General features: G+C 36.5%; 11 protein-coding genes and 3 non-coding genes across 18 annotated transcripts in view; 6 read left to right on the forward strand and 8 right to left on the reverse strand.

Moving 5' to 3' along the window:
* Positions 1-793, forward strand: part of LOC105174720 (protein MIZU-KUSSEI 1) — a 2092-nt gene extending 1299 nt beyond the window's left edge. The window contains exon 1 of the mRNA XM_011096908.2: positions 1-793. This exon is cut by the window's left edge and continues 1299 nt beyond it. Within this exon, the coding sequence (XP_011095210.1) occupies positions 1-257 (257 nt within the window). The 3' untranslated portion in view covers positions 258-793.
* LOC105174496 (mitochondrial substrate carrier family protein B-like) lies at positions 6190-9749 on the reverse strand. 3 transcript variants are annotated; one of them, XM_020697568.1, is made up of 7 exons: positions 8844-9637; positions 8066-8236; positions 7816-7965; positions 7179-7280; positions 7005-7075; positions 6853-6920; positions 6190-6688 (listed from the first exon to the last, which is right to left on the reverse strand). In XM_020697568.1, the coding sequence occupies exons 1-7, from the start codon at positions 9045-9047 to the stop codon at positions 6450-6452; spliced, it is 1005 nt and encodes a 334-aa protein (XP_020553227.1). In that variant the 5' UTR covers positions 9048-9637; the 3' UTR covers positions 6190-6449. The 3 variants fall into 3 exon arrangements, with proteins under 3 accessions (XP_020553227.1, XP_011094922.1, XP_020553228.1); XM_011096620.2 differs by having other exon boundaries at positions 8066-8242; positions 8844-9610; XM_020697569.1 differs by having other exon boundaries at positions 6475-6731; positions 8066-8242; positions 8844-9749.
* Positions 12180-16901, forward strand: LOC105174497 (BEL1-like homeodomain protein 9). Of its 2 annotated transcripts, XM_011096622.2 has the most exons (5): positions 12180-13099; positions 13208-13429; positions 15526-15893; positions 15983-16043; positions 16168-16901. In XM_011096622.2, the coding sequence occupies exons 1-5, from the start codon at positions 12518-12520 to the stop codon at positions 16696-16698; spliced, it is 1764 nt and encodes a 587-aa protein (XP_011094924.1). In that variant the 5' UTR covers positions 12180-12517; the 3' UTR covers positions 16699-16901. The 2 variants fall into 2 exon arrangements, with proteins under 2 accessions (XP_011094924.1, XP_011094923.1); XM_011096621.2 differs by having other exon boundaries at positions 12180-13429.
* LOC105174498 (aldehyde oxidase GLOX) lies at positions 18411-20426 on the reverse strand. The gene has a single exon (XM_011096623.2). It carries the CDS (start codon positions 20127-20129, stop codon positions 18528-18530), a length of 1602 nt encoding a protein of 533 aa, XP_011094925.1. The 5' UTR covers positions 20130-20426; the 3' UTR covers positions 18411-18527.
* On the reverse strand, positions 22050-24639 carry LOC105174499 (protein NRT1/ PTR FAMILY 5.6). The gene is made up of 4 exons (XM_011096624.2): positions 24322-24639; positions 23879-24096; positions 23237-23781; positions 22050-23155 (listed from the first exon to the last, which is right to left on the reverse strand). The coding sequence occupies exons 1-4, from the start codon at positions 24455-24457 to the stop codon at positions 22288-22290; spliced, it is 1767 nt and encodes a 588-aa protein (XP_011094926.1). The 5' UTR covers positions 24458-24639; the 3' UTR covers positions 22050-22287.
* On the reverse strand, positions 32556-34091 carry LOC105174500 (putative DEAD-box ATP-dependent RNA helicase 33). Its single transcript, XM_020698030.1, has one exon. It carries the CDS (start codon positions 33914-33916, stop codon positions 32903-32905), a length of 1014 nt encoding a protein of 337 aa, XP_020553689.1. The 5' UTR covers positions 33917-34091; the 3' UTR covers positions 32556-32902.
* TRNAG-GCC lies at positions 34566-34636 on the forward strand. The gene has a single exon. It is a non-coding gene; the product is annotated as a tRNA-Gly (tRNA).
* Positions 37010-40114, forward strand: LOC105174501 (probable proteasome inhibitor). The gene is made up of 9 exons (XM_011096626.2): positions 37010-37281; positions 37502-37673; positions 37769-37915; positions 38304-38387; positions 38936-39013; positions 39138-39169; positions 39248-39311; positions 39403-39480; positions 39719-40114. Exons 1-9 carry the CDS (start codon positions 37107-37109, stop codon positions 39789-39791), a joined length of 903 nt encoding a protein of 300 aa, XP_011094928.1. The 5' UTR covers positions 37010-37106; the 3' UTR covers positions 39792-40114.
* Positions 45382-48214, forward strand: LOC105174502. 2 transcript variants are annotated; one of them, XM_011096627.2, is made up of 6 exons: positions 45461-45835; positions 46399-46489; positions 46827-46990; positions 47404-47464; positions 47541-47596; positions 47947-48214. In XM_011096627.2, exons 1-5 carry the CDS (start codon positions 45716-45718, stop codon positions 47555-47557), a joined length of 453 nt encoding a protein of 150 aa, XP_011094929.1. In that variant the 5' UTR covers positions 45461-45715; the 3' UTR covers positions 47558-47596; positions 47947-48214. The 2 variants fall into 2 exon arrangements, with proteins under 2 accessions (XP_020553515.1, XP_011094929.1); XM_020697856.1 differs by lacking the exons at positions 47541-47596; positions 47947-48214 and having other exon boundaries at positions 45382-45835; positions 47325-47459.
* Positions 48843-49562, reverse strand: LOC105174503. Its single transcript, XM_011096628.2, has 2 exons — positions 49175-49562; positions 48843-49087 (listed from the first exon to the last, which is right to left on the reverse strand). Exons 1-2 carry the CDS (start codon positions 49503-49505, stop codon positions 49071-49073), a joined length of 348 nt encoding a protein of 115 aa, XP_011094930.2. The 5' UTR covers positions 49506-49562; the 3' UTR covers positions 48843-49070.
* TRNAD-GUC lies at positions 50139-50210 on the reverse strand. Its single transcript has one exon. It is a non-coding gene; the product is annotated as a tRNA-Asp (tRNA).
* Positions 50397-50468, forward strand: TRNAP-AGG. The gene has a single exon. It is a non-coding gene; the product is annotated as a tRNA-Pro (tRNA).
* LOC105174504 (rop guanine nucleotide exchange factor 7) lies at positions 50600-54423 on the reverse strand. Its single transcript, XM_011096629.2, has 7 exons — positions 52935-54423; positions 52687-52803; positions 52414-52568; positions 52229-52303; positions 51864-52154; positions 51419-51775; positions 50600-51312 (listed from the first exon to the last, which is right to left on the reverse strand). The coding sequence occupies exons 1-7, from the start codon at positions 53512-53514 to the stop codon at positions 50824-50826; spliced, it is 2064 nt and encodes a 687-aa protein (XP_011094931.1). The 5' UTR covers positions 53515-54423; the 3' UTR covers positions 50600-50823.
* On the reverse strand, positions 55041-56513 carry LOC105174505 (universal stress protein PHOS32). The gene is made up of 4 exons (XM_011096632.2): positions 56213-56513; positions 55978-56087; positions 55751-55869; positions 55041-55594 (listed from the first exon to the last, which is right to left on the reverse strand). Exons 1-4 carry the CDS (start codon positions 56385-56387, stop codon positions 55501-55503), a joined length of 498 nt encoding a protein of 165 aa, XP_011094934.1. The 5' UTR covers positions 56388-56513; the 3' UTR covers positions 55041-55500.

Consider the following 64965-nt stretch of genomic DNA (forward strand, 5'->3'; position numbering starts at 1 on the left):
TCGGTTTCGCGGTTCGGCGAAAGGCAACGCAGCAGAACAGAATCTTGCTTAAAACCATGCAGAATATAACAGTTGGGGCGGGTGTGATTCCATGTGGGTCTGGGTTCGGATCCGGGTTGAACTCGGAGGAGATCATGTATATGCGGGCCAACTATGAGCGTGTTGTAGGGAGTGCGGACTCGGAGTCCTTCCATTTGATCAACCCTGATGAAGGTCCTGGTCAAGAACTCAGTATTTTCTTGCTCAGGTCAAAATGATTTATCAGCTTTTACAGCGGAGGTAATTTTGGCCGCAAGATTAGAAAGTTTTTTCAGAGATAAATAGCTCAGCTTTCTTTTACTGAGGTTTAAGTGATGTTATGAATGAAAATTCGGTGGTGGTTTGAAGAAGGGATAATTCAGGCAGTAGGAAGATGAAAAGTTTGGTGTGAATAAGTCGTTGTGGCTTTTCTTGGGGGATCACAAAATTTTGGGTTTTCTGATTTCTGGGATTTTCGTTTGTCAAAGCTTTGAAAACTGCGGTTTTCTTGCTTCTTCACTCCTGGAATTCTCAATTTCTGGGAAAACAAGGCTTGGAAAATCTGCTGACCGAGGTTAAATTTATTGTTTACCTTCTGCGAGAAAAGTAGGCTAGATTACTATTGGTTGTTAATATCCACCCATGTAAGAGAGAATTTTTTCTTTTTCCTTCCTTGTCTCGGCTTTGGTTAGAAATTGATTCATGTATCTGCATCTTTCTTTAACGTTCCATTCTTTGTTTACATTGTTTGGTTTGTACTTGAAGAACGAACATATTGGCCCTTTTGGCAATAAAATAATTCAGCAATTTCTTGTCCATTTATTATGATCCATCTCTCTTTTGCTTTTTCTATTGTTGTAATGAGGTGTGTGCTATAAGAACAGAATGCTTTTGGATATTATACTTGATTGCGGGTATCATATCTATGTGATTGTAAACTTTAAACATGTACCAGGACACAATAATGCAAGATTCTCAGTGAGTTGTCATTCAGTGTGACAATTTGCTCTTGTGTTTGATGTTTCATCTCTAACTTGTTATAAATACGAAGTATGAAAAGAGCATTTTTTCAAGAGAAAATGCTACTGATCTTTTCTAAAAGCAGAATATCGTCTTTAGATTGGACTGTTTGGCAAATCATACATGATATTCCTAGAATTTTGAATGACAGTTATGCTTCAGTAGGCTGAATTTCGTCCTGTCGATGCTTTACTTTGATTCTGGAATGCTATGCCTGGAAATGGTTTAAATCTGCAAACAGTTGCTACATTTTCTCTTCATATATGCAGCCTAGACAGTTATTGATAATAAAGATTAGGCTTTCCAGACATCATGTAGATTACTACTCTATGGTTTTCTATTTTTCTTCATAGAAATCGAGGAATCGCTCTGGATTTACCTGTTGAGAGTGATACTATGTCGAGTTTTACAAACCAACCAATGACTTTAGATTTGAAGAATTAATCATGGATTTCAGTTACAATCCTTTTCTTATTTTTGATGATATATTAATACTCTCCACATAATCTAGCTCCTTTGAAATGTGCAGTGACCCTTTTTCAGGCCAGGCCAAGCCAAATTGATAGGATTGGCCACAAAAAAGAAAATGCCAGATTCAATATACCCCCATCATGTTCGAAACTTCAAAAATCTTTGTGTACAGCTATTCCTCTAATTAAAATTTTGGACCACTTCCACTTTAAATTACAATTGGCCTGAAACTTTGCATTTTTTCAGGTATAACTAACATTGCCGATGACAGGTCTTCCTGTATTGGTCATTGGGCTTAAATTGTTTCTTGTCTTCATTTTCATTTAACGACTTGAGATAATCAGGAGTTTACATCATGGTATAAACATCTCCGGTTTTGTGGCATAGCAGAAAAGTGAACTGAAATTAATAGACCTTTGTTACAGCTGCTGCATTCCGACAGCTTAGTGTACCCAATGCTTCTGGTAGCGAAAGTAATTGATGTCTTTCTGTTTTCTTTTTTCATGTGTGTTCTGTGAAGCATATAGCAGCAAACAAGGAATCTAAGAATAGTTAGGCCAAAACTCTACTTACCATATCAATTACAAATTTACAGTGATCACTTAACTGGAGAGCAAGGACAACCAATCTGATTTTATGTATAAAGATATGGACCGAAGAGAATGATATGTTAGCACAGATACTTTACTTGGAAATGAATAAATCCAGACATCATTAAACTGGTAAGCTTTCCGTACCAACTCAAACATCTGTTCATTCCGACAAGATTAAACATTGTTCAATTTTTCCAACTTAAAAGAAAAAAAATTCTTACCCTTAATTTTATATTGTTGGAAATTCATTAAGAAATGTAAAGAAAAGAATGTATCCTGTTAGAAGTTAAAGAAAAGCTAATGGAGATGTTTCAGAGCATCCGTCTTTTCATATAACAAGATGCCACTTCTATTGTTCTTAAGAAAAGTTAAATAAAGCTTATTGTGCTATATATTTGTTCATTGATCCCACGTAAAGCGACCTTTTTCCTTTTTCTCTCTTTAGGAAAAAAGCATATAGAATACACATATTCCCCCTTCACTTTAAGTGTTAAGGTTCACTTGGATGATAGCAATCTCAAGCACCCAAATTTAGTAGAGTTAACAGGTAAGTCTTTTTCCTATTTGCTTGTCTAATCAGTATATATTCACCTTTTTTTAACTTTCTCCTCAAACAGAAATAAGAATATGCCGCTGAGGTTTAGTAACCATCGGAAGTCTTGTCATAGAGTGCCTCAGTAGAGAAGCCCCAATATCTCTGATTAAATGTTTGAAAAGCCACATGGGATGCATGAAGAACAAATGACTTCAGATTAAGGTTTAAATAGTCGTGTGTTATTGTTTCCTAAAAGTTGAAAGACTGAGGGAATGCCACAAAGGTTTCTCGCTGAAGTGCCAGCTCGATCAACTCTAACTTATTTGAAGAGCTTGAACGAATTGCAACTAAAAGTAGTGGATCTCTCATTAAAATACGTTCTTGGGGGAGCATTGGTAACTAAAGTGTATTCATGCAAGTTGGTGTCGTAACCATGAAGTTCTTAAAATATGAACTCAACACTGGTGGTTATCCATAAAGAGGTTTCTTTCTTATGACAGACTGAAAACACTCTATGCTTCCACACTTTAGGGTTGCTCCAACATAATATTCAATTTCCATGTAAAAATATTCTATACTAGTGAGAGTATTTTTTGTTCAGGTTTATCATGATCTTGCTCCTAACAAATAGCCGAATTCTTCATTTTCCTTCACGTTGTCGTCAAATTATTAACACACAGCTCAGTGCTTGCTAAAAACAGTGAAAGTTTTATGATGACTCAGAAGTTATAAGTGCAGTATTTTGATGAATGTTATGGTATGACATGGCACTGTGCCGTTGGAAAAGACTTTGAATCTTGCATAACATATTTATGTGGAAGCTAATTTTTTCTGCATGGCGATGATGGTACTGCAACTCTTCAAAGATGGCAAAGATATATCTGAGAGCAAGGAAGAAGCTAAAGGAGTTCTGCAGAAATCCGCTTAATTAGTGCTCACAATGGTGGTTTTCTAATAAAGGCTTAAATAATCAACTTGTAGAGATATTTTTGCTTGCTCTCGGAAGCCAGAAACATCCATTCCATGTCTGCAAAATGCAGAAAAAGATTGTTGGAAGAAGAAATGACTGTTTAAATAGCATGTTAATTAGATTTGTATTGTGTTTTGATTACAGTGAAATTCCTTGTTATTTGGTGGATATGACCTGTTATTTCATTCGAATTGTTATGTACATCCGGGGTAATCCTCCTGACACAAGACATACGGAACCGAGTATAAGTGGTCCGTGTAGTGAGGCTCACATAATAACATCACGAGTAGGAAAATAAGGTAGTCCACACACACATGGGACTCCTGATTTACAAAGCAATTTCAACTTGGTAGAGAGTAGAGAAAACAATATCAGAAACACAATCTTTTAGAGATATATGAGGAAAGAGCCATGTTACCTTAGACGTAGATATCTCAAGATCTTGTGTTTCTGCTGGATGTGAAGACAGGGTTAATCTGCAGCCCGAGGCCTAAATGATTCAATAGATGTAATAATCATCTAAACCTCAGGATGCAGATTACCTGATCCTCACCCCCAATGGTATTACTGTTGTGAAGTAACTCGAGCAGAAGAGAAACAAAACAGAGTTGTAGATATTTTCATGCAAAAGGGTTGATGATCCATGTGCATGGGAAGATGCATATATAATGCCTCGCAAAGCTCCCATATTATATTCCCCTTGGGAGGGGGTGGTAAGGTGTCGAGAGATCTATATTATAATAGGCAATGATAAGGTGCGGTCACCTTATTCTGTTCCTCGCTAACCAATGATAAGAGGGAACCTTTCCTTTTACTAGACAATGCTATTTCATCCTTGACTGCTTTCTCAACAGGACCAGAAAGAACAGCTCAGCTGGAAATATAGAAAAAATTCACATCACAAACTCAGTTGCTTGGTTGCGTTGAATTGTGAAAGACTAGAAATGGTTTATATGAGTACTCCAGAAGCTTGTTAAGTTCGTGTTTCAAGCATCCTGCTCTTGTTTACATGTGGGTTCTTCAACTTTTGGCTTTCTGATGGTAAATCAAGAACGGGGTCTGTTTCTTTATCTTGATTTGCCTTGGGAATTGATATATATGAACAATTTGGTCACTGCTGTTTAATTGTTTGTGAATGCTAGTTTGCAATGGATTTCTTTCCTTCTTCTCTTTGATTTCATTTTAGTTTAAACTTCCCAAGGTAGATGATGCCGTGAATCAGCATGTACAGCTGTAATGGTTTGTAATCATTCTGAGTGCTTTCTTACACCTGAACTACCGCCCTCAAACACGATTGATCTCTTCTTTCAGTGTCGCACCACAAGTGAGAGCTCGACACTGCATGTCATGCATGATTGCCATTTGCTACCCCAATCGCCATCACTATGAATCCATTATCTCCATCTGGCTCCGAGCATTGATGCAAAAGCCTTGTTCATGGAACAAATGTTGTCATCCTTAGCTTGGTAAAGTTAAAGCATAATCTGATGCAACTCAAATCACAATCCATGAGGCTACAAGAAGTTGAGTAAAGAGTTGCATCAGATTATACTTCCACATCAAAATAACAAACTTAAAGTTGATATCTTATGAGGTATAAAAAACAATTCCCAGCATCCCAGGGAATATGTGAAGGCTTATTCCATTTCCACCACTTTCATGTCTTTTCTCAAATGTGCTTGTGCCTAACCCAAACAAACAGCATTTATTTCATGAGAGTAAGGCTAAACCGTTATGATTGTTTTCATAACTAGAAGATTTTGGACATAAATCAAAAACTGTGAAACGTGCAGCTTCTTTTTCTTTAGATAGAAGATTGGCCCCAAAGAACCCAACAGGTCAATAGTGCAAATTTTTGGTATCCTGAATCCCCGCTCTCAGAAACTCATATATGATCCAACCCCACCAGGGATTAATCTGCTGTCAGCAGCGGGTAATGCAAGAACAGGCAAAAATATTAGAAAAGAATGATGCACAGCTTTCCATTGTTATAACTCAGGAGACAAAATTAGGCATGACACATGTTACCAAAATATTCCAGGTGGGTATGGTTGCATTTGTCACCTTGAGGTATGTAAGACCTTATCTAAGAGGATTTCCTTGGCATACAGTTCATGATATAATCACAAAATTCATAGTAATAGATCTCATAATCTTGAGTTGCATCGTCGCTGCATTTCAACAGCATATGCATATATGTCTAAGCTGTGTACATCCTTTTATAGATTTCTTCAGGATTTGATGGAAGTAGCTCTGTTACATCCATGCATCAATCTCACGGGAACATAAACACTTCATCCTGGATGCATGGAGAGGTACATGAATTCAAAAAGAAAATTCAGAACTCGCTATTTTAAATAAATCTGAAATTAAATTAATTTAAAATCCACCATAACAATAATAAAGAAAAAGAGAAAATTCACAAAAATCAAAACATTGAATTCTCATACGTGATTATAAAATCAGTACACAAGTCTCATCCCTAATAGAAAACTGATATAACAATGAATTTACAAAAAGAAAAAACACAAATGCTTAAAGAATAATAAAAGTGTGGCGACAGCCGACAAGATTTGGCAAAGTGATTTGACAAAATTTTCTAATCACACAATCATCAATACAACGTCCTTTAGCTCTGAACTGAAGAAATACATTAATGTGGAAGACTATACTATCAAATCACCTATACACTGAAACATTGTCATTGGCAGCATCAGAAAATTTACCGCCACAGAACCATGGACGGTAGTACCTACCTATTAGTAAACTGGCATATATTTTAAATCAAAATTGATTCAATATGAGTTGTTCATCAAATCAAGGGACATAACTGGACATGCAGCTAACTGAAAGGCCCATGAGACATTAGCTTCTTCAATGTTTCATATGTCATGAAAACAATCCCTACACTTGGAACAACCTTGTAGTATTCTGGCATAATCCCTCTATACAAGCCTCGGAAACCTTCCGTACGGATGATATGCCTGAATGTTCCAAATAATCCAGCATTATACACTCGGGCTCGACCACCAGCACCTTCCAATTGCATTCTTCGCCTCACAAGGTCCAAAGGGAAAGTTGCTGTAATGAACAAGATTACATTCATCTAAGCAATAATGGTAAACTGCACAGTTCAGGTAAAAACAGTTGCTTTAAACTAATAAAATAGATATCTTCAATAATAAAGATACTTTTCGAACTTTGTACAAGTCTAAAAGAATACGCAGGAGTAACAACCCACCCACCTGTTGATGATGCAATGCCAGAAAGACTGCCACAACTGAGGCTGACCAATACTGCAGAATCATCGGGCCTAGTGGAAAACCAGATATTCTTAGCATTTAAACAAGAAAGAGATCATTGCAAAATTATTAGACAAAGTCAGACTGTTCTTCACCTTCGAGAATGCCAAGAAGTTCTCAAACTCTCATAAACTGAAAAGCTTATTGCTATACTGGGTCCAACACCCTGCATCCACAAAAGAAAATGAAATGAAATCATAGCCATTTCAGAATGCAAATCGTGCGTAGGTTACAGAACACTAGATATAAGGAAAATGACTATAAAATACCAATAATGTTGCTCCAAGCCCTTTGTACAGACCAAGAAAGCCTTCATCTCTGCAGATGGTATGAAGTGCATGCCTTATGCCTTGATAGTATATTGCATTTGTCTAAAATATTTTGTAAAACCAAATGAGAACAATATCCATACAAGTAATTAATACTTCAAACAGATGAATAACATGGATAAGTCTGGAGAGAAAGGGAGCACATTGATTCCACTGCTAGCTCAAAAAATGGAAAGGAATTCAAAATGTAAAGCATAATACCCCAAAACCAAGATGACAAGCAACAACTAAGAGAAGAAAAAGCCAGAATCGAAGTTCCTTGGCAAATCCATCTGGCATTGGATAGTGATTTGAGGGTTTAGAATGATTTCCTCATTAACTTAGATTGATCTTATCAAGGTAGTTCCATTTGTTTTTCTTTTCCCCCCCGTTTTCCTAATTTATTATATAGTCTTTTTTTTTTTTTTGGGATTGGGCAGGCTGGGGGCAATATAAGTAAGTTGACTCATAACTAGAAGAAGAAGATAACTGCCTCAACAGAATCCTTCATTGGTAGTGATCACACAGCCTGCTATGAGTAGGAAACCGCCGAATAAGAAAATGTTATGCTTCAATTTAAAGTGTATTACTCTTGCACCTGTGCAGCGAGTCGTGTCCTGACAAGGTCCAATGGATACGTGGCAGAAGCGGAAGTTATTCCTGCCAAGCCACCACCTACAAAATGCACAATAATCTCTGCATGTGGATTCCCTCCATTTCCATCAAGGCCCAGCATTGATTTTAAAATCTGCAAAAAAATTTAATATAAGAGAAAGACAGCACATTAACATTAGGCATTCTTCAGCTGGGTTAGAATAGTAATTCATTCACGTCTAATAAATACTCACAGACTTGTACTTTTCATAAGCATAAAAGTTGACAGAAGAATAGGGAAGCCGGTGAGCTATGGTAACCAAATTCCCTTTCCAAAAAGCTCGAAAACCTTCTTCATTGACTATACGAAGTGCCTCACGCCATATACTAGGTTTACTCATCGTTGCAACATCTGAATGCATGCCCTGTACCTAACAGGAGATTAGAAAAAATAATAAGAAATAAATAAACAGCACGGCAAAAAGGCGTATGACAGAGACAGCAAAGAAAATTTAGATATAGGTATGCATCTTCTCAAACGCACAACAAAATAGAGGTTTATTAGTATGCCATATAATTAGATTCCAGCTATACCATGGTGTTAAATTTACATAAGGTTCAAATCATCTAATCCAAGATTATACACATAAACTTTCATTTTTCCTAATTCCTTCAATTCTGGTCATATTGCTCAGGTGAATTCCCAGTAAAACTTAACCAATAATAGAAAAGAGAGGAAACTATCCTTGGACCTTGAATTTTAAAGAAAAGTGAATATGATTCTTGAGGACAACGCCAAGTAGAACTTGTACAAAAAGACAATCTTACTTAAGTAGCGAGGAATTTTGAAGAACCTTCTTCATATCAAAATTCTTAACGTTCAGCCTTATTTAAGAAATTGGTCGCCAAGAGAATTAGTGATATCGCATTCGTCTCTTTATTACGATTTTGCTATTCCTTCTCTCACTGTCCTCTATGCAAATAAAGCATAAGAGAGACATAAGAAGAAAAGGCAATAAAACAAAACAAAACCTGAAAGAGAATGGTGAGGCGAGCCAGAGGAGCAGTACAGGTCTTGCTGAAAGCTCCAGCAACGCCGCCGGCGAGGAGCTGCGGCACCGCACCAATCTGCGATAGTTGCGGCTGCTGCTGCTGCTGCGGGCGTGAGTGATGGTGATGGTGATGGAGAAGCTTCCTCGTAGCAGAACCGCCGTCCACCCCAACTCTAGCTGCCATGAGGTCGAATAAAAATCAATGATGGAATTGGTTTTGGTGTGTTGTGTCTCCCCAGGAGTCAAATAAACACTGTAGATCTCCGGGAATGTTCAGCATGTTAGTGGTTTGGGAGTGGAAGTTAATTGATGCCGCGGTACTTGGTCTGGAATTCTTTATTAATTTTGGGGCACAGGAACAGGCAATAAAACCCTAGTGAGGAGGAGGAGAAGAAGGGGTTTGATTCCGCGGAATATTACTTTTTGAATATTGTCTGGGTGGTTTGAAAGAAACGGGAAGTAAAAAATGGCATCACGTTTTTACCACATAAAGTAAAAAAGGGGGAAGGAAGGCCGGGCCCAACCAAAAGTCTTGTACACCATAGAAGAGCCCATATTGGATTTTGAAGCCCAGCCCCAACTTGAACTGGGAATGAAGCAAGGGTACTGTTGCGGTCTGGTCTGGTTTAAACGAGGCACGAGGGCGAGGGGGAAAATGGAAATTGATTGTTGGACCTTGTTTGTTTGTTTGCGTTTGGGATTGGGATTACATATGGAGGGGCAAGCGGTGAGTGGATGAAGCGGTGTGGGTGTGGGGTCTGGGGGTCTGCTCACTGCTGCAGCTCTGAAAAGTGATAAAACTGATAATTATAAGGCTGCCCTGCTAGTGGCTACTAGGTAGGTATAGGCGTTTAGAGTAAGAGCAGAGCAGCTCCTTTCCCTCCCTCTCTTTACTCACAGTTGCATTGCGGGGCCCCAACTTTGATGGAAACCCACACACACACACACACACACAGGGAGGAAGGGTGGGAAATGAAATCAACCTACGTCCCATGCGCATTTCCAGGACTCAATATCCACGTCTCTCTCTCTCATTTCAGCAAAAATAACAAATAAAAGCAACTCTCGCCTCAAACAGATTGCCGCAACTCCACATGAAGAACCAATCCAATCCTGATTCATCAAAGGGGGGTGATGCTGATGGAAGAAGCAGCAGGCCTCGCCAATTTCGGAGGATTTTATATATAAATCTCTCTCTCTCTCTCTCTCTCTCTCTCTCTCTCTCTCAACTCCTTCAAGCAAAAGATATGTGGTGACGTTACTCACTGTGCAATTAAACGCTCATCCTATCCACCTCCTTTATTAATTCAATTACCCTAAGCTACCTATGTATATGGCCTATGGTGAAGGGAAGGCAAGGGATTCTCATTCCTTGTAATTAATAATAACACACATTACTCAACCTACTGTGTGCGAGACAACAAAGAACGTGAGCATGACGACCACTAATTATTCAAAACATATTCGTAGTGTTTGAATTCGTAATTTGAATATTTTGTTGAGATAGAAAAAAAAAATAAAAATAAATAATTATTTGTTATATATATCTGTATTTATTTTTTAAGATAATTTAAAATAAGTATTGTATGTTTAATGTTGTGTTTTTCAGATAAAAATTATTATTTATTGTTAAATCATATCTTTTATAATATATATATATATTTGTATATAGATGTATTTATGCTAAATAATTAAAAATACCTAAATAGTTTAAAAATATTAAATATATTTGAGTCATTCAAAATAATTTAAAAATAAAAATAAACAAGGTGAATATACCTCCTGTTGCTATTGCTCCCTACATATACATACACACACTTTCTTCACTTCAACCTACCTACCTTACCTCTCATCAATGGACTATACTAATTCATTTCTAGTTGTTACCCTCCATATTATTCATAAACAAAAAACAACAACAAATCACCTAATCAAAATGTTTTACTCTGAGTTTTTAACTCCATTCAGATTTGACAAGATTTAAATCGTTTATTGTATAATTTAAAAAATAATAATCAACTATATGTATTATTTATTTAGTTCAATTAAAATTTTAATTTAAATGAAAATTTTGTAGAAATGAATATAGATGTTTGATCCAATAAGAATTAACATTTTATTTTTAGTATTAAATTAAGGTAATGAGTCCCTATTATATTTTCAAAATTATTATTAATTATAGAAAAGAAAGAATGAAATAATTAAGAGAAGCAGTAGTTAGTATTACTTATTAGTAGGGCAACAACAACAACATCAACATCAACATCAACATCAACATGAGAAGCTTTCAATTTTATTTCAATCAATCATTTCTTTTCTTTAATAATAATAATAATAACAATAAAGAAACATGGGAAGAAGCGATACGCTATAAAAAGCAACTGTTTGGCGGATAGAGTGTTGGCTGCCCAACACTCTCACTCTTTTTTCCTTTTCTTTTTTCTTTAATCCCTCCTGCTGCTCACGTGTGCCATTCCGCACACACACTCTCTCTCTCTCTATTTATATCACATATCTACTATGAACTTTCCTATGTTTATATATAATTTTTTTGTAATTTGAAATATTATATTTAATATTTTTAAATTTATTGATATTAATAAAAAAATTAAATAAAAATTAATACTTACTCTTAATCGACTTAAAATGAACTTATTGTAGGTTAAATAATTTTTTAAACTAAACTACTCATATAACAATGAAAATATAATTTTTCAAATGTATTAACGCGTGAAGATGTATGAAAGTAACTTGGTCATAAGAAAATTTATCTATCATGTTATAAGTCAATCAGAGGTTAATATAGATTTTTTTTTTCTAAATTTTTGTTTATATCAGTAAATTTAGTGAATTTTGACTAATGAATGAATTTATGTATTAGATGAAAATAAACCTAAAAAATATTAGGTGTAATTTATCAAGCAATAAAAAATTTACGTATAATTATATCAAAACATAAAAAGAGAATATAATTATCTCGATCAACTATTATCCATCACAAACTTTGCGAATCATATCATATCATTATAATTATTATTCCATTGGAAAAAGCGTAATGTTACAACAACAAAGTGCAGTGAAAGATGTTTATGCCGTTATTTCGGGATTTTCTTTTATTAAATTATAAAGTAGTAAGAGAAAAACGGAGTATGGCAAATGCATGTATATATGCATAGATGATAATACATGACTTTTCTTGGAGAAAAAAAAAAAACAGAGAGAGAGAGAGAGGGGGGAGTGTACAATAGACTACAGTAGTTCCACTTTCACTACTGGACGTATGGATTTTGTCTGGTAATTAGGCTGCGGCAGGAGAAAGAAGGGGCGGGGGCCTCTTCTTTCTCTTGCTGCTGTTCCAGGAAAAGAAACCAAATTAATGAGATTTAGAAATTACATATTTGTATTTCTAAATATCTATATAACAGAAATTTGATTACATATGATAGTATGGCATTGGCAGACAGCCTCTCATTTCATCATCACCCCGTCTCTTTCACTGTTGCTCTCTTTTTCTTCTCTTAAACTCTCATCATCTTTTTACTACCAATCTCTCTCTCTCTCTCTCTCTCTCTCTCTTCCCACTATATATACACACACACACACACCCCTCACAGATTCCCTGTCTTTAGCGCACAGTAAGTAGTAGGAGTACTCATGGCCGAGGGACTTGAATCGTATCATGTCCCACAACAAAGCAGAAGAGATAAGCTCAGAGTAAACAACCATTCACCTGCCTGCCTTGATAACCTCCAATCTTGTTGTGCTCCTTTACTTTCTGCTCACGATCCCCCACTCATCTCTTCAGATTTCAACCTCCACCGCCAAAGTTTCAGTCTTGCTCCGAATACTAACGCTGGTGTGAAAGAAGAGGGCATGAATTTGATGGGTTTTGTGGGAGGAAATCATCATATGTATGTGGATCCGCAGTTAGGTCCCCTACAGTTAAACCCTACCTCTATTCAAGATATTAGCGGCAGCCCATGTGTGTATGCAGCACCATCCCCCCACTGTTATAGAGGACTACTTCTTGATCAGTCTTTTCATGGAAACGAAGTTGTGGTGTATAAGCCTGATCAGACACTGTCCATACCCCATCAACACCCCAACCCCAACAGTAGCACCGCTGCAACAAATGCTCAGAGTTTGTCTTTGTCTTTGTCTTCCCACCACAGTAACAATCTTCCTCTGGAGCTCAATCTGCAGAGATACGAATCTTCCATGTTTAGCAACAACAAGGTTAGTGGAGGGTTACTCGTTTCTTGCAATGGTGGTTCCACCTCAATTCAGTTGTCTAAGAGTTCAGTGCCTTTAGGGCCCTTCACTGGCTATGCTTCTGTGTTGAAGGGATCAAGATTTTTGAAACCTGCTCAGCAGTTGTTGGAAGAGCTTTGTGATGTGGGTAGGGGAATTGGAATTTACGCAGAAAAAATTGGAGCTGATTCATTTTTGTTAGACCCTCCTCCAATGGAAAGTTTGAGCGGGATTGTCGATGATCCTTTGAATTTCAGTACTGACGGAGGTGAGCAAACTAGAAAGAAGTCAAGGTTACTTTCAATGCTTCATGAGGTAACTTTACTAACTTCATCCTACATATGTTAACTCAAAACTTAATCTTTTATACCTTAATCATAATTTTGAAACACTAGCTTTACTCGCTTGTTGTCAGCTTGAGATTTCCAGCAAATAATATCTCGTCAGTACACATTATGTGGTGTATATTTCTGTTCATCCTAGTAGTACTATCTAGGTGTATCTAAACTTTGATTGTGGATACTGTGTCATATTATTATTTAACTTGTTAAAGATAGATTCTCTAAAGGGCTAGTCATCATTGCTGATAGTAGCATGCAAGGTTTGTTTTGCTTGATTTAGTGGTAGAAAAAGCATTAAACTTTGATCATGTGTGGTAGAAATGGATCTGTACTGCTTTGTCCATCTGAAATGTTTGCCATCTAGATTCTTGTAGATAGGTCTAGAGGGTGTCAAGAATGCATTTTCCTAGGGAAGTATTATTGTGAGAATATATGCACTACAAATGGTACCAGAAAGTGTCTGACAACCTAAGTGAGAGTTTCTAATATCTGATATTGTCACCAAGTTTGGTTTCCATCTTGCATAAAGTTATTAAGAGAATCAATTGAAAAGATTTATTCGCTGAAACATGTGTATAGTTAGATTTTGAGAAAGTTTATATATGCCTAATGAGAATATACTCTAATATTTATTAAGTAATGGTGTTGGAGTTCTTTTGTCCTCTTTTATATTGTGAAGTGGAAGAACATGATTCTGTCTGTTGTCCCTCACTTCAACAATACATCTTGTTACATTACATTGCCTTTGAGCCAAAATAACTTACAAGAAATGCGTAAATAGTGTGATAAATTAACGACTCGTGAAGTTCAGCTTACTTAGAGTTCTGATTTTACCATGAATTTGAGTTGTTTCTGTGAAATGCCAAATTTGGTGATCGTCCTATAGACATATTTACTTTGAGTTTATATATTTTTCTATCTTTTTACTTGGTATAATTAAATCATCTATACCTCAGCAAAATGGAAATGAAATTTGTGAAAGTTGGTTTGTTAATCAAAGAAATTGACCCAGACGCTCACTACCTACTCCCAAATTCAGTTACCATATAATGCATTTCTTATGTTGAGGTTACTCCTTCAAGTTTCAGTAAACATGTTAATAGAAATGCAAAAGAAGTTAATTTATCATGAGTTGCACAGCCATTAGTTGATGTGCATAATGAGCTCACAGAATTGGAGGGGCTTACTGAATTAAAACAGCAAGTGATGATTGAAATCAGATGTTTTCTTAAAAGTTGGCAATAGTATTCATGTGACAAGTGATGGGAGTGGGTTTTGGTTTCATTACTTGGATAACCGTGTCGTAGAAGTTAAAATGGGACAATGAATTTGCCATATATGGAGTTCGTAATATTATCTTTTCTCTTGATATGGATTAAGTAAATACTAATTTAGCGTTAGCATGGGAATTTTCCCACTCTGCACATTAAATTAGAATACCAGTAAGAATTCCCATTCTAGTGATCACTATGTCAAATCGATTTAAAAATATTGGTAAAAGAAGAAAGGATTGGCCTCGTCTAGAGCTTGATCATTGGACTTTGAACTTGTGCTGTAGCATGTGAGTGGCTCAAGGATGACTACATTGAGAATAAGGTAATCCTTTCTTTTCCAAAGATTAATTGATGGAGCAAGTGGGGAATACAATACTTATAGTAGTGATGTTCAGTATTCTATCAACGAGGTTTCATTTTAGTGCAACGTGATTGTGGAGGTATTAGATTATAGTATGACTGATGTGAAACGTTAGTCCTTGTGGAATATCCTCTTCACTGAATTTGTCCAGGTTTCTTCTCTTACTTCCCTTTCCTTACAGGGGATCTCAAAGTTTATAATAGAGTTGAGGGCTGTTTAGCATAATGTCCTTGGTCCATAAACTGGGAGACATAAGAATGATGTGTATAGCTCTCTAGAAAGATGTGGAATGTTATGGTGCTTTTCTTCATATGTTGTTTGCAATCACATCAGTCGTGTGACCAGCATCACTGGGAATATGTAATGGGGAATGAATATGTGAAATTGAGCTTTGACATCACTGAAATCCCTGAAAAAGCTTGTCATTTTGATTAGGTGTACAAGAGGTACAAGCAGTATTACCAGCAGATGCAGGCTGCTGTAGCAGCATTTGAGTCTGTTGCTGGACTCAGCGGTGCAGCTCCATTTGCAAATTTGGCTTTAAAGGCCATGTCTAAGCATTTCAGAAGTCTAAAGAATGCCATTACAGATCAGCTGCAGTTCACAACTAAATCTCATGGCAAAATAAATTGTGAGAGGGATGAAACTCACGGACTGGAGAGTTCTGGAAAGAGTACTTACGGCGAAAGGACGTTCCAGAGCACGGGATTTATCGATCAACCTGTCTGGCGACCACAAAGAGGACTTCCTGAGCGTGCTGTTACTGTCCTTCGGGCCTGGCTGTTTGAGCACTTTCTGCATCCGTGAGCATCCCGTGTATCTATTTTTGTCTTCAACTTGGCAACACATGCATATGCTTGTACACTATTTTAACTTAATGCTACTACTGCAGTTACCCGACTGACACCGACAAACTAATGTTGGCAAAACAGACGGGTCTCTCGAGGAACCAGGTGCATTCCATTTTATTACCTCTGCATTCATATTCTTGTGAGGGGGATGCTCGAAATTGTTTTTATTGCATTCAACGAGGTCATGTGCATTAATATTAAATGCGTTACATGTCATATGGATCAGGTCTCTAACTGGTTTATCAATGCAAGAGTGAGGCTTTGGAAGCCGATGGTGGAGGAAATACACATGCTTGAAACGCGACAGAGCCAAAAGCCTTCCCAAAGAGAGGAACAACCTCCCAATAGGCTAAATGATCACTTGCCCACAAGCTGCTCCATTGAGTGTGAAAATGCATCAACTTCCGTCCAGAGAATAGGAGAGATCCCTTCGAAACGTAACCGGGAGGACCCAACCGGAACTGCTACAAGAGGAAACGAGGGGCCAATGAGATTCTCATACGATAATTTGTTGCATAATCCTTGGCTGGGGGTTGGTGTGAGCCACACTGGGGGTAATGGGGGTGTTTCGTTAACTCTGGGCCTTCATCAGAATGGTATGGGATTATCGGATCCCTACCCGATAAATGCAGCTCGTCGCTTTGGTCTGGAGTCGCAGGGGGACGGATACGTGGCGAGTGGGTTTGCAGCACAAAATCGACAATTTGGACGAGACATCAATATGGATGGACAGCTTATGCATGATTTTGTTGGGTGAATGTGAATGTATTAATGTGTTTCTGAAGATGGATGGGTAACTTATAGCAGAGAGGGGTTCTATTTGATGATGATGTGATCAACCATCTGAATTTCAAGAAGCTGATGGTTAGATGGTTGCCTTTACTCAATTGTAGAAGATGATGTCATTCTTGTGCAAATTATATAATTATATATATATATATATATATTCATTATTTAAAATTATTGGACTATTGAGTTGCAGTGTGAAAACCAGCTTGGGTTCTCCAATTTTATTAAACATATATGAATGCATGAGAGAATTTGATCTGGGAAATGGTAAATAACTTCTGGGTCAACATTTTCAATCCTCAAGTTCAAAATTAAGTGGCGTTTTCGTAGTAGAAGAAGAAGAGAATGAATTAGTGTGCTAATTTAGAAAGGGGAAATAAGGTTGGTTGGTGTCAATTCACAATTCACAATTGACATGCATGTGCGTGCGTGTGTGTATGTGTTTGTGTTTGGGCCGGACAGCTAATTTGTGACTCAACATTTTTGGACCTCTCTCACTCTCATGGGGTACTCACAGAAACACCAATGTTGAGTGGGGACAGACACATTTATTAGTAGAGGAATCCTTTTATAAGCGCTGAATATTTGGGGAATGAAGTGCAAAATTCTAATTTAAATTATATTAATTATATAATTAGTGTAATTATCATATTATTGATCATTTTTTTTAATATTGATCTAGATTCAGTTCAATTCAATTCGAGTGAAAATATTTCGTAATAAAATACATTGTAGCAACCAATTCCCTTTTTAGGAAGGAAAAAAAAATACCAACCAATTCTAAAGGGAAAAAGGTACCAAAAACGCATAAAGTTTTATGTAACGTAAACGTAAAGCAGCTTTTTGAGAAAACTTTATTAAAGCCCATTATAATTTAGTCGCATATAGATGGGGATGGGTTAAAAATCATTAAGAACCTTCTCCTCCTCGTTACATACAACTTCAAACCTATGATAAACTAGCCGTTACCAGACTTTGCTTCCCATAAATTATTAATTGACACCCATTGTGATACATGGTTCTCAATGTATATAATAAATTTTAAATATTATCGACGTAATAAAAAAAATTAATATAGTCGTGTTAAAATGTCACGGAGTCATTTTGTAAAAATCAAGTAATCACAATTAATTATAAAGGGAGGAGAGCATATAGATTTAAAATGGTAGTTTTGATGCCACTACATCAAATAAAAAATACCCTTCTATTTTATGACTCATGTAGAATTAACTACTCAATCGACTTTCTTTAAAAATTAATTCTATGCAGTTACATGGGCTTAAAAATTAAATTTACTCCCATTTGTTTAAGCTTATTGTTCATTAGAATTGAAATAGCATATTGGTATTTGTTTAGCTATATATAGTCATTGTTGTCAATATTATATTTATTGTACAAATTTAGTGTCATTTTTTAATTTGATTTGAGCAATATATGTATTAATAATTACTGCATTAAAAAAAATTACAAGACAGTTTTTGTATGGGAGGTTGTAAATTATGCATTTCAATAAAATAAAAATAATACTAAAATTATGCGCGCAAATACTGTATGTCACCGTATCTAATATATAAAAATTTGTGCTATAGGTATTACTAATAGTCATTTGTCATTATAGGATAACTTTTTTTTTTTTTTTTTAACATTTGTGTAGATGTAAACTGCCAAAAAAACCAAAAATTCAATAAATTTGTTGTTTCAAAAATTCATTCAAGAAATCAAAATTATGAAATTACTGAATTCACCGACACCTATAATCATATTTCCAAAAAAAAAAGGAAAGTTGAAAAGGATGGATCAAGCCACCAATTGGACCCACTTAGCCACACTCGGCACACCTTGGTTCACCGCAAACACCATATAGTACCCTGGTGGCGCCACCTTCCCGTTCGGTGGAGCCGTACACTTTATTCTATACCTCCCCCCACCCTCCACCGCCGGGGTTTCCACCAACAGCTTCACCACTCTCTGCCCTTGCGAAAACGAGTGCGTGGCGAACGGCGCACTCGCGAAATTAACCTCCACTATCCCCACCACCGGCAGCTCCACCGTCACTCCCGCCTCGAACACCTCCCCATATCCCACCCTTTCCGGCAATTCAACCAAACTCGGCCTAATATTCGCTTTATCCGCCGACAGGTACTCCGGCGAAAACGCTTCGATCCTCAATTCCGTCGGAAACTCAGCATTAAACTTGTAAAAGTAATGGGGATTGCTCCCGGCGATCAAAATCCTCCCGTCCGGCAGCAAATTCGCCGTCGAATGATACATCCGGGGAACCGTTCCGGCATTTAGGGTCATGAATCGGAGTCCTAAAGGTTGATCCGGTCTATACAGTACCGGATACAAGCACGGCACTGAAGCCAATTCGAAACCCTGGGTCCCAGCTTGAGCTCCATTAATGATCAGCACATCACCAGTGGGCAACATTAGCATATCACCCATGATCCTCCCAAACGGCATATCTTCCATTTCCCATACGGGGTCGGGTCGGGTCGCCTCAATCCGCCCGCAACTACCATGAGCCGGACTATCCGTCATCCTCTGCAGATACGCCCCATACTCTGCTCCGCCGCAGACGACGACCGTAGCCGATGAGTAATCTCCTGTTAACGCAAGCATGACAGATGAACCGGCAGAGGGGTAATTTCTCGGGCCGCCCTCAAGTATAGGATAAGTTTTTGTCACACTATTTGTATTATAATCATATAATACAGCTTTATTGTTAGCAAAAATGAAGAGTTCGCCATTGGGGAGTAAATGAACATACGGATAAAGATTATCCATTTGATTATCTTCTACTTCACTCAAAAAGGGGAAATTCGCGGCGCCAATTTCCTTTCTCGGTGGGAAGAATTCCACGCTATTAGCTGATTTTCCACCGATTATAATTATTGAACCATCAGGTAGAATTTGGTTAGTAGCATACCATCTTCCCTGGTACAGCTCAAGATCCTGCAGTTCTTCCCAATCACAGAATGAGCCCGGTTCACAGGGGGTGAACTTCCTGATTTTCTTGAACCCATCCAAATCGCCGCCGGTTTGAATGAGGCTGCCGTCGGGGAGAAACTGGCCGGAGGAGCACCACGTGTCGGTTAAAATAGTTAATGGGCGGATGTTGTTGGTTTGCAAATCGAGGAGAACTGAGTGGGCAGTGCAGTCTTTCCGGTGCGGGTTAGCCGGATTGACAAGGCAGCGATCTTTGGGTAGGAGTTTCCTTGATGGGCCTATGTGGGTCCGGTCGAGAAGGACGACGGTGTTGAAACGTGTTACTGCCGTGTGCATGGAAGCTATGCCGGCGTCTGGGACGAGAAGCTCCCACACGCCGGGAAGCAGGTCCGCGGCGGTTGCGGCATTGAAGAAAAAGAAGAGGAATAGTAGAAGCTTGGTGGTCGACATGGGAATTTTAGTGAGAGAAAGTGAAGGGGCAGTTTGAGTTTCAGTGGATTGTGTCAGTGAGGAAGGATGGATGGATGGTGATGTCCAAGAGTTGAAAACCAAGAGACGATGACGTTCCAGTGCCTGAAAGCAGGACAAAGAGAAATAATAATAAAATAACGTTATTTATATATATCTATATATGCTCTCGAATTATGTCAGTTGGAGTGGGAATCCTACTGCTACCTCAGTCATCAATGTTTTCATCTTTAGTCCCGGTAAAGAAAATTTATTTAGCTGCATTAATATTTGTAAATTAAGAAAGTCAATTTTTATTGAATGATAACTCATAAACTATTATTATTATTACGATTTTATGTTCAATAATAACTGAAAGTTCAATTTCAAAGGCAATAAAGCCATTACCAAGTCTCCATCTATAAGAGAGTTATAGACTATGGACTATGGTTCACATAATTAATACAGTTAAGTCGTTTTCCTTTGTCCTAATTTGAATGAATTAATTTTGGTAATTATAAACTGATCATCTTCGCACCATCAAGATGAGGGGAACAAAGACGCAATTCATCTTCTTTTTAAATTGAAAAGTAACGTCATACTAAAGGTTCTTTATTATATACAGTAAAATGTTTTTTAAAACATATAAATACTTTAAAGATTATGAACAAGTATATATATAAAATAAGATATGATATCATGGACTTTAATATTTTTTAAATATATTAATAATCTAAAGATTACAAACAAGTATATATATAAAATAAGACATGATATCATGGATTATAATGTTACATTAAAAAATCTTTATTCCGAGTAGAAAGAAGATAATAAAAAATTTTAATTTAAATTGATTTTGGTCAAATTTAAATTAATTATATACCAAATACAATAAACATTAAATTCTTAGTTGCATATGATTTTGGCGCAAAATTTTACTCCAATGGCCCTTCTACCTAAGATTAGGGTTGGTAATTGGATTTGATTTTTCGGAGTTCCGACCAATTTGGTCCTCATATTATCGGGCTCAAGGTGGTTCAAATCCTACAATATTGGATTTGGCTGGGTCCCAGCGAGTTACGAGTTTTGTATCGGATTCGTCCCTATGTATTTTTTTAATAATTTTTATTATTTATTTATTCATATGCAATACATTATTAATAGAAAATTATGATATTATAAGTAAATTTTTAAATAATTTTGCATATATCTAACTCTATATATGAAATACCAAGATAAATAGTTGAATGTATTATTTGTATTATATAATTTCTTTTAGATGAAAAAATAAAGTTAAATTATCTAAATTTACAATGATATTTAGTATTAATTATAGAAAAAAATAGTTGAATGTATTATTTGTATTACATAATTATTGTAAATGAAATTATGTTAATTTAAATTAATATTACTTACTGAGAAATTAAAAATTAGATGAATATTTTGTTTATATTATATATCGAAAATTATGTTAAAGTATGTACCTAAATCTAAAATGCTATTAGTTATTAAAATAAAAATTACTTGATTGTATTCTTTGTATCATATAATTCATTTAAGATCAAAATTTATGTTAAATTACTAATTTTAAAATTATACTTAATAAAAAATAAAAATTTGGGTGTATATTTTGTCTTATACAATTAATTTCAGGTTGAATATTATGTTAGAATATTTAAATCTAAACTAATATTACTTATTTAAAAAAATAAAACATTAGTTAAATATATATTTTGTAATATATAATTCATTTTAAATAAATGAATTATATTAAATTACTAAATTTAAATTTTAGACCAGGTGGGACGGAGCGGGGGTTTGGGTTTTTAAGGGGATGGGGCGGAGGTTCACAAAGCAGGGGGAGTCTCGAGTCCGAACAAACCCACCCAATTGCCATCACTACCTAAGATGAATGATCGAAAATTATATAAGAATGCGATCTTAGTCAACCAACGGAATTCAAGATTTAAATCTAACATAGCAACAAGCAACTTAGTATAGCACCATATTTAGGCCTTATTTCCCACCTAGGTTGAAACATACAATCACCTGACCACATATATCTCATCACTTCGTACATCATGCTAATCCTACGTAGTACGTACACTAATCTTCTCAATACTCATTACTGAATACAATTTGGACGAATATATATATAGATTTAAGCCATTGCTTCTATGTGATCCCCTTCATAACAATCAGCAACAGCCACCGTTGTTTTTCTAACGTTCTTGTAAGAATATCTGCTGGCAACAAAGGCAAAGATGCAGATGTTCCCTGCTGTAATGCCTGCTAACAACCAGTAGAAATAGTCGAGCCGGCTGGTATTCAAATCCTTGCCGAACCAACTCTTGCCACCTTTTTCTGTTAGATGATCGACTAATGTTATGAGAAGGCTGCTGAGGAAGTTTGCTGCACCGATCACACTGAGATACAATGCAATGCCTAAGCTTCTCATGGAATCAGGTACTTGATCATAAAAGTACTCTTGCAAGCCCACCAATGCGAACCCGTCTCCTATTCCGATGATGAGAAACTGTGGTGCCAGCCAAAAGACACTCATCGAAACTGAACCTTCCAGTGGATTTCTCTCCACAACGTTTAGTCTCTTTCTCTCAACCAAGGCTGCTACTACCATGGTCAAAACTGAGAAAATCATCCCGATACCGATCCTTTGGAGAACTTTGATGCCTCGCTCGTGTCCCGTTACTCTTCTCAAGATGGGCTCAAGGAGTTTATCATAAATTGTGACAGAGATTATCATCCCAATGGCGGCCAAGGCATATATGGAGGCTGGTGGGATCATGAAATCACGAGTGATTTTACGGTCCAGTGTTGTGCCCTGTTTGATAAAGAACGTGGAGGCTTGTGCCACACATATGCCAAACGGTAGGGTTGTCAGCCAGATTGGGATCATGTTGACGACAAGCTTCATCTCCTCCACCTTTGTAACAGTTGCAAGTCTCCATGGATTTTGTTTCTCTGCTGAATCTTGTCCGTCTTCAATTATTGCAGCCTTGTCAAGAAACCTGGCAAATAATATATGACATTCATCAGTACATCTGATTGATCTATTCTAGATGCCAAGAGCTAGTTTGCAAGAAACTTACTTGAGCTTCTTGGTGTGGAAAAGGAGCCTCCTCTGAGTCTGGTCTGATTTTGGAACCTCGTAGAGTTGATCAGGTTCTGACGGATAAGGAAGACTTCTCTTTGCAATAGCTGCTACCAATACCTGCAGCAATGGCGTCAAGGGACTTCCTGTGGGCTTCCTAAAACGATAAAACGGCCTTCCAGAGCAAAATATCAGTATGGTGAAAGCCATGACTGCTGTAAGAATGACATCTGCAGCAGCCCAGCTGATGTGTTCCTGGATGTAAACGATTATGGTCACGCCGAGAAGCAGACCACAACACAGTCCAAAATTCCACCAATTGAAGAAGGACATCTTCTTTTTCCTCTCTTCGGGGTGATCATCATCAAACTGGTCAGCTCCAAAGCTCTCCAGAGATGGCTTGTGCCCACCTGTACCTATTGAGATCAAGTATATTGCAAGGAAGAAGAAAACCTCATGGATCCTTCGAGGTCTCTCACAGATCCCAACGTCGCAAGGTTTCAAACCTGGAACCACTCTAGACATTGTCAAAACAAGCAAGCCCTGTTTTCACATAGAACAAAAAGAAACACATCACTTTATTGTTTGGAACAGACACATAAAGCACTAAGATAAATTAAATTGAAGGGAATGTTTTTACCAGGAGATAAATGACGGACGAGATTAGAACTGTGGAGAATCGGCCAAGGTAAGCATCAGCCACAAATCCTCCAAGCAGGGGCATCAATGTGGTCACACCAGACCAATAATTGACTCTCTTCGCTGCCGTTTTGAGGTCTTCGTGGATCACCTTCGTGAGGTATATGATTAAACTTGTTGCTAGACCAAAGTAACTCAGCCTCTCGCTGAACTCGATTGCTGCCAAGAACAAACATACAAAGAGATTCTACTTGATTAGTTAGACTTATTTCACACTTTGCAGGTGATACTATCCTACTATGATCAGAAAATCTTTGTTCAGCTTCTTTAACTACAATTTTGAGCACTATGCAGCTAGAGCATGCAATTGATCTTCATGTTTGATTCATGGGATTGGATCAAGATACCGTTGCGTATATGAACCGGGTCATGAAATTGCATTACCTATAATGAAAAGGGAAGCCTTCCATGCACCGGTGGAAGCTCGAAGAGGAATTCTTCCTTTGTGATCAAGAGAAGAATCATGCACCCATTTATCCTCATCCCCACCTCGTGATTCCTGTTTCTTTGCTTGCTCCATCTCTAGTTCTTTAGTTGTAAGCAAATTAATACTTATAAGACACCAAGGATGTAATACTCTATCTGAAGATATCTCTGATTGTTGGTGGGTGGTTGGCAACTTTGGTTGGTTGTCCTTATATAGGCCAGAATCCTACTGCCTCAAGCTCACTCCCGTTGAATTTTTGCCACAATGATGATAACCCAGAAAATGTGGATTAAAGAAGTAAAAACATTATTGTAGTAAAAAACATTCTTGTCAATGATTGTGATTGAAGAAAAAAAAGACGATTTCGTCCACTTATTAGCAGTCCTTGTTGCTCCTAACTGGGGAATAGTATCCATTCCCCAGTTTTAAAATGCAACTTTTAAAAGCGAATAAAGTGGTTTCATTAAGGACCCTATGCACAACATCTATCCAAGAACACAATATGTGATGCTTGCTCGAAATCTTTGCATGTGGGCAGCTACCTCACACTACTATGTACTTGTCTCATCCGCGCATAATCTTTACCGTGTGATCGCCTAGTATTCATTGGTACTTTACTACATATGGCTACGAAGACGTGCGATGGATCCCATGAAGATTATGGAATTTAACAGTTAACTCCGATAATGGAAAGGAAGATGCCATTGGAGACATGAGTACAATATTAGGTCAAATCTAATCAAATCTTGATTAAAGTATATATATAGATGTTACGTCGATATATATATATATATATCAAGAATAATAAAATACCCTTTTTGCCTGCTTTTTTGTCCAATGTATTACTAGTATTAATTTTAAACAGACTTGTCTGCCTCTTGACAGTTGCTATTATTTCAACCCCCCTGTTCTAATTTTATTTAATCAAGACAGTATCTCCAAACAAATATAATATTAGTTATAAGTTTTGTGTGATTTGGTCTGCTTGGAGCATGTATGGTATATATATATATGCATCCACAACATGTCAATATATATATATATATATATATATATAATTAGAATTCATTTTTTCTAGATTGGGAATTCACAATATCCTATCAGTACAACCACATTAATGATCAGATGAGATCCACATCTTCTCATCTTAATTTCCTGGATGTCTGATCCATGATTATCATAGTGGAATGGAATCATCAATCATGTGATGTTGATGATAAGCAATTAAGTTTGACCCGGAAGAGCAACACCGGCTTCAGGACTTACATCTCATGATCGAATAAAATTGTCATAATTACACACACATATATATATATATATATATACATATACGTTCACACCCAAATCCCACTTCAGACACATAATTCAAGGTACTAGCTAGCTATATCTCTTTCAATATCTACCTAAGTATGAACAATAAATTGTTGTATAATCGGTTCATGCATGTCATTGTGTCTCTATCTTCATGACTCTTGTCATTTTCTCCTACATCGGTATCATTTTATGTGGCGGCTATTTGCAGGAGGAAAAAATAGCAACAACCGACCCACATATTGATGCATGTGAACATGATCAGAATTGTAGCTAGGGTTTGAGAAATTGACAACCAAATTGGAACATATTTTGATTTCCAAAACTTATAGAATATGTATACAATGAATGATATTATATATTATGAGTTAAGGTACATCACGTTGTCAGATTTTTAATTGAGTGCTTATTCTATTCAAATATATTTATAATCAGATCATTAGTTGATTAGTGATATGTTTCACGAAATATTTCCTCAAACAGAAAGAACCGTAAGAATTTTATGTGTATTGATTTTACAACCATTAAAATCTTAATCAAATAATGATACGAAAATATCCTCTCCCTCTCACTTGTCTAGGAGAATTGTATCTACATCTTCATTTGTACCATGTGTGTCGGTCAAGATCCCTATAATTGACATAAAAAATTAAAAGCAAACCACATAAAAATTAACAGACATATTAAAATACACATTTTAATTCGACTAAACAATTAATAAATATTCAAATAGACATCACGCGTATAACAATATTGTGTTTGAATCCCTTACTAAACTACATTGGTTTGTGGACTTACTCGTCTGCATATAATTTCACACTAGGTATCTCATCAAACAAGTTGACCATGTGGTATATTAATATAGTGCAATTTGATCTATATTTCCATGTGTTAAATGTTTTATTGTATTCAAAGAACAGCGACAGGACAGACGTCGGCCCTCACATGACTATTGACTAGCCAAAAAAAAGAAAAAAAGAAAACCCAAGGAGAGAGCATATATATATATATATATAGCAAGTCAAACCAAATAAAACTCTCAACTCCACCAGTTTCTGACACATCGTGGGACTGGGATCATTACTCTGATTATCATGGCTGCCCAGAATAATTGCAATTCCTCTCATTGATGGCTTTATAAGTTCTCCCAGCCACATAATTAAAACCAACTTACCAAAAATGACAATATGGGATTACAATCCAAAACTTAATTTATTTTTAAAATAAGTATGTGCGCATGAATTAGGATAAGTCCACTGTTGTGGGAGTCATAATGATGCTCTCCATTCACATATTTTTTACCTAATTCTCGACCACCTTATTTAAAAAAAAAATTTATAAAAAAAAGTAGCACGTATAACATTTACCCCGCTAATACTAAAAATCTGTTTGCATCACTTTAAAAACTAAAAGACGTTAAGTTGAACATTTTTTTTTATTATATAATCTTTTTCTTTCTTGTATTTTTTAAATTACAAAGTAAAATATTTATCAAATAAATAGACACTCTCCAATTAAAGAATGGAAACTAGAAGTTAATTAGGAGCTTTAAATAATGATTGAAGTTAGAATTTGATAAGAGGAATGGTGAAAATCAGAGTGGCCATAAAATTTTAAATGATGTTATGGTGTGCTATATATTACTAGTAACCAATCATAATATGATATATCTAAAGTTAGGGATTACCAAATTAAAAAACAAGTCGAGGCCACAGTCACAGCCACTTCATCATATTATATTATATAGCCCTAATTTAATTGGAAGTGGATAATCATCCTCATCATTATTCTTCCATAGTAATCATCAATTGGGGTGGGGGGGGGGGGGGGTATTGTACCCACTAACACCCAATTAATAATTAAAGAAAAGAAAGTGAGGTATTTTTAATATATATTTGTGAGCATAATTAATAGTCTATTTTGGAATCTGGTTAAGCAATTAAAATAGGTAGCTTAATTAGGTGCCTAAAATTTAATGATATAGGAAGGATGAGTGATAGATAAGAGGGAGGTTGGCATCAGTGTTGTGAAATCCATCCCAGCCGACTCAATCGGATCGCTCAAATAGCTGATTGGCCCACAAGGTGGGTTGGGCAAAAGGCAAAATTCAGTGGGGTGTAATAACTGCCATTTTTTAAGAGAATCGGATAACCCAACGATCCAATCGTCGATCCGCTTGAATCGGTCCCGGACCAGTCGAATCAATCGGGTTGTATAGTGGTATAAATTGAGCATAAGAATTTTTTTTTTTTTATCAGCCAAAAATATTTAATTTTTTGTATATTTGTTAAGTCATTGGTATTAGACGCTTATTATTTAAATATTATTTATTTTTGTACTATATTTTTTTGTATTAGACTATTACATCTTTATTTTATGTTATTTAATTTATAGGCATATATTATTGAAAATGTTATTTGCAAAGAGGAAAATGCTTAAAAAATAAAATTTTAAGTATATTTATATTATTTAATATTTAAAATTAATTTTATATATTTTATAATTATTTATGACATATATATGATATCATCAATTCGATCACGATTGAATTAATAATTAAAAAAATGACCCATAATTAATTTTTTTTTAATTTAATAAAGGATTCGAGTTTTAAAACACAGGTTGACATGCACCATTCTATTCTAATAAAATGCTTGAGATTCGGGAATAGGAGTTTGCGTGGGATTTGGGAATCTTGTGTAGCCCATATATACCAATTTCAATGCCCTCCTTCAATTTTATTTATTTCAATTTAATATTAATGGGTTGGCCTTCAATCACACACTTAATTCACCAACCTCTAACTGGATTAATATGAACAACACTAATTCAAAATATACAGATTTCTTTTGTATATTTAAGCCATATGCATTTTTATGTATCAATTTAAGATAAAACCTAATTTTTTCTTTACCACATACACAAGACACACTACAAACATACAACATACCCACGGACTTAAAATCCAAAACTCTTGTTTAAGAACAAACTTCTAGTCCTTGGAATTTGAAGCGAAAAACATGGGATAATTTGTAATTTTCTATTTAAATTTATAAAAGTTTCTTTTGTCCATATTTTCTAATTTCATAACCTTTTTGTCTTTTGCAAACTTCAGATTTGTCTGAACAATTACATCATTTAGATATATTCGAATCTCAAATTTCAAATAAAGCATACACTAAAGAAAATAAATAATGAGTTAGTATTATGAAAATAGATATAAACATGTATGCATGGAAGTCAAACTTATAACAATGAACTTGTGATGTTTCAATCTTACCACTTGAGAGTGCAGTGTTGTTTATATATCATAAATTCATTTTCTAAAGTAGGTGTAGTTTAAGTAATTAATTAATAGCAACTTGGGCCAATTAAGGTCTTGTATTATTAGTAGCACACATGAAAATATGTATCTTTCATGTAGTGGCCTGGGAGAATGAGTCGACAATTTTCAAACATATATTGTTGAACAGTATGGAAAATTGTACAATTTGATTTTGCGTTTCTCAATTTGAACATTGGTCAAAATAATAATTGATCCAAGTTTTGAAGGCAACTGCTGATACATAGTAATGGTTATCATCAACACAGTGAGAAAGGAAGACCAAAAGAAGTTGTGCATGCATGCATTCACTCAACTGTCAACTCCCACCACACCAATGTGTCCGAGAAGTATTTCTGAGTTTGATTTCACACATCTGCAAAGAATATGTTCTTTCATCAAAGGTGAAAATGACGCTCTAAAACGCACGTATAAAACGTGATACTTAGAACAGACTGATTGGAGGTTCTTTGACTGTAACCTGAAAACGTTGTGGTTATGCCCATAAATCACAGCAATTATTGTCGTGGAGAGCAAAATTAAGTGGAAACTTTTATGCTTTAGTAGAGAAATAGGCTTTTGACGTAAGCAAAGATGGTGATGATCCCATATTTTGGACCTCCTTTAAACAGCTTTAGCTTTTCTTTCTTTGAGATTATTATCAATGTCCAATCGCACAAGACTTGTCTCCCTCACCACCCATTAAACCTCTACTCCATCGTAGCTCCTGTGATGTGTATACCCTAATTCTGTCTGAAAAACATCCAAATGATGCTTCATACGCTGTCTGCCAATAGAAGAGGTTATGGGTCAGTCAATGTTGAAATCCTTATCTGAGAATTGAGGAACCAAGTTTCTCCGGCACAAAGAGAGAAAAACAATTTGGTTGCTGTAAATCATGGGGATAGGAACTGAACAAAGAGTGCGCCTTCCTTCAACAATATGACATGTCACAAACTTTTGCCAGAATTAACAATACAGTTTCCCGGTGATAACAGAAGAAAGATTTGAGTACAGTGAATCATAATGAAAACATGCATCCTACAGCTTCCGCATTAGAAGAAAGAAGCTCGTGTACTTTCATTCTGACCTGGGCTCATCTAAAAATCAACCTCGTGAAAGAAGATTTCACTGCAGCTATTTCGATGGATTCATGTTTTGGAACTAATATGCAAAACTCAGCACACAGTTTATGGAGAGAGAAGTCTTTATTCTTCATCTAAGATACAAACTGCAAGTCTGAAAGAGCTAAACCCAACAAGAATATGGTCTCTCTCTCTCTGGCATATAGTTTCAGTTCATTTTGCTGCCTTGTACTTACGCCTTCTGGCATAACATGATACCCAACTAGTCTGGATATCAATTTTGGGTTAAATACTTTCAATGTAATAAACCATGAAAAAGGGTATAATGCATCATCTGCTTGGAAAGACTAGCCCTTTAATATTCATACAGTTAATATGCTACGGCATAGAAAGCAGCAGGGAAAGACGTTATTGTAAAATGGCAAAATACTTTTCAAACAGCAATTAATCAAGTATATGTCACATGCTATTTCCAGTAAAAGAATACATATCTTGTTCAACACCCAGTATACATAATCTGTTCAAATATTTATCCACTAATTCCAGAAATAATCACAGCATTTTCTAATCACAACTCGATATTGGAGTAATGGGAAATCATTCAGATGGAGGTTCTAGATGTTGGATCTCTTGCATTATGAATGTCTACAAAGCAAAGTGCAGTTACATCCCTACATGCTAGTGGTAATGGTAGCATAAGTATAATTACGAATTCTTGCTTTCCATCATTATTTGCACCGATGAAGCATTACAGACTAGACAGAAGACACCCATGAATCCATCATCTTGAGTTCTAATGATAACTTTCCATTTTCGGAGTGATGAATCACTAAACATACACAGAAAACCATTTTGTAGGAACATACTGACCACACCCCACTTAAGACAACAGCACTTTTACCAATTTTAGACCATGTGGTTAAAGTTGATCAACCATTTTGGAAATGGTACCTTCAGGACTGAGAAGATTAATATTTTCATATTGTTACTAATCATGAAATCAAGGACCCTTTTATAAGTCAATAAGGCGTCTGACTTACTCAAACACCAGACGACCTCTTAGATTCAATCAACTTGAAGCATGACCACAAATCTACAGCATAAAGATAATTACCTACCAAAACAAAAAGAAACCCTGAAGCATTTATGATATTCCTAATTTTGTTGGTCAAAATACAATCATAAGTACTTTCTTGGATTCCTTTCTCATCATAGAAGAACCAAAGAGATTCATGCCAAAATCTCACAAAAAGAAAAATAGAAAAATAGTAAGAAGAACAGAGGAAAAAGCAAGTGAAATAGAATTCAGCCAGCAAATCCCAACATCAAACTAATAGCATCCATTCCCATAGTCTCATATTTGGAAATAATTGGATGATAATAAGTATAATTGAGCTCATTCCGACTTGGCATTTGAATAAGATATGTATGATGATAGAAGCAAGGTACAAATTCAGTAGCCATCCCAATTGAACTGCAATCTTTTAGGGGGGAAGATAGTGATGTCCTGATGTACTGGGAAACAAAGGCAGATATGATGAATATACGTCAATATTCCTAGGAGCCAGAAGGTCTAACTAATACGTATGGGTAGAAACAGTTAGTCTAGTTCTCAATCATAAATGACAAAGGAAAAAAGGAACTTAGCTAATAAACTTAGAGAAAACACAGATTATTTCAAAGCTTAGGATACAAAGTTGAGCAACCAAACTAAATTTATCACTCTGAATTGGATGGATAAAAGATCACATGCTGCAGGTTCAAAAGTTCCTTATATAATTATGATTTTTAGTAGGATGAAAATTTATCCAAGCTAATTTTCCTGTTTGTTGGTTCATCTACGATGAGTAAGTTGCTACTTTCTAGTACTTCACAAACCAACCCATAACAATCACAACTCCTGCTCATCAAAAATATCTTTGGATATGCACGTCAAGTTCAAGTACCTAAGTCTTCAAATTTATACGTACAAGAAATTAAGATGGCAAGCTCTGGTCCTTGTATAATCTTCAACGTTTGGCTTTCATTGAATTCTAGTAGGGACCATTCCTTATTTTCACAAGTTCTCTTTGTACTCTTTTTTTAGGTAGTTAATATCTTTTAAACAGCCCTTTTCCTCCATAGTTTCAATATCTTCTAAACAGTTTTTCTCCAACATGAATAACCACCAGTGTCTTTTCTAATGCTAACAGCAAACCATCACTAGGAAAATTCGAGAAGTCATGACAGCGCACTAGGCGCTCACCCATATGGGTCTTGGGAAGGATGATCTCAAGTTGTGAAATATTTAATCCAACTTACACCACTGAGGGGATCTAATTATGAGGAGTGCCTAACCTGACTCGAAGCCCCAGGTACTAGTGGAGTAGTGCTCATATGCCACAAGCAATAGGATTCATTATAGCATTGACTCAAAGAAACTCCAATCTTATGCAAGTCTGAAACAGAATGGAACGACAATGCAGAAACACAATTGATTGTAAGTCGCAATGGAATGCATTGACCATGAAATGTCCCACTACATATCTTCTGCACACATTTTATCCACATCACTTACAATATACAATTCACACATGCCAGAGCGACAGCAATACACATATCTGCTTAATAGAGCGAAGAAAATGGTTAAGAGATACCTGCCTATGTTCCAAAAGGTTCAGCTTTCCACTCTAGCTAACACTAAAAAGCCAAGAGAAATGCCATCAACCTGAATATTTCCGATCATAAGATTATATTTTTTGCACGATGGTTCAATATAACATCATGTGGAAGCTCAAACCATAAGTTCAACTTCACTTGTAGGCAGAACATATTGCATCCTCAGTTCTCCAATTCAAATCCATAGCTCCCATCATTTTGCAAACTCATATAAAAAACTTCTGAATTCATATTTTCTTCCTCGGCATCACTTTTGCTCCTCCAAAATTCTCTGGCAGTGCCAGCTAGCCTGCTGTTTCTCCCAGCATTCCTACTACCAAATCCTACATCCCCAGAATTCATTCCTTCTGAATCACTCAAATAAGTTCTCGTACTTCCCTTCTTTCTGACCTTTCCCTTAAAATCCCCACTTTCACGGTCTTCTGCGACGCCCACCAAGCTTCTGGACTTGAAATCACTCACATTTCCTCCTTTATCTGAACCACCAGAACTGCTCATCGAATTCTTACTATACCCTTTTCTACGTGCACCGATTTTCCCAACGCTTTCACGAATTGGGTTTGGACCGGAATCTTCTTCGATTTCGGAACTCTCAAATTCTTCAGACGTAGTAGTTATTTTTTCTAATTTTCCGTACGGTTTAGAGCTATGAACAACCCCTTTCGGGAAAAACCTAGAAGAGGGCAAACCATTACCCGGCCTGAACAATTCCGGGCCGTCCCTATCAGACCACAAGTCAAGGCCACCGGGCTTCTGAAACCGATCAGCCAACACCTTCAACTGCTCATCAGCACTGACGGAGAACAAATTTGGCGGCTTTTCAACAGTCTCCCATGGGCGTTCAAGTTCGGAAATGGCGGCCTTGAGCTCGGCTCTTTTCCTCATTTCGTATATTTGACGTTCTCTAGCGAGACGGGCCTTGAGCAGCTGTTTTGCTTTCTTAGCCTGCATTCTTTTCCACTGCCATTTGGAGACCCCTCCGGGATAGGTCCGGGGGCCACCGCCCATCCGAATCGGCGTCGTTCTCAGGGGGATGGAGGTGGGAGTAGTGAGGGAGAGATGGAAAAGTCTTGTGGTGATGGTGAGGGATGGTGATTGGGCTGGTATTGGGGTGCCTGACAGGGTTCTTGCTAATGAGAGAGATTGTGGGGAGAGAGACATGTGCAGGATTGACATAGTATTTTATTATGCAGGCTGCAAAATGCAATAAGCTGGAAGCGAACTATGCGACTCTGTGTGTGTGTGTGCGTGTGTGACTGTGACGATGAAGATGAAGATTTAGATGAATATGAGAATGCAAAATTAACCAAAAAATGAAAAAGAGACATGAGAATGCAGAATAGGCTGAAAATCTGGTGGTGGCGGTGAACTGGGCTTTGATTTTGAAGGCAACGACTTTTATACTGGGCTTTGTATATATTGGGCTTTCTTAAATTGGGTTCACATTTGTGGGTAAGTGGGGAAGTCTCGGTAGTTGAAAACCAGAGTTTGATTCAAAGCCAGAAGAAAGTATGAAAATATAGGAGATTTGGGTTCATATGATACTTACGAGTAAAAGTGTGTCCACCTTTGAGAATATGATTTTAAGATCAAAATTCCAAAAGAATTATTATATCTATCTACAATTTTCTTCCTTTTGGAGCAATACCATAAGCAATTCTGAATGCATATGGTATTTTATTTATATTCCAGCACAGTTAATAAAAGAAACTGTCGCGAGTTGATCATTTATGTCTTTCTGGGATGTGCTTGGTCGGGACATGGATGCTACGATATGAAATTCAGAAAGTATGTGATAAATCTTAAGTCACCCATGCACAAACGAGCACCAGTGGTCTAGTGGTAGAATAGTACCCTGCCACGGTACAGACCCGGGTTCGATTCCCGGCTGGTGCATATATCTTTTATTTTTTGGCTGGTTTTGCAGTCTCCCGGGCAATAGTAATTATGGAAGCATCCCTGATCCCTCCGATTTTTACTTAAACATCGGAAGACAAGAATGATGAGTCCAGGCTCCAGCTATCCATCAAGACTGAATCACACCCCCACCCCTTTCAATCAGCATTAATTCCCAGCCACTACCCACAGCCTATATATTCGCCTCCTTACCACATCAACTCTTAATTAATTAATTAACATGATCTCAACTTCTATATATATTCACCACTTGTTCATTTGCCCTTTCAACCAATAATTATTATCCTAATCATCCAAATCCCAGTTTTCATGTGCCCCTCTTCTTCTCTCAACACTACACGTGCAGCTTACATCAATTACAATTATAAACGAAAGCACAACCCCATGCATGATTATTGATTAATGCATGATCTCTTTGACATGAGGCTTCTTAAACTTCTTTCTGTACATCCATCCCCAGGCAAAGTATATTGGGATCTACGAAAGTAGTGTGCTTCACTGGTGAGGACAGCTGTTTGGCGGTGGAGACTCGAGTTTCTAATGTACTTGAACTGAACAGAAAAATGTGTGTTATTTCCACTTCCAAAACCAGTCAGCCAGTCATGTCCCCTCCATGTCAATTTCTAGCTACTTATTGTTTTCCTTAATTATACTTTAATGACTTCACGTGTATCCTCGTTGATTTCCGTCCTCCACCCCCATATTAATAATTCTTACAATTAAAAAACGAACTTTCCATCAAATTAACCCGGCCCATGCACTCTCTCATCACAACAATATCATCATCTTCCCACCCAAGAACATTAAACCTTGTATTGTGTATAAATAACACTACTGAACCCCAATGCCTCATCTGCAGCACTACTGTCCCAAAAACAGAAGAAGAAAATTCAAGAAATTAAAATATATACTAGCTTTTACTTCATCGGTATTTATGGCTAGGGTTCTAACTGTTTGCAGCTTGATGATGTTCTTGGTGAATGCCCATTTGATTTTAGCAGTAGCTGATGATGTGGGGGAGGATGTAATAACGGAAGCAGCCACAGCCCGCAAACTTGGAGGGCATAATATCCACAGCAACGATACTACTGCATCGAGCCCGAGTGAAGCTCTTAAGGTAGAGGAAAGTGGAGGTAGTGTTGCGCAAGAACAGGTAATGAAAACCCACCACCACCACCACCCTTCAATTGATAATTCAGTTGCTGGTGGGGGAGTTATTCTTGGAGGGTTGGCCGCCATTTTCTTGGTGGCGGTTTTCTGTTACATCCGGGCTACCAGAAGGAAAACTATACTTCCTGCAACCGGTGGAGGGAAGAATGCCGGACCCGGTTCTGCTACTGCTCCATGAAACTTCGTATTAGACGGCCAAAACGAGTACAAAATTGTATACACAATATTGTTACTTATTAGACGTGCATGATTATGTTATGTACATATCTATTTACTAATAAATCCCATTGATTAAATTGATACATTTTCTTGATTATAATTTATCTACATTTACAAATATTATGATTCATCCAGTCCATTTTAGCATCGATTTCTTACCAATAATTGAAATTAGTTGCAAGTTTATATAATTTCAGCATAAATATGTTGATACATTCTTTCAATAAACATATAAGTCAATAGATGATATATTCTCTAGAAAAAAAAATGCAATTTACTTTCATGTGATATACGAAAAATGAGTAAAAATCCTCCTGTAAAAAATAAAATAGAAAAGTACCTCATGTATAAATTATTGATAAAGGAATAATTTGTTTCATTTTTTAAAAAACAATAGGATAATTTTTTAAATTTTTTTTACATGAAGTATTCACCCATTTTACATCACACAGATTCTCTCAAAAGCACAAAATATACCCAAGGCATTTGAGGAGAATCATAAAAAAGCTCAGGAGGCTTAGAGTATGGGTGTTAAGACATTGCCAGTCTTTTCTTGATAAACAAAAAAATTCATGCTACCAGACATATTAAAGAAAGTTCATCTAATAATTAACATCGTACAAGATGCACCAGCTTGGTACTTTAATACTAAAATTAATTTGTTTATTGTAATTTGACTACACATTGGATCTGTTTAAATAATTGTTTCTATACTTAGATTTCGAAACCTATAACTAATCACAACATTATGTATTAAGAGATTTTATTTGGATATAAAATATAGGAAGAACAAAGATTGGACCTTTTTGCTTTTTCATTTTTTAAGAAGGGATCAATTATTTTAAGAATGGGCCGCTGAGTAGGACAAGGATTTTCGGCCCAATTGTGTGGGCTTCTATGCTATGATGGTCCACTAAGACTCAATTCTTACAATATTTATCGCTACACTTTTGACTTTTGGGGTTTTGATGAAATAAATATAAATAACCTAGACTTGAAGACGAAGAAAGCGAAGCGAACAACTTCTAGCCACACCGACTGAGCAGAAACAACCGACATCATGGCGACTGAACAGTCGATAATGGCGGTGATACGGGCGGCGCGACCTTCATTCCGTAGTCGCTATGACAAGGTGGCATTCGTCGTCCACGCATCCTTTGTTGCCGCAGGCTATGTCCTTCACGCCACTGGTCCTCCCGCCTTCACCGACGACGCCCTCTCCTCCCCCTCCTACGGTAATTTACCAACTATTCCCTGAGTAGATTTAAAGTTACTTATTAGTTATTCCCTTTCCATGACTGAAGCACGTGCTGAATTCGGCATAGACTTTTCATTAAACAAACGCCGTGTTTTTTTATAAGTTTACTGATATGGAGTCTCCGGAGCCGGAGGGCTGTTTCTCTTCATCTTTATATGTGAATTTTTCTTTTGATATATGGGTTTTATTTTGGGTAGATGAAGTCGGGTTGGAGGATTGGAACGATCTTGAGGATAATTATGCATTCGTGTACTCTAATCCTGAGAAGGGTTCCAAGAAAGTGCTTGTGAAGTGTCTTGTAATGAATGAAAAGTTGCTTGTTGATGCTTTAAAGGAAGGTGATTCGAGTCCTCTACATCTTGAAGTCGAGTAAGTTAAATTAACATAAAGAGATTCAATCTTTCTGTTTCCCGTTGTTTAACGATTTATTCATGTGCTTGATTAACTCTTTTTTGAGTTTGTAGTGTTGGGGAGTATGTGGAAGATAATGGAGGGACAAATTATGGTTCACAGTTCAAGAATTTGGGGAAGCTGGTAGCAAATGTTAAAAAGGAACTCTTAGATAAACTGGATGGTTCTTTGGCCACTACCTCGTCGAGTCAACCTTCAAGGTACTTTACATCTGTCCGAGTCCGAGTTACTCTTGATTTGAGTCTACCAGATCTGGCATGAAGATTATGCTTTCTAGATTGTGTTCAATGTTCCACCTTATATTCAAGCTTACTGCAGGAGTCTGTTATCTTAAATGTAGGTCCTTCAGTTTTGTGTCTGTTTTTGTTGATTTAAATCATCTCTTCTTGTTTTTGCCAAGTATATTTTAAAATTCAATTATAGAGATGCTTGTGACCTCTTTTTTAAATTTGGTCCATGTTGTAGGTGATTGTTTGCATGTTTAGCTATTGGTTTGATGTAACCCTCCATTGATCACATAGTTTAGCACTAGGTTGTTTTATTGTTTATGTATCTGTTTGTTTAGTTGTATATCTGTATGGTTTGCAGTTCCGAGACAAGAGACGACAGAAGTAGGCCCAGGTTAGGAGCTGATGACACTGAAGATCCTTATGTTTCTCCTCCACCTACAGGGTAAGTTTTGTCGTGATCACACTTGTTAAGAAATTCTATATGATATTGAGCTTGTTGTGGTAGTACGATAGTTGTTTAGGCAACCATCATCCAAGTGTCTCTGAAACTTCATCTACTACATTCTGAATTCTCGCAGATCATGGCAGTATTTGCTGTTGGCTTTGTGTCGCGAATTGTTGTGAACTCTCCAAGACCTCGCATTTGTGCCTCTTTTGTGAAGCTACAATAATATTTACTGTAAAATAAAAGAAATGTTTTTTCTCTTTAACCGCTTGAAATTATAATTTACATTCTTTCTTTAAAAGTTTGCTTTAATTTTCTTTCCTCATCAATTATGTTTAGGGTGGTTTATAATAACTTAATTAGCAATTTTATGGATTACTACATAATATTGTGTGAATCACCAGGTGCCAAATGCATAGATTAAGTACGAGGTTTTGAGACATAGCTATGCCATATTGACTGAAGTTTCTTGGTTCTCTTGTGATATATAATGATAATTATGTGACTTTTGAAGCAAGTTCTATATATATTGCCGTTCCATGTAGGTTTGTAGTTCCTCCAGTACCTGGTTTTGGTGGCAGTGACATCTTCCCTGGGCCTGGGGCTGGAATGTATCCATCCAGGTTTTTGCAGCTTTCTTCTAACTATCATTCGCTAAATGGACTGTTTATTAAGTGGAATTTTACTCAGTACCTCTTTGGTGGTTGTGCGTTTATTGATTGTAAAATTCATTTCATCTTTTTACAGGGGTGATATTGGTGGTGGAAGCATGCTAGTGGGTCTGTATCTTACTTCCTTCCATAGCAATCTGATTGATCGGAGCTTATTAAAAATTATGTAAAATCACCTGCTTGCAGGTCCTGACGATCCAAGGTTCTTCGGAGGTAGAATTGGGGAACCTGGCTTTCATGGAGGTCTACCGTGAGTAATTGTCGCTCATCCTATCTGGCTGTCAGCATATTTATATGTGTTTACATCTGTTGCTCGTTTTCTGATTTATCTTCTGATGCAGGGGAGTGCCACCCGGGGCTCGCTTTGATCCATATGGACCTCCTGGTGTGCCGGGTTTTGAGCCGGGTCGGTTTGTCAGGTGTGTCAATATAGATTCTTTTTCCTATTTGCTTTTCAAGTATGTCGTATTTCTCTATATATTAGATCCCACGGCAATTCGATTACGGAAGCTCGTAGAAATAAATGATGTCTCGTATTAATATTTTTTTTAACTGATATAGGTAGGAATAAATGGTCGGCTGACTTAGTGTCTCCTTTTTTTACACACACACACTTGAAAAAAAAACCTCATGTGGGTATACCTAACTGATGTGCAGAAACCCACGAAGGCCTGGGGGAGGTACACATCCAGACCTGGAGCACTTTCATGATGGCTCTGATTTTATATAGAGATGCAGACATTTTATTGACGGGAGAGAACTCATACCTGGCCTTCCTTTGGGACATGAGATTTTAGTTCTGTTTAAGATATGTAACAGATACAGGAAAGAGTATATAAAACTATAATAATGGAAGCAAAAGAGTGTTTTTCTTTGTGGTTCGTAGGTTTAATGTATAAATTTAACTTCCTACTTCTGCTTGAAAAGCATTTCAACATTTTTTCACAGTAGCCGACTTCTGGGAAGCAGCCTACAGGTTTCGCTGCTGCTGTCTATACCTATACTACGGGTTTTTGACTGGCGCTGTAATTATTATTTTGATGATTTTGCTTATTTTTTGATTTTGTTAATTCTTGATGTCCAAAATAGTATAGTATTTCGCAATTAAAGTGGAAAGAAGTAATGATTATTCATCGCCAGCGGGCAATGTAGAATTTTCTTAGATAGAAGCTTCATCAGCAGCGGGGCAATGTAGAACTTTCATAGTGCCCTTGTGTTGGCCCTTTGAGATGTATATCTTACAGTGGCAGGTTCACTCGTTACACTCAACACTGTGTTCATGCCGGCATAGTGTGGGGGGAGGTATTAATGCCATGACATGGGCTATGTAGCAGCACGTGGTACAGTTATTGAAAAATATTGATCAATTGGGAAATGTTGAGTGAAATGCGAAATAGTAATTCCAAACGTTGGGTGATGGTGCATAATTTGGCTGCACCCTAGGTGAATGTGCGGGCCTTAGGCGCAAAATGGGGTGTTGTCCATTGGTTTTTGGCATTGTGGCCATCGTTAGCTAATGTGTTCTCAGCTTGTGACTAAATGTGCAAGACATTGCAGAAAATGGTGGACAGATGCACATGATACGTGCGCTTGGGTAAAGTTGGCACTAATGTGCGAGACAAATGGTAGATGTTACGCCCAAGTAGAACTTGATGTCGGTTAGCAATTTTCGCAGCCAGTTGGGGCTGTCAACTGCGGACGGAATGTGTCAGCTTAGACCTGCATGATTTTGGTAGAATGAGAGAATGTTCATTGTGTGCGAGCAATCTCTTCGTAAAAGCTGACTGTGTGAGAGAGTGAGACCACAAAATGAAGGATAACGTATTTGTGGTACGGGAGCCCATGCGACACGTCGTAACAAGTACGAGGGACTTTATACCAAATCAGAGTCGTCCTTGTAACTTGTAAAAAACACTACTATATTTCATTCAAACAGTGGGAAAATTTGAGTCGTACGTAGCAAAGGGGTTGTCTATGCGTGTGCATCTTGTTCCAGAAGCCCAAGTTGCTCCACTTCAGAAAATATACAAGAGTCAGAAAGCCGTGGTAGAAGAAACCTTTGCTCTCTCTGAACCCTCTCTCTATATATACAATTAAGGGTGGCGATATGAAAACCCTACTTCCACCACCCGTACTAAAAGTTGAGAGCTCTGGAGTACATTATCATCATCTATGGGTTTGTTGAAGTTCCACCTATTTCCGGCGTTGCTTTTGCTTATAGCAATCTATTTTCCATATCAAGAAATTAGAAGCATGGCTGACGCTAGGCCACTTCCTGTCTTGCCTCGTCAAAGTATGCAACTGGACACACACACGATACTCTCTTTCTCTCTCTCTCTCTTTCTATCCCTCCCGCTTTCCGGCCGTATGTAAATGTGTGTGTGTGTGTGTATATTAATTGTTTATTTTTTGTTTTATAAATGGGATGGTGTTTGTGATGAGTGGTTTGTGTTGATGATGTTGAATAGGTTACAAGAAAGCATTTGCAACTCTTGGGGTGGTTTGCAAGTGCTGTGATGGAGTAGATGATGCTGCTTCCGGCACTGGTGGTCGTGGAGATAATCAAGTGTGTGCAACTTCCTGGGAAGGATCTAATTGCATCAAACTCCACTGTCAATCATGGAAATTCCACTAAAGTTTTGAATCACACGCACACACACAGATACACATACTACTACAATATATCAACTCTTTCTTAAATTTCTGTTGAAAGGGACAGTATTAAATACATGAAAAATTCTTAATTTGATTTTTATATGTACCACACACACATACTGCTTGTTCCTTTTGATTCTGTAAGCATGTCAGGAAACTTGTTCCAGTGCGTTCGGATTCATACACATGAACATGATATCGTCCTGCTGACTCTTGTGATTCTGGGCCAAGTTAATCTTGGGCCAGAAGCCCTTAATATCATCGGATGTTCCATTCTACTCCACACAAGTTTGAAAAATGACCAGCCCAATACAACACAGTTGAGGACCGATTTTACGCCTTTAAAATGGGGCTCAATTGGGGAAGCTGTGCCTAATGTGAGATATGAAATGCTACTATAGTTTCGAACCTAAACCTATATTATTAATTAATAATAATTGAGAGTGATGGATGTAACAGCAGGTATTCTTTCTTTCTTCATTATTATGGAGTAATAAAAATGTCTATTTCGGGACAGGACCATAATTACTACATATCATATTTGCAAGTAGGCTTTCTGACCCTATAAAACAGTTGGTCCAACAATGACACACCCACACCTGCCCTGCCCCGCCCCACAAACCACAATAAATATGCTCATTTTGAAATAAAATCACAATATATCAATCCATCTTTCTCCTTATCATCAATTCCATACATATTCCATCTGTGTATTAAAAAAATATTTGTAGAGAAGGGAGGTTAACTATACACCCACTCATTAAATTAGTATAATAACAAGGTGTTCAACTACGCAAACTTAATTTCGTCTCTAATTAACTTCACCTTTTGATTTTTATGTATTGTACATTTTATAATTAGTAGGATGATGATATTATTAGTGAAAAATGATTATTGAGAATAGGAGTGGTGGAGAGTATTATGACTAAAACCAGATATGGGCATGATAAGAGTAGTGGGGGTGGGGGTGGGGGTGGAGGTGGAGCATATATATATATATATATATATATATATAAATGTAATAATAAGGAGCATGTGGCGGAACACTGAAAGCACACACGTAGAGCATGCGGCGACTCTCAGTGGTCTGAGCAACACTCTCTTGTAGGCCCCCGTCTTCCCCTTCTCTCTCTCTCTCTCTCTTTCACACTACGACTCTACTATTGTTTTCCCCGGATCAATAATTAAATACCTCCACTGATAACAACAATTTAAATTGTGCGTTGGATTTTCTCTATTGATTTAAAATTTGTATTAACAGATAATATGTAAGTATTCTGTAACTGGATTTATAATTACGACTCCGACCGAATGAGTAGGTTGTATGGTATGGGTCTATACGATTTTAGAAATTGGATGCTTTGGTTGTACGGTATGGGTATATATGATTTTAGAAATGGAGTGGTTGTGTTTTCTTTTGTGTAACTGTAACGTATGGACATTCATTAACGTACGTAATTTGAATGTTGAGTTTCAGGACTTTGGGTCTATGAAGCGATCAATTCCAGTTGAGGTTCAAACTGCAAAACCTCAAAAGGTGTCTATGTACATATATACTTGCATTTGCATCTTTTTAGCCATTGAATATTCCAACCCATGTCCAAATCCTGATTCGGTGTTGTCCAAAAGGCTTTAAGTGCTCAAACCAAACGCTTTGTCTCTTGTCATAAATGTGAGTCCCAAATTTTCTTTCTGGATAAGACTTTCCCATCCCACTTCCATTTTTAAGATAACAACAACAGAAAAAAGAACAAAATCAAACACAATCTCATCTCATGAAACGAGTGATCTACATATGTTGCGTACTTGATATTCATTCATTTCAAGACGTTTCTACATTTATTACATACTAATTGCTTCCGACTCCACCGACTTAAATTTCACTCCCAGTACTCCAAATGCATTACTACAAAGCATCTTGCATTATAATTCTGGTAAAAGGATTAATTTCTTTTTCAACTCTGATTGGACCAAAAATCTGAAAAATGAGATAAGTGAGGATAAGTACTATAAACAAAAATACAAAAAAAAAAAAAAAACTACTTTAGGTGGTGAGTGGCATATTATCAATTAAAGCAAGATGGAGAGAAGAATATGATGATAAGTTAAAATCAATTACAATGTAATGTCAGTGTCCCACTGAACAAAAGCTAAGTCTTCATAAGTTGGATATATGTACCATTTTCTGAAGATGGTGTAATGGATAGACAGAGAGTGAACAAGACCACAACCTCTGTTTGTCCGACAAGATAAAAAGATAAGGCTCAGTCCTTTGACCCTTCTTTTGCAGCCTAACCCCCCCTTCACAAACTCTGCCCATAATTTCATCGTTTCTTAATTAATTATATATTATAACAATTGTTTATTTTTTATAATTAATGTATAATTTAAAGATAATAATTGATTTATATGATAAGTATATCATATTTATTATGTGATTGGTTTCATTCTACCAAACTCTATTCAGTAAAAATTTTATGAGTACCAAATTATATATGTAAGCAGATATTTTGTGATTTGGTGTGTACATTGTTTGGAAAGTTGAAACTAACAAATCTTAATGATTCTTAGTGTTCCCAAAATATCATAACTAACTGTTAAAAGGTTTAATGTGTTCATGATCTTGGTGATTGTCAAAATAGATGCAATCGGGTCTAGATTCATTGAATCAAAAGTGCCATATCCATGACCATAAATAGGCACGAATCATTCAAGATTTCATCAACTTTTATGATTTGTGAGTTTAAAAATTATTGACGAGGGTTGTAATTATTTAAATTTAATTTATGTGATTTAATAACGGATAAAGTTTACGAGCTCAATTCGATCCCCCTGTCCGGACCATCTTATATTCTACTATTTCCATAAATGATCATAGAAACCTTACGGCGGACCGGTAGAAATTTACTTAAAATTAGATAGAAGAAACAATCTTGAATTGAGATGGATTAAATTTCAAAATCCTATTGATGTATATATATATGTTATGTGTATAAAACATTTACATTTATTAAATACGATCGAATCATGTATAGAATGAAACAAAAGATGTAATAATAATTTAGAATAAAAAATTCAATACGCATTAACACCATTTTTAAGACAATTCTACGAATTTTTGAACATTTAAGGATGGAACAAACATTAAATTGCGAGTGTATTTATGTCAACTATAAAGATTTTAATTATGGGGAAGAGGAGAGTGAAGAGATAAAGGCAGCAACTGAGTTAATGCAGCCCAGCCACCTAAACATTGAGAGAGAGAGAGAGAGAGAGAGAGATGAATAAACAAACGGCGGCGAAACAGCACAGTTGAGATTGAAGGCGGGGGAGGGGGAGGGGGGAGTGGGAGTGGCAGGGATCGTTATTATCCACTAGGTATTCGTGGCAGTAATATGTTGGGAGTTGAAATCATGGGCCCACTCCCCAGCACCGATTTTTCCACGTGGCATCTCTCTGTTTGATTTACCCCCCCCCCCCCCCCCCCCCCCAAAAAAGAAAAATAAATTAAAGTATACTTAGTTACAGATGTGAGAGGGAGGAGAGGAGGGAGAGAGAGATCGTTCGCCACATACATACATAAATACATACATACATACACATCTTCTCTATATCTATCTATGTATGCGAAATGGAGAAGATGCATAAACGTAATAATAATAAATAAAGTTTTATGTTTTTCTTTTAATATAATCCCCTTTGTCTTGCATACATTAATTTCTTTCATATATATACATAATACATAATAAGAGATCATTCACGTGTCTTGCTCTCTTTTTTTCTTTCCTCACCTCTTTTTTTTCTTTTTCCTTTTCCCATCCGATTTCGCTTTTTCTTCTGAGGTTTCTGTTTGTTTCTGGGAAAAGATTCTCGGCGGTTACGTTTTCTTGACGGTGGGGGATATATATATATACGAGACGGCTCTCGTTAACCCAAACCTCTCATTCTGATATCAAGAATTTACACAAGAGAGTGGGGAGAAAGAGATAGACAGACAGAATGGAAGGAGGAAAGCAATCGGGTTCTTCATTTGCTTCTGATCTTTTCGGGGCAAAGGATTCTTCTACAGCTGCTTCGTCTTCTGGAATTTTTGGTTCCATTTTTCCTCCTCCGCCCAAGGTAATAAAGACCGTCCTTTTTTGTTGTTCTATCATTCTGCTATGAGTTTTTGATCGGGTTTTGCTTCATTTTATAATATGCCCTCTACATTCTCATAGTTTTAATGGGATCGTGTTGATGGCTGACGGTTTTGTCATAGTATAATATATGTACAGTCCCATGATTGCATGGAGTTGGCTGTTTGATGCCTTTTTCGACTGCGAGGGGGCTTGATTTTGTTCTGTTGCATGTAATGTTTGTGATGGATTTCTTTCTTTGTTTTGAGTTTGAAATCTTTTGGAGTGTTAAGAAAAGTTATTTAATACCATTAAAGCTCGCCTTTTTCGGGGATAAACCTCAAAAGATTGTTTTTCTTTGGTCGGCCTGAGGGGGAAAAATAAAAGCTAAAATTTTGAATTTGCCTATAGTTGCAATGAATATTTCAGACACCATTGTTTCTTATGCAGGTGAAGTAATTCTGAAAAAAATTCATGAATTGGTTCGATTTAAATCTAGTACTTGGCATTTCAATTCTTCTTGCTAAGCTTTTTGGGTTGTGCTATTGTTTGTTGTCTCCACTTTAGGTCATGGGACAAGAGTCGGTGCGTTCGTCCGAAGCTGATAAGAAGAATGACTCTGGAAATCCAGCATGGAGTGCGAAGCCTGGAGTTTCAGGTAGTTTGCATTCAGTTTGCTGATGGGATTTGCTCATCAAACACTCTATGTGGTGCTTCAGTTTTTATGCTTCCGCCTCTGTTTTAATAGCATTTACAGTAATGTTTTCTTTAAAGCAATCATCATGTGCTGTCAGAGAACTCAGAAAATCTCCATTGTTATTGTATCCCTTTTGGATTCTTTGATGAGATTCACCTAATGACTTCTGCCAGCAAACTCAAAAATCGTAGATGAAATACAGAGATTTGGGCAAAAATGGATCTTTTATTTTTCTTGTATAATAATAAGTCGGTCATTATTTTGAGTCTCTGTAGATTAACCTTTGGCTCTTTTCCAGATAACAAGGCTGTAGGTGGTGAAGGCCAAAGCCAGGACACGACAAGCAAGGCCATTAGTTCATATTTTCAGGAGGAAAAGGTCCAGCCATTTCATTACAGCTCGTCGATATACTATGGTGGTCAAGATGTCTATTCTCGGCCCCAGAGTGCCCAGAACACCACTGTGAGTAACCTTAAACGACTATGTGAATTATTGCTGAAACTACTTTATCTTGCAGCAGTGTTGTTACAAGTCATGACCTTCATAGAGATCAGTATCCATTTTCTATTTACATTTATATGATTTGGTTGGTATCTCCGCCTATTTGTTTTCCACTTGAAAATAACGTCACAGTGATGGGCCTTAAGAAGCTTGTTTGACATAACAGTGTCTTGGCGAGTATCTCCATTGTTGAAATACTAACTGCAGTTGTTGGCATTGATGAGTTCTGGAAAAGAAAGTTTTGATTTAGAAAATAAAATCCTTCCGTCTATATGTCTGTTTCCTTTATTGTCAGGTCAGAAGGTTTTAATGGGAATATCAATGATACTATTCAGAGTTAAATAATGCATTTTTCTCGTGTGTTCGATGATTAGTTCAATAAAGATGGCGGCGAAGATGACTCAGGCAGTGCTTCAAGAGGGAATTGGTGGCAGGGTATGTTTGCTTCTATTCCCTGAAATGACTATGGTTAAGGATTTGTTGTATTGACTACTACTTTTTGTTTTGGCAGGATCACTTTACTATTAAGAGCTCACTATGGCATGTGAATTTACATATACCTATTAGGTACTCATTATGAATTTTATTCTGGGAATGTTGACGTTTCATCTTTATGTTGTGATGCTAATACATGATCTTGTCGAAGACACTTTGGAATTTGTCAATTCATTTCCTGGATATCATCAATGGACTCACCACCAACAACCTATTTTGATGCTCATACTCTTGTCATTTGTTGATCATATTCAGATGTTGCCTTGTTTCGTATCATCCATTGCACTGTTGTTGACGCTATCAGCCCTTTTTAGATTTTAAATTTTTTTTTATCCCTATCATTTTATAATCATGTAATATTTTGTGCAGTGTCTAATTGATATTATTTAAGCATCTTACCAATTTTTTTCTTTTATTTGCAGGAAGATAAATATATCTAGCGCTGTAGCAGTCTATCCTACTCTTGTAATAGGAAAAATAGTGCATAGTGACAGTTTTATATAGCTAAATGACGGCCTACTTTCGTCTATCGTTGAACCATTATATGTAACTCTAGCTGGTAACCTTGCGTCTTTTGTCTCTATAATGTAAAGGATAATGAACGTGGTGCTTTTGGGGCTTCTGACTGTTCGATGTATATGATATTTGGTGTGTCTTAGATAATCTTTGCATCATGCAGATTCTGGTTTCTTTCTTCAAGACTACAAGGTTTTATTTATCTATGAGTATCTTAATCCAGACACCAATTATTTGTGTTCTTTCATCTATGAAAGTCCATCACACAATGTTTGAACAGAAAATAACATGCATGGAAAAGTCTATTGGTTTTTATCGAATCTTCTTCCCCGACCAGACAAGTCTTTCCACGTTTCCCATTTTTGAGACCACAGTAAATTCAGTATATCTACAATTATGGAAAGGTTCCTAGTAGATCGCGCAGACATAGACCCGAGGAAGGACCACTGCTGTTCTTTCAGGGTTTTTGTTTGATAAGGTTGCAGCCTAACGATAAGGCTTTTTTATCAGAATGAATTCGGTTGGAATGTTATTGTCAGTGAAGCTGCTTCTAGGATTGTATACTTTTTTGTTCCTTTATGTTCTGTTTGAGTCTTTTATTGCCTCAACCAGATAATTCGGATAAGGCAAAAGGATTCTCTGTTCCTTGTCTGCTGGTAAGGATGCCCACACTGCTGATCTTTACTCAATGGCATATTCATTACAGAAACATATTTTTTCTAAATCTTTTCATCACATGAATATCTTGAATTGCTGTACATCTTTTCTGAATATTTGCAGCAGTATGATCACAATATTTTCGTAAAGAACGTGGCCATTTATTTGGTTGTTTAGAATATGATACGACATAAAAGCTGTAGCTGATCAAGAATCACATGACATGAACCAAAATGGTAACTTGTTTTCCATCTACAAAACAAGGCTCTGCCTTTTATTTTAGCTGATATGCTTCCACTACAAACACCAGCAACTATTGCCTTCTTATTCAAGTGTAATAGTCCATTTTGCTCCAAATTTCTGACTCCTCCCGCTAAGGGAGGGTGTAAGCTGCAAAGCCAAACACAGGAATCAGAACCCAAAACAAATTCTAGTTCGTTTCCTACTTGCATAATAATGATCAGCAAAATTACTTACGTCCACACTTATATCCCACAGGACGATGAGCAAAACCACAGCGTTTGGGGATTGAGATAGCAACTTGTGGCTTGACGCCAGCTGCCTTAGCAGCATTAGATAGCAGAACAGCGCAGAGGCACCGGGGATTCTGCCCGATTCTCTTTACTTGAAGGCAGCAACTCTTTGAAACGGGTGCCTTTCCATCCCTTGCTGCCGCTGCACATGGCGCCAGCTGCACGGCCTCTTGGTCTGGACTCAGTGTCCCACATACCCCCTTGCCTTTCACACTTCCGACACCTGCTATGACAAGAAAGCACACAAGGAAGAGAACCTTCAACCAACCAGCCATTCTTTTAGAATCAATGCAGATGTTGTCTATGCGACTGCACGACTTCAGATGTTCTAAATTTGGTGAATTTATACTGTGATGAGGAGTGTGAACACTCATCTGCTTTAGTTGAATGGAAGAAGCACTAAAGGGACATGCACTAATGCTGTGCAGCATTGTTTTTCCTATAGACAATCATGATCTTGTGTTGTTTTAATTTTCATTTCTGTTGTCGGCGGGCTTATGTACATCTGTATATAGCTATGGCTATAACATTTTTTGCTCATCCTTTTAGATGTTAACAAGTGACATATGGATAGACAAGTTAGTGAGTTTACCAACCCACATACAAGAACGGCCTCCTCAATATTTTTCTCTTTGCTGCTTCTGGAAAGATCAGTCATCAATGATCCAACCACCCAACTAGTGTAGAGTATCCCGACACTTGTCTGGGGGATTAGCTCGAGGAAATTGAATATCTAAAAAGAAGGTTGATGTAACTCGTTTGTGGGTTCGGGATATTGTACTCATGTAAGCATGAAATTGTATATGATGTCACTCAAGATTAATCTGGGGGTTGAAGACGCCAAATTGACTGTAAGGACCTAATGGAGAAGACCAAAAAAAAAAAGTAAAAAGGAACAAAACCAAAAACGCCGTTGCCGGGGATCGAACCCGGGTCACCCGCGTGACAGGCGGGAATACTCACCACTATACTACAACGACCTGATGACTACTTGCACATATATACATATATATGTATCAGAAAATAAGTAGAAATGGTATATCAGTAAAAAATAATTTCCTTTGAATGACATATCATTTCTAGTGTTTTATTGATTTCTTCTGTATACAAGTCATTCTGGGTGTTTGAATAATATATTTCTATTTTACCATTTGACGTGTTATCTTGGGCATTTGGTCTAGTGGTATGATTCTCGCTTAGGGTGCGAGAGGTCCCGAGTTCAATTCTCGGAATGCCCCATTCTTTCTATGAGTGATTCATTTCATTCTGCACTTTTGCTTCCGATTCCCTCTTATCTATCTTTTGGCACGAAAATGTCTTGCATATATATTCGCAAATCTCAAATTCCAAGTGTAATAGTCTTAAAAAATTTTACTATTCTCCTATTTAAAGCATAATGTATTCACCAGTTTTCTTCATAATTTGTTTGTGCGATCTCAAATATGAAAGTGCATGGCTACTACAAAGTCCTTACCTCATGACAATCTTAATACAATAAAAAATTAGATACATCACAGCCCTCAATACTTTCAAATACTCTTTCTGCATGTACATGACAACGAAAATCTACAAAGTACCTCTAATGCATTTTGTTCATTCATCCTCAACAGATTTGTGAGGTTGTGGACTGGTTGCCTCTTTTGAACATCTGGAAGATTCAGATGCTGATATCTCTCCGCCTGTACTTGAATTTGAATCTGATCTCCTCATATTGCTGCTCAATTCCTTTCCTTTTCCATCAATACTCAGATAATCTGTCAATACCCTTTTCACGCCGAGCCCACGAAGGGAAAGTTTGCTGCTTTCAATATATGGTGATTTATCTCCCTTTGCAGGACTAATCGACTGTAAAGGTGAAAAGGTAGGAGTTGTAAAAGCTGTCTTATATGCAGTGCTGGAGACTGGGAGTGCAATCCCAATGCTTTTATGAGTAATCACACCAACCTTGGAGATTGACACGAACTGATCTGAATGTTTGGACAAGTCATCCACATAAAGTAGGTCGTCTATACGTGCTACAATATTGAACGCCAGGCTCTCTAGAACTCTTGAGTAACTCTCCAATATTGCTTTGCCAACATCCTAGTGAAGAACATGTACATTAGTACAAATGTGAAGAAGAATGGACAAGAGATTGAAATCCATGAATAGATATGAGAGAAGAAGTGATATTATTAGTATTACAAACCTTGTTGCATTGGATTTTGCTCATGTCTAAGGTGGTCTGAGGTAGACCTGGGAACCGTTGCTTCAAGCAAAGCAGAAGACTCTCAGCTCTGTCTGCTAGCAGTTCCCTTTTATCTGCATCACTAACCAAATCCTTTACCATTTCCCATGATGACTTTGAATTGGACCTGTGTGTGCTATGTAAAGGTTTTGAATTCGTTTTTCGGCGCCACATATAAATGGCTGCTTCCACTCTATTGGCAATTTCTAATGCATGATGCTCAGAAGACAAATCAAGGCAGTCAAGCAAACATTCGGGCGAAAATTGATCTGAATTGATGTACCGATGGATAAGATCTCCCAAACTTGCTTTTCCATTCTGCAAACGATAACGACGACAACAATCAAGGCCTACCTTGTTACTTAATCACATTGAAGAGATGCTTATATATCTTGGTACTTAATACCTTTGGAAGAGCTTCTAAGTATGAGTCAGGTACATCCATTTCGGCTAAAGCGGTATTGTTAATTGCCACTGCAGCTTTGAGGATTTGGTTCGTGCAATCACGCTTGTGTTGCAACATCTTTCTTGCATCTTCGCTGATGCCACCAGTTGGGACACGAGGAACTGGAAGCCACCATTTGTCTTCTTGACGGGAGAGTGGTCTTGGATAGGCGGATGATTCATCGGCTTCCAGGGATAATATCCCTTTATCGACATACCAGAACTCCGAGCCCTTAAAGCTTTCCAATATTTCCTACATAAGAGGCTGAGAATGAGAATCATTACAGGAATATATAGCAGTCGGCGAAGAAGAAATCAGTATCTTACGAGGATCATGTTGTCTAATTTGCGTAGTGCAGGGAGGTTCATGTAAAGATCTGACCGTGGTCTGGAAGTCATGACCTGAAACGGGGCATAAAGGATAAGTTGGGACAAGTCAATGAAAGATGACACTGATGCTATGTTTGGCAGCACTGAATTGGATTGTACTTCCACAGTGAAATGATACTCACCTCGAGTTTGCTTCCATCAGGGAATGTCTGCCAAGAGGGCATCAATTCCACAATGTGATCACTAACACAGAGAAGCCAATCCATTTCTCTACGCCACATTAATTTCTTCTCGGGCTTTAGAGGCTCTAATCTCCAAACTTGTCCAAAAAGAGTAGCTAATGCAATAAAAGCAAAGTTCAAGAATCAACCACTGTAACATCCGTTCATAGCGCAAGTAAAACCAACTAAAAAATATACATCGTTCAAGGACAGTGAACTAAGTCAATAACTTACCACAAAGGTTGGTAATAGCATTTGATATAGCCAGAGCACTGCAAACCCCATTGCCACAACCAGACATGTCTTCCCCAAGCAGCAACTTAGAAAATCTTTCTTTCATCATCTCAGTTTCTATATTCACGGAAACAAGATATGTTACTTCAGTAGTTTTAACAGAGATGGAATCGTAGATAAAAACACACAGACAAATTAATGATAATGAATTGCCAAAACAAAGAGGGCATATATGAAGGAAGTAGCACCTGATAGAGATGATTCTTGTTTCTCTAATTTTCTCTTGTCCAGATGGGGTTTTTCCACTTCTTCAGAAACGGTAGAACTTCGGCGAGAAGGCGGTTTGTCCTTCTGCATTGGCCAACCCATTGAAGGGGATGAAGATGAGTCCTCAGAACTACTATTTTCATAATTCAAAGTGACCTCAGAAGCCAAGAAATCAGAGCTTGAATTGCTTTCCCCACTTCCTTCTTCATTCGAATACGTTAAGTTTTCAACTTTGCGCTTATTCTCACTAACCACTCCTGTTTTATCATTCTCATTCACCAATGCCTCCATCGCAGCCTCGAGATAATTTGGTGAAGCACAATACACAGAGTTGTTAACTACCATTCCATCAAATTGAAACCTTTTGCTCCCAATCCTATCCGCCACTCTAGCTTTATTCTTCAAGAACTTGACTGATTTCAACACCCACAATGAGAATGAAGAAGAAGGATTTGAATTTCTTGGTAATCCGGGCTGTTTCAAAGGAAAGAAAGGCTTGAGCTTTGTTTGGTTCTTTGCACTGAGCACATTCTCCTCTTGGTACGACTTAGCTCTATCCATAAGGTTCCAACTTCAACTTCAACCTCAACCATGTTTGGTTCTGTGTGGGGGGATAAAAGTTAGAAAATAAGAGGCAAAGAAAACGGGAGTGGAAAATGGCAATAATTATTCAAAGATAGTTGCTCAAGCACTGAAGTGTAAGAATGATGCTCGAATGTGTGTAACACTGAGAGAGAGAGAGAGAGTGATTATGAGAGAGGGTTTTTATGCACAATGATGTGCGGAGCATTAAAGGAGACCAAGAAAGGGGTTTGCGGCTCCTCAATGCTGGCCTTTTCGCTTAAAATTACGCTCTTACACAGTTTCACTCCGTTGCTTTGTTAGGCTCTGCTTCAACAGGAGCAGCTCTCACATAATCATTACGTCGGATGATTAAACAAGGCAAGAAGGAAGGTAATTGCTATAGCGTAAAAGTGTAAAAGTTGCATTTGTCTATCTGTGATTTTTCACAAATGGTTGTTCTTTAGTTCTGGACTCGTGGTAACATAATATTCAGGCAAAACTCCCTACAAAATTCCAAGAATAGCATCTAGTACATAGAATTTTTCAGTGTTTTAGTAGAAAAGAAAGTTTGGATACACATGCGGCTGCAGCATGGGGTCAAGACATTTTTATTCGATACTAAGTGACAAAAATCATGTTCACTGGCTCTTCTAGTGCCCAATATTATGACCTGCAGGATAAGTTATGATGACGCTTTGTCCATACCCTTTTTTCCTTCGGCAACAAAATTGACATCCCTCAAAGCTCAAGAGTACAATGCTCTGATCCCTCCCAATTGGAATGTCCAATATCCGAACTAAAACTGAACTTACCAGTGCAATTGAATTTAAATTCAAGAATCATATATATACATCTGAAGCACTTATAAAGGTCATGAATATGTCCCACAATATAAAAACTACTATTCCATGTCAGAAATATTTTATTGTAAACTAATATAGCCATGGTCTAAAACAATGATATTAATTATGAAGGCAAATGCTCAAAAGTGAATTCTGCAAGTAATGTCAAATTGGACCACAAGGTTTTAGTGCTGCTGCGGTTGAGATTTCATAATAGTTGAGATTTCACAGTAATGTGAAATTGGACCACAAAGTGTTAGTATGGCTGCTGCAGTTGAGATTTCATAATAATTATGGTAGCAGTATCTTTCTAGCATCCCCAATTGTATTTTGAGACTTTACTTGTAAGGTACCAATTAAGCATGGTGCTGGTGGTAGTTCTAACAGTAGAAATATACTAAGACCAACCGCCTCCCAACCACTTCGCTATTCTTAGCTTCACTGTCTTAATTCACTACTTCAAAACTAGTAGGTTTTCTTCTGTACTAGTGGGTTTTGGAAAAGTCCCTGAGGACTGTTAACACTTTATTTTCGTAGCCGTTAACGTTTTAAAATGAGGTAGCTTGTTTAAATTTGAATGGCATTGGGGGACCTTGCAGAACGAACCCGAAAGAAGAAGGCTTTTATAAGGAATCCGATGTCGGGTTTTCCCATGCAGTGAAACCTAAAAGTAAAAGTAAATGGAAAGGAGTGAAGAATAATTTACACAAACGCCCAATTGTAACATACTGCTAAGCACCATAATGGGCCATTTAACCCATCCAGCATGGGCCGAGCTCATCAGAATGAACGTGCGTTGAGGAATTTGGTGGGCCATCGAAAGGCAAACCTGGGCCAGAGCAAACAGTGATATGAATACATCTTTATCATAAGGGTCACACTCGGATGGAGCAGCCCATTTAGCTGGAAAGTGAAAAAGGCAGAGTTACTAATGCATAGAAAAAGATCTGAGGGACAAGTTCCCTTTGCTTCTCAAAAACTGCAACCCAGCACACAAGAAAGTCGCCGTAATGAATTCTGAATATTGTATATGGTACAGGATAACAATTAAACGTCCTAACATTCACTCACAAATGGCCAAGTATGAAAATATTGCAACTTAGTGAGAGACAACATCATGAGTTGAGACAACGTTTCTGGATCAGCTCTTCTTGTAAAAGTTGGGATCCTTTACTATGGTAACAGGGCAGGCTGCATGCGCCATCACATAGCTAGTGACGCTCCCCAAAATTATCCTATATCAGCATCATCCAAACATTACGAGAAGAAAACATTTATAACAAGAACTGAAGCAATTAAATTTCTTGATTTTTGCAAAACTGATAAAAATCCATTGCTCAAGTTTGAAAGAGCTGACCTCCAAATAAGAAAATGAAAAAAAGGGAAAGTACCTCTGTATGGTAGTAAGGCCTCTGCTGCCCATAACCAAAGAATCCAACTTCAGATCTTCAACAGCTTCACATAGCTTCTCTCTCGCGTCTCCCCAGTACAATTTTGTCACCACTTTTATCTGATCAATAAAATTTCACTTTATTGAAATTCGATTGAAACACTGGATATAGAAAACTCTATACATGTATATAAAGAGAAAAGGAAGGAGTGAAGGTTTTCAGGAAACCTCTTTCTGCCTGGCAGCAGTATCGAGGGTGTCGAGAACTTCAATGTCTATCGGAACACCGTACTTGTTCATGACTTGTGGCTCGCGAAACTCCGCCAATGGAATCAGAGCTGCGAATAAGCAAAATATGAGATTCCAAATCGAGTACCTCTCTATACAAAACATATACAACCGTGTCAACAACCATTTTACACAAATATAAATCGACGATAGGCTCAAACAAAAAGTAGCTTACGAGAACCGGATTCCGACCACAGTTGGTGAAGAGACTCGCTGAGGGAATGGTGTTTGACGTGTAGAATATAGAAAATGTCGCCTTTATCTGCCAGATTATCAATGGACCACTGCAACGCCGCCTTGCTGCTCTTGGAGAAATCCATGGCCACCCCGATCCTCCTGTCTTTCGCCATTTCTCTTCTCTTCTCCTTTCTTCTGCCTTGTTCGAATGTTTTGCGGGAAAATATCAAGAGTTATTGCGTGAACAAACTGAAAGCCAAAAAGGACCTGATTCGTGTCGCCAAAATGCCTACTCTACATGTGAGTGTGAATGTGATGCTTTCTGCTTTATTCTTCATTTGGGCTGCATTTCGGGCCGACATTCCAAACTCATTTGGGCTGAAATTACAGATTGATCTCCCAACCCCAATTCCTCCTATTTCATGTCCTAAGGCCCAAAGCATTCATGAGACTGTAAAGCCCAAGACGTAAAATATTATATTAGGAACATATAAATTATTATATTTCCTTAATGATTGAAATCTGTAAAATCAGGAAGATCCATTCCCTGTATGCTTTCTCTGCTGGGTCCTGAGATTATAGTAAAATTAACTAATATCCAACGCATAAAATTTATGGATCTGTCCGAAGCTTTAACCCCTCCCTGCAAAATCACTAGTTAAAAGCACTGCCGAGCAAATATTACCCCCACAACACCACTGAGATGTGTGTGCATAATTAAATTTAAATTTGTAATAAAATTTACATATATATTTATATTAATTGGATAATTAAAACTAAAAGAGTAAGAGAAAAATAAAAACTTATAATATAATTGAAATAAACAGATGAAGACACCATATATTCAAAGTGAAAAATATTTCTAGCAGATTGAAGAAAACTAGTCATCTAATATCATCATTCCATGACCGATTGAAGAAAAGTCGAATTCACCATTAATTAGTAATAACAAAGAACCGACATACATACTTGAAGATTTATTTATATTCTGTCCTTCCTATCCTTGTATAGTTTATTAAAATTCGAAATAAATAACAAAGTATCAATTTACGTTGAAATATTTGAATAATAGACACAAAAACGAGATCTAGATCTAACAGCGGGGGAGGATTTCCATGTGCATTTCTTGCTTTATACCATTACTGTGTATGACACCTAGCTACCATATCCTTAATTCCAATCCTATTTTAATGTTAACGTGCGATGGACTATATGCTACGCACCCAGACACAGACCCAGCATGCCATGGCAGGTAAACCACCACTTTCTCTACCATGCACTACTTATTAATTAATATTTCAAACATGAATACGTGAATTAGTTCAACTCACCATCATCACTACGATATTCTGATTAATTAATTATATCAACTTATACCACTGTCTCAACCGTTAATTTCTTAATGCGGAATGAGTGCTCGGGATCTCATTTTTCAGACCATTAATTAAGAGTCCATTATTAATCAAGCGGATGAGGATTATGATGGTAAAAGGAATATCTATTTGTTATGAGAATCTTAATACGTGATGGTGGGTGTTTAAACAGTTTGTTAGGTCTTTCGATAAAAAAAAAAAGTCAGCTATTAGTTTTCATGTCAATTAGTGGGAAAGGTACGTTTTTTTATATATATGTTGTATAATCAATTAGCACATAAATATGTCAAGAATTTAATTTGTGATCGCTCGACAACTTTTAAGTTTTAGAACGCTAAAAAATTAAATCATTAAGAATGTTTAGTCATTCCCTCTTGATTAAGCACGACATCTTGTCTATGGATTTAATCATCAAAAATCAAATACTATCTCCGCCTTAGAGTCTCTCCTTTTGCTTCAAGTCATATGTCCATTCGAGCTTCGATCCTTAGTTCCGCAATCACAAAGCACACCTTCCAATTTTTAAGTCATTAAAAGCCGATCTAAGATAAAGTTCAGAGTTGGATATGTCACATTAAAATAGTGTGTTTCGCTGATCTTTATATCCATTACAGATTAAACGATTAGATTAAGTAATTGCCATCAGATTGGGTTAAATCAAGCGATCCGACCCAAAGACCCTAACTCAATCAACTTGCAAACCTCAAAATGCTTGTTTTTTTTTTTTTTTTTAGTGTGATGGAATAAAAATCTGAATTAAATAAAATTATATATATAATCCAAAATCTTGATGGAAACATTAATGCATGAAGTTTGATTTAATAAAATGGGGGAGGCATGTGAAGAATGGTCCCTACAAAATGATCCTTTTAGGTAGAGAAGAATTTGTGACATGATAAATCCCACCATTTTTCATAATTAAATCCGTCCGCATGCAAAGCTTCGTCCAGAGGTATCTAATTGGTGGGACACTACGTACTACTACATTCATGAAAAAGAAAAGCCCTTTAACTATAATTGTTGGAATAAATCCTGATTAAAATTTTGATTATCAACATCTTACCTATTTCTTGATTTTTCCCTCCCACATTGCTTTCCTACCAAACATCTTTTTCCTTTAATTTTGGTGACCCCATTTCAATTCACTAATCTGGTCATTGCACTACTGTTGCTCATCAACATTTCCCTTCAACCGCAAACCAAATCTCGAGGCCTGAAATTAAAGTAACACAATTAGTGTGTTTCCCATCATCAATCATCCCAAAATGGGGGGTATATGTGCAAACAAACTTCTCTATCCAACTAACTTGGATATTTATTGGGTAATACTACCAAATTATGGACCCTCAAACTTTTATCTCTTCCGCCCTATCAATTGGAATTTTAATCCATCTTTTATTTTATCCTTACCTAATCACAATTCTGATGCATATAATATAAACATTCCAACTTTTAGATGAAGGTAGGGTAACCAATTATTTATGATCCTTATGATTCATCTTTAAGAAAAAGTTTATTTTAAGTGACTTTGAGTAATTAGTTAACTTGTTTTTTTTACCTTGTATGGCTCGTATTTATGATCCTTATGATTCATCTTTAAGAAAATATTTATTTTAAGTGACTTTGAGTAATTAGTTAACTTGTTTTTTTTACCTTGTATGGCTCGGGTGTGCATAATTCGGTTAATTGATCGAAACCGAATCGAATCGAAATTTTAGTTTTTTTGTCAATTTTTCTCTCCAGATTTGCTGACCGAACCAAAAATTATTATTTTTAAATTTATACAATATTATATATATATATATATAAAATATGGTAATTTAATTATATTATTTTATAACAATCTTAATCAATAATTTAGTTTATATTTTTTTTTCTCCAAAAAGTTAGCTTTTTCTATTAAAAAGTAAAAAAAATAAAAAATTGTGTTCGATTTTTTATTTTGAGAAATGGTGAACCGGTTCAATTAACCGAACTGAACACCTCTATCTATAGCAGAGATAGCTTCATATTAATATTCATGATGGAAATAATTTATTCTCAAAATATTTATTCCTCACGTACATTTAAAACGTGACTAAAATTTTAATTCATACATGGAATTAGCCTATAAGATTACAGTAAACGTCAACATCTGGACTTGAAACGAATTATCTCAGTATTCAACTTATTAAATATTCATCGTATATAAATATATATATTTATTTCTGTCATTCATTATATCGAGTACTTATATCACTTAAAATTCCGTTTATTTTGTGATATAAGTTATTTGAATGGCAAGATAAAATAAAGTCTTGCATTAATTAATATACTATATTGACTCAGACTTTTTAGATTGAATAATTGATAATAGCATATAAATACTACAATTTGTGAATTCCCAATCACATTCTTACATACACAGCGTGAGAATACGTAGACGGATGAGTGTCCTTCCAACATCCAACAGATGGTGTACCAGGTTTGAACTCTTCATCAACTTGTTGCGTCCGGACCATGAAGCAAAAATCCACAATTCTTGCGATTCCAGTAAACTGTGACAGCACCAATCTAAAAACAATATATATTGTAGGCAAGTCGATCAAGTGTTATCTGCAAGTGGGGTCTTCCACTTGCGTCGAAGAATCCGTGGCCGTTGAATCGTTATCAAATTAAGCAAAAAAAGAGTTTGTGTAATAAATTAACTGAAAATGACGTTTAGGCAGAAAGAATAATAATACATCATCACATACTCTCGCACTCTTTCGGCGCCAAAATTTAATCTCTTGCGGGATTAAGAAGCAATCACCTCGTCACTTGTGTTAGTGGTGAGGTTGAGAGCTTAAAGTTATTAAGCGCATGTGGATTTGAATCGTACGAATATAGATATTTAATATATTTTTAACAGTAGTATGTTGTTTATTTGTTTATTCTGAACTTGTTAGTTGATTTAAAAATATTGACGTATTGTGCATTAGATGTTATATTAATAACAAATTGATTACTTTAGAACTGTCGATGTATTTATTTATTTTTTTTAAAAAAAATTGACTTACACTATTGAAAGTTTTTTTCTTTTACCTTTTTTTCAGGAAAAGAAAAAAAGAATCATTGGGCTTTTTTCTCTTTTGAATGGCCACATAGGAAAAAATGTCCGCCCAGACGATCACTTTTGGTTAAATTTTGAATAGTCGGAAACAAGTCGCGTAGATAAGCTAAGCAATCGTTTACTTGGTCCATCACCATCTTATCTCACAATCTTTTTGGTAAAGAGATATTGTTATTAATTTATCCACTAAGTTAGAATTTACAAGAATCCTCCAATCATTTTACGGTAATTATTTATAGGCTATTAATATATGAAGAGTTCATTCACAATATTTTAAACTAATTATAGTTGTGCCTGCCTTTTCCAGTCTGATAGGGGACATACGATGAATAAACTTTAAACCACATATTTCTCTTTCATAAATGAGAAAAAATTCAAATGCTCCAAACGTCACGCTTTTTTAACAGCGGGTTGGGTGTGTCTGACTCAATGATCTGAACTATCAACCATTAGTATCAAAAAAGGTATTCGATGGTTATTTAAATAATATGTTACTTGTATGAATTCTGACACATAAGTCTCTATAAATACGAGTTGAGTAATTTCATAATGTATGCCTTTTATTACTATCATTTTGCACTCTGCGATATAAAGGTCAATACTAATTTAAGTATCGAAAGATTTTAATTGTGAGCTACCGTAACAAGCTTAACAATCTGTGTTTCAGACCAAACCTTACTCTTTGAAATCAAGATAATCATACCCCAAAAAGTCGTCAAGTCATCACTAGATCGTCAAGAACCTCGACCTGGATTGTATCGCCCTCTTTCTTGTTACACTAGCAGTTTATGCACGCTCGATGCATGTGTGCATATACAATATAGTTATAGTACAAAAAATTACATCATTTATTCAGTGAATTGATGATGCAAAATTAACGATTCTAATTAAGTAAAATAGAAATTAAATTTATCTACAATTGTATAAAGAAAAATAAAAACAATTATGTGAAAATATAAAGTTGAAAGATGAATAGAGTAGACTAGTTGTAGATGGCATTTTAATTTGAGTGACCAAAATTTTCTGTTTAAATATTTTTCTAAAAAAGGAAATAATATTTATGTCAATATACATTTATTACACAACCAAAATGAATTAATATAGTTATCTCCATCTTTAATTAATAGTATAGATATATGGGGAGGACTGCAGAGGTAGCCGCAAATAATTATGGGTTACAGCCATCATTGTTTCGTGGAATGTACAATTATTTAAGTACAAGGTTGTCATGTGTCCTCCTCCTTTAATAATTAATGGTAATGGCTACAGCCTCATACGTCCTCCACCGCTAGTGCTTCTATATGAAGGGATGATGAAGTTCACACTACTATCTACATGCCAATTATTTCATTTTGTTGTAAAAATAATTATTATTCGCTCTCCTTAAATTATACATTAAAATATATACTTCATCCCCTTATCACTAGTTTTTTTTATAATAAAATTAAAATATTGAAACTTTAATTGATTTTATGGAAATTGGCAGAGCCTGTATCTGGAGCAAATATTGGATGCGCATTGTATTCAATACAGTGTTCAATGAGTTGATGAAGACGGTGCAAGATGCAAATGAATTTTGCGACTGCTTTATTTTGAGTTAAAACTGTATGGTATTGGAACTTTAAAAATTGGATGCATATAAATTTATTCAATTCATTTGAGAGGGATAGGTCGTGTCCGTGGACGAGGCGGGAAGAACCCGCCGTCTGACGCCGGCAGTGAAAAGGACGGGCCGTAGGAAGATGTCCGTTAAAACAGACGGAAAAGCGGTTTGACCAAATGCAGGATAGGCCGTTGAGCTGCCGGACCTGCTGTTGGGCAGTGTCGCCACGTCATTGGGGAATAAAAGCATTCAGATCCTTTGTTCACTAGAGGAAGCCAAACGCTTATTTATTCATGTATCTCAACTAAAAAAAAAAGTGTGTAAATCCGAAAATCTCGTACAAGCTTTATTTATTTTAAAATAGTCTAGTCAGTTCCAATTTTTTGATCCTTATTATTATTGTTCTTTTTTTTTTTAATATCATAAAACAAATAAATTTATTTTTTTAAATATGATCGAACTTAGTTATTTTTATTTCAATCTATTATTAGTCGAGTTGAATTCGGATATATCTCATTTTCAATTTAATCTGTTATATTTACTAATTAATATTCAAATATCTTTTGTTATTATTCTCTAATTGCAATTAAATAATTTAATTTATTTTCAACTATATAACGAAATAAAAGTTCAAAAAATGAAGAAGGGGAATGTGGATACATTTGTGTTGTGAGGTGTGTGTATATATTTAAAGGTTATATGCAAACCTCTGAATAGAATGTGTATTATTTTTAGACAATTTCTAAATTCATTTTGTTAATTTAAGATTTTTATAACACAATTACAGTGCATCTTAAAATTCTGACATGTGTAGACTCATGTGACCACTAAATAATACTGGTGTCCATCATTCATATAAGATTATACAGTTGAGAGACATCTGTAAATAGTCATCTTCCATAAATCAAGTATAACTTTTGCTGCCGTAATATTTTTACGATCTTTATTATCATTTATCTTACAATCTATTGGATTAAACATCATGAGATTATAACCTGGATCTTTATAGTTCAACAGTGTTTGTGATGAAAAAATATCTGTTTTTCCTGTTTTCACAAAGCTAATTAAAAAAAAAAAAAAAAAGAGTGGGTCATTTGACTGAAGGAATTATTAGTAAAAAAAGGTTAATTAAGGTATAGACAAGGTGAGTGCAGTGGAGTGGACTATCCAAGAAAAAGATCGGACAAGAGAGTAAGGGTGAAAAGTATAAAGACAATAAGGTAAAAAACCCGACATGATTGGGATTCCATTTGACTGGAATATTTCCAACAAAGTCATTATTTTAGATCTGTGTTTACTCAATTAGACTACTATCTGTCTGTTAATGCCACCCTAATTATTACTACAATACCATCATTATTTGATCACCTCCCTTTTTAAACTCCACCTACATACCCACCGCTCAAATTCTTATCAATGGTCACATCATGTGCACAAATCTTTCATAATATCAAAATTTAAACAATCAATCTCTTTGTAATTTCACTTTTTTGGTCATAAATGGTAATTAAATTGATAGGGAGCAGTAATTAATTATTATATGGTAAAATCCTGTGCTTGAGGGAAAAGCATGCCGGTTACAAGGCACATGATCAAACAAAGATGGAGCAGGCAACTTTAAACTGTAGGATTGCCATTTTTGTGTGAAAAAAAATATCGCGTGGCAGGCGGATTCGTCCTTAACCCCGACGCATACGACATACACACCACCTGACCCAACCAGACCAGTGGTGTAGGTTAGCCCACTCATCCCCACTCCCCTTCGTCCAACCATTCATACCAAATTCAGGATTTTGTTACATTACTCGTCTTTTCGGTATTTTTACTTATTGGTTTGTATAAATTTTAAATATTCTCCCCTTTCATTTCAGTCCTAGGTAACGGTAATTATAGATATATAAGAAACATGTCGAGAGTAGCTAATTCTATCGTTATTACCCAACAAATTACAACATAAGAGCACTTCAAATCTTAGACTTTGCTAGAAATGGACACAGAGTCGTTAAACCGAACAAGCAAAAGACCAAATAATTGTTACGCCAGTTCCGTTTGTTGTGCCGCAATCAATGGCTTCAATGTGCGATTTTAAGCTGCTATTTCTTACAGCTACAAGAGGAGTATATTTGACTCAAACGTTGCACAATATATTTATGTGTTGGAGCATATACAGTGCCTTAAAACCCACAAGAGGAAAAAGAAAAAATAAATCGAGGAGGGCAAAATTGAGATTTCTAATTAGAAACTGAAATCGCAATAATGTGCTTGATATCATTTACACCGATTTATTTATGCAGAGTATATTTTGTTGAGAAAGAGGGGCGCACGTTATACGTTAAACCATTAATCAATCTTATAAACAAAAATAATAGAGCTCAAAGCTAACCTGATGAATATCCACCCACCAGAGGGGCAAACTTGCCAATCTGTAAAACCTCGGGGGCAAAATTGTAAAGAAGAGGGGAAAAAAATTAAAAACCCTAAACATCAGGTCCCTCCCAGTCCCACCCCAGCCTCTTCTAATTTTGCTTACATGCGAAGCATAATGGCCACGTGGAAGTGGATGGCGACAAATGTCCGGTCCTTCTGCCACCACCATTCAACGAATCAGAAAGGCGCCAACACGTTGTCACCACGCTACTTTACCCCTTCCTCCCCCCTCCCCCCCCCCCCACCACAAACCAACC

Source organism: Sesamum indicum, linkage group LG11, assembly GCF_000512975.1.
Source record: "Sesamum indicum cultivar Zhongzhi No. 13 linkage group LG11, S_indicum_v1.0, whole genome shotgun sequence".
Classification (NCBI taxonomy): domain Eukaryota; kingdom Viridiplantae; phylum Streptophyta; class Magnoliopsida; order Lamiales; family Pedaliaceae; genus Sesamum; species Sesamum indicum.

Coding starts and splice junctions, on each gene's coding strand:
- LOC105174498 (XM_011096623.2), bottom strand. CDS start 20,129: ATGTCGACCACCAAGCTTCTACTATTCCTCTTCTTTTTCTTCAATGCC.
- LOC105174500 (XM_020698030.1), bottom strand. CDS start 33,916: ATGTCAATCCTGCACATGTCTCTCTCCCCACAATCTCTCTCATTAGCA.
- LOC105174503 (XM_011096628.2), bottom strand. CDS start 49,505: ATGGCTGGTTGGTTGAAGGTTCTCTTCCTTGTGTGCTTTCTTGTCATA.
- LOC105174502 (XM_011096627.2), top strand. CDS start 45,716: ATGGAAGGAGGAAAGCAATCGGGTTCTTCATTTGCTTCTGATCTTTTC. Junction 46,490..46,826: donor TGCGAAGCCTGGAGTTTCAG/GTAGTTTGCATT, acceptor GCTCTTTTCCAG/ATAACAAGGCTGTAGGTGGT. Junction 46,991..47,403: donor AGAGTGCCCAGAACACCACT/GTGAGTAACCTT, acceptor TTCGATGATTAG/TTCAATAAAGATGGCGGCGA.
- LOC105174499 (XM_011096624.2), bottom strand. CDS start 24,457: ATGGAGCAAGCAAAGAAACAGGAATCACGAGGTGGGGATGAGGATAAA. Junction 24,097..24,321: donor GGCTTCCCTTTTCATTATAG/GTAATGCAATTT, acceptor TGTTCTTGGCAG/CAATCGAGTTCAGCGAGAGG. Junction 23,782..23,878: donor CGTCCGTCATTTATCTCCTG/GTAAAAACATTC, acceptor ATGTGAAAACAG/GGCTTGCTTGTTTTGACAAT.
- LOC105174501 (XM_011096626.2), top strand. CDS start 37,107: ATGGCGACTGAACAGTCGATAATGGCGGTGATACGGGCGGCGCGACCT. Junction 37,282..37,501: donor CCTCTCCTCCCCCTCCTACG/GTAATTTACCAA, acceptor TATTTTGGGTAG/ATGAAGTCGGGTTGGAGGAT. Junction 39,481..39,718: donor GAGCCGGGTCGGTTTGTCAG/GTGTGTCAATAT, acceptor ACTGATGTGCAG/AAACCCACGAAGGCCTGGGG.
- LOC105174496 (XM_011096620.2), bottom strand. CDS start 9,047: ATGGCAGCTAGAGTTGGGGTGGACGGCGGTTCTGCTACGAGGAAGCTT. Junction 6,921..7,004: donor ACTTCTTGGCATTCTCGAAG/GTGAAGAACAGT, acceptor GTTTTCCACTAG/GCCCGATGATTCTGCAGTAT. Junction 6,689..6,852: donor TGGCATTGCATCATCAACAG/GTGGGTGGGTTG, acceptor TGTTCATTACAG/CAACTTTCCCTTTGGACCTT.
- LOC105174505 (XM_011096632.2), bottom strand. CDS start 56,387: ATGGCGAAAGACAGGAGGATCGGGGTGGCCATGGATTTCTCCAAGAGC. Junction 56,088..56,212: donor GTGGTCGGAATCCGGTTCTC/GTAAGCTACTTT, acceptor GCTTATTCGCAG/CTCTGATTCCATTGGCGGAG. Junction 55,595..55,750: donor GGCCTTACTACCATACAGAG/GTACTTTCCCTT, acceptor ATGCTGATATAG/GATAATTTTGGGGAGCGTCA.
- LOC105174497 (XM_011096621.2), top strand. CDS start 12,518: ATGGCCGAGGGACTTGAATCGTATCATGTCCCACAACAAAGCAGAAGA. Junction 13,430..15,525: donor TACTTTCAATGCTTCATGAG/GTAACTTTACTA, acceptor CATTTTGATTAG/GTGTACAAGAGGTACAAGCA. Junction 15,894..15,982: donor TTTGAGCACTTTCTGCATCC/GTGAGCATCCCG, acceptor CTACTACTGCAG/TTACCCGACTGACACCGACA.
- LOC105174504 (XM_011096629.2), bottom strand. CDS start 53,514: ATGGATAGAGCTAAGTCGTACCAAGAGGAGAATGTGCTCAGTGCAAAG. Junction 52,804..52,934: donor ACAAGAATCATCTCTATCAG/GTGCTACTTCCT, acceptor CCGTGAATATAG/AAACTGAGATGATGAAAGAA. Junction 52,569..52,686: donor TGCTATTACCAACCTTTGTG/GTAAGTTATTGA, acceptor TTATTGCATTAG/CTACTCTTTTTGGACAAGTT.